This window comes from Gymnodraco acuticeps, unplaced genomic scaffold, assembly GCF_902827175.1.
Source record: "Gymnodraco acuticeps unplaced genomic scaffold, fGymAcu1.1, whole genome shotgun sequence".
Taxonomy (NCBI): Eukaryota; Metazoa; Chordata; class Actinopteri; order Perciformes; family Bathydraconidae; genus Gymnodraco; species Gymnodraco acuticeps.
The window spans coordinates 1,315,617-1,387,705 of record NW_022992032.1 but is presented as its reverse complement, the minus strand read 5'-3'; the positions used below and the strand labels follow the sequence as shown (position 1 = coordinate 1,387,705).

The 72,089-nt window shown below is 41.6% G+C and overlaps 1 protein-coding gene and 1 long non-coding RNA gene across 2 annotated transcripts; both read left to right on the top strand.

The window, feature by feature from the left end:
* The first annotated feature begins 18,449 nt into the window (after positions 1–18,449).
* erf (Ets2 repressor factor) lies at positions 18,450–57,041 on the top strand. The gene is given in 6 exon segments (XM_034201596.1): positions 18,450–19,145; positions 42,102–42,336; positions 47,595–47,707; positions 51,532–51,587; positions 51,589–52,422; positions 52,587–57,041. Coding segments are annotated over 6 exon segments (1,896 nt in total). The 5' UTR covers positions 18,450–19,123; the 3' UTR covers positions 53,223–57,041.
* A 5,989-nt stretch (positions 57,042–63,030) lies between these two features.
* On the top strand, positions 63,031–65,048 carry LOC117536634. Its single transcript, XR_004567593.1, has 3 exons — positions 63,031–63,168; positions 63,964–64,022; positions 64,195–65,048. It is a non-coding gene; the product is annotated as an uncharacterized LOC117536634 (long non-coding RNA).
* Positions 65,049–72,089: the final 7,041 nt, after the last annotated feature.

Below are 72,089 nucleotides of genomic sequence, written 5' to 3'. Positions count from 1 at the left end.
GTGTGTGTGTGTGTGTGTGTGTGTGTGTGTGTGTGTGTTTCCAGTCAGTCCCAGTCTCTCTTCGGGGAACAAACATGTTGTAAGCCACAGCTCCCTCAGGAGAGCCTCATGTGTGTGTGTTTGTCTCTAACACACACTCCGTTCCAACTGCGTCTTCGCTCTGTTGCTCTGTAACCGTGAATGAACCTCTGTGTTTGCACCTCTACACACTCAGCGAGCCAGATGTGAAAAAGCCGAATGTTTGGGAACCAGAAATGTGGAATACCAGGTGTGAGGCAGCCGTGAAAGCACAGCGCAGCAGAGAAAGGATTTACAATAACTCCATCTGTTCCCTGATATTGACTATTTGACTAGAATTTGTTTTTTAAATAAATAATCATAAGAAACCAAATACCAAAACGTACTGTAATACATGTCACTCTGTTGAAGCCAAACTCAACAGAATGCCATGTTTTGTATATGTATATTTACATTTAATTCTAACCATTACTATAAAAGTTATCAGACTTTAATTTTGCAATAATTTATATTTGAAATTTGTTAGCACATTTTGCGATTTCATAGCATCTGGTTTAAACTACAATAGTTATAATGTTGTTTGTAATTGGCTGTTATGCAGTAACTGGCATGGACCAGTGTGTTGCTGTTTGTCTCAATCACCACTAGGTGTCGCCCGTTCACTATAAAAGATCCGGAAGAGACTCAAACATTTCTACGGGAAGATTAAATTGCTTCTTTTTTTTACACTGAAGATCATCTGATTCAAATGTTTGTCTCTAAGGAAACATTTTTATTAATGGCGTTAAATTCTAATAACTTAATATATTGATGTATTCTTCTTGTCTCTACTCAGGAAGCACAAAGAGATGTATTTCATATAGTTGCTGAATAACAATGAAGGAACATCGTTAAAAAAATAAAAGTATAATGCCATAACACCGTTAACAATGTAAATAAAGATATACATAAAATGCCTGTAAGGCAATAAAATGATAGTTTCTTTAGAAGCAGGATTTCATGACAATGCCAGGGCTTAGACAAACAGGATGTCATGTTTAGCATATTATCCCCCCACAGCCTCAACAAATATAACACCTCATCTGAATGTTGAAAGATAACAACAATTATATATATTAATGTTCATTGAATTACATTCTTTGCACTACTATTCTACCAATTATTCTCCTCTAATAGCAAGAAACTTCAATTGAAATCTCATCCTTTGTCACAATCATTAGAAATGTTCAAGAAAATTACAGAAAAGAGGTAAATACAGCTCTTGAGCTTCTCTGAAGTGTTGTCATTTCAAGGAAATACATCTTGATTTTGAGCATTTGGTAATATTTCTTGGAAAAAGTCAACTTGTATATTTCGTTGCAGCTGAATGCCTCTAAAGAAATAATTGAATGAGTGAAATGAACTCAAGTCAAAGGACACATTGGTGTTAAAGCTTACCTCTGCAAAAGTGTAAAGAATCTCTTCACTCTGCCTCTGTCTGTTATAATACATGGAAATGAAGTGTTTTGCATCGTTTCACATGTAAATTCTGCTTCAACAGTTAAACTGTCTGTGTCGTCAAACCGCTGCAAACACGACACACTGGTTTGAGTTATTTTGAATAAATATTCAAATAGCTGGGCAAACAGCTTGAAGCTAAATGCTTTCGTGAGCCTTGACTGTTGATTTTATATTTGTCTAGTTAATCATGTGTATTTAAGGTAACCCTCAAATTAATAATGCTTAATTTAAAGCACTCAACTAGTTATTGACTCCTCAGGTGTATTTAAGTACATTTAATTATCAGCAATATGTACTTAAAGTATGCCAATTAAAAGTACTCATTGAATATTATACATTTTTAATACTGATGCATAAAGTTGTAGGCAGACTTCTCTAAAGACAGTTAGTTATCTCAGTTAAGTGGTTTACAACTTATGGGTTGGGACCCTTTAGGGCAGGGGTGTCAAACTCAAGGCCCGTGGGCCAAATCCGGCCCGCGACTTCATTTTATGTGGCCCGCAAGAGCTTGCAAATAATATGATACCTTTATTATACGGTTACATGCCGCTTTACCGAAGCACGTTGCCAATAAACTACATGTCCTACAATGCATCTCATGTTGTGACATGCGCAATGAAGAGACTTGAAATTATTTGCCGTAGACCTCTGCTTTCAGACGTAGTTAATTATGAAGTTATTACCCTATCCGATAATAATCCAATGCAGAGGCAATAATGTTATATAATACATTATTTTATATATATTATATATTTGTATATGTATTGATATAGTCTTAAAGCTACAACCGGCCCTTTGAGTGAAACCATGCTGATGTGGCCCGCGATGAAATCGATTTTGCCACCCCTGCTTTAGGGTCACCAGATAAATCTGAGGGGTCGTGAGATCTAAAAATGGGAGAAAAAAATATGACAAAGTTCTCAAACCCGAAGTAACGCAAAGTATTCAGTGTTTGGACTTTTCTCTAATGCCCCTTTCACACAAACACGTTTTCAGCTCCGGCTCGGAGCTGGAGCCTGAAAAGTACCGGTTTTTCCTGTTCACACCGCAGAGGCGCCGCCTCTTATACCTCATTCACACCAACGGTGTTTCGGGGCCGGTTCGGAGCTGGAGCTTGAAAAGCACCGGGTTTTCCTCTTCACACCGCAGCGGAGCAGCCTCTTAGCTCCGGAATCCGGTTCGTTTCAAGCACCAAAAAATTGTCCGGCCAGAGCAAAAGCACCACATACGTCACGCTTATTTCGAGGCGGGGGCAGGGGCAGGATCAACTCCTGAACAACAACAAGAAGCCCGCGTTTTATCCAGCTTGTACACAACGATGGAGAAACTTAACAAGCAGCAGTGGTCCACTGAAGAGACCAGCTACCTACTGGGAATCTGGTCTTCCGAAGAGGTACAGAGGAAGCTGGAGCACAATCGGCCATTGTTGTTGTTGTCGGTGTCAGCTGTGAGGGGTTTCCGCGCGGTTTGGCTTTATGAAGCAGGCACGCAAACGGTTACGTCATGACGCAAACGATGACGCAATGACGCAGCACCAGTCGGACTCTGGGCGGTGTGAAAAGAGCCTCCGCTAAACCGAAGAACCGGTTCTGAACCTGAAAAGCTCTAGCACGGAGCTTGAACCGGAGTTGCGTTGGTGTGAATGAGGTGTTAGCTCCGGAATCCGGTTCACTTCCAGCTCCAAAAAATTGTCGGTCTAGAGGCAAGAGCTTCGGAGCTAAGAGGCGGCGGCGCTTACGTCTCTCTTACGTCAAGGCGGGGACAGGGGCAGATTCGTTGTTGATGCTGAAGACCACAAAGAAGTCTTGCATTTCGCATGTGATGTTTGTAAAGTTCCAAGTAAAGTCATCCCTTGTAAAGTCATCCGATGCCTTCCATTTCGTTTCGTAAGAGGATAACCAAAGCGAACAGCGCTTCAATACAATTGGCCATTGTTGTTGTTGTCGTTGTGAGGGATTTCCGCACGGTTTGGATTTTATGAAGCAGGCACGTAAACGGTGACGTCATGACGCAGCAGCGGCAGCTCTGGGCGGTGTGAACAGAGCGGGAGCAGAAAAGGGAAACCGGAGCTGAACCAGAAAAGCTCCCGCTCGGAGCTAGAAAGGGAAAAGCGCTGGTGTGAAAGCCGCATGTAGGTCAAAAGTAAAAATCATCACAACGTACAGATTTCAAGATTTTACGTTTGTGCTTCCCCTCGATTTATTTGCAAATTTTCCGCATAGTTTGCACATGTTCTTAAGTGTCCTCTTTGATTCTTAATTATGATCAGACTGCTATGTTTTTGTGAAGATTTATGTAGAGGACTTGTCCTGAACACAGCAATGTAAAAAGAGTCTCGGCAGATATAGACTCAAAATATGTCGTAAAGGGGGAATTACTTTGTAGGATACAGTACGCGGATACACCACTGCTCATGTTTCAGGGAATTAGAGATGTACATAAAAATGTAGTTAAACCGTCAGATGTTCAATAGTTTAGTAGACATCCTGTTAACCCCTGCCTCCCAGACTTTAATGTGAGTGTCTTTACACCTCAGAGAGGGATTCCCCTACTGGCTGTCAGGATGGGCCTCCTGACCCCCCCTCCACCAGGCTTTACGTCTGCATGAGAGCACATGGCTACACGCCTAAAATGTAAACACACGAGCCAACGGCACACCACATCTGCTTCTGACGTTTGCCTGTCTCCCACACTCCAGACACCTCCAGACACAGCGTCCCCCTGCGACCGCCGTGATGCAGACATCCCTCTGTAGCCATAGAAACAACAGTGAGCCATGGGGTGTGGGTTGGTGGCCCGGCGGCCTGCGGTGGGCTGCACGGCTGGCTGGTTGGCGCGTTGTCTTGCTGGCTGATCACCGCAGCCCTGGTGTGATGTCTGTTGCCATCGAGCTCTTCACTTCAGCCAGAGAGGAGCTGAGTATTCCTGAGTCTATAGGCTGATTCCCGCCCGGTGCACCCCCCCCCCCCCCCCCACCCCAAGCCAAACCTACACAAACATAGTGCCAGCCAATCTCAACCCAACTCAGACAAACTCCGTCTGAATCCAAATCCAACCGAGCGTAACTGTGTGCAGCCGAGCCCACCACACTCCACCCTGCCCCAACCCAACATATGATATTTAATCCCTGAGACATCTCTTCACCAGCACTCTCCCACACAGCAAAACAGTGGAAGAAATCATCATAATTGTAGGTGGCAGGATCACCCTGTGGGTAGAGGGGGCGTCTCGTATCTCAAAGGTCAAACACTTGATCGTATCGACAACTGATCCGTCTGTCAGAATCTCAACCACAGAGTGTTGCTGTAACTGCGGATAAGAGCGCTAGCTGGGAGCCAAAACCATGAATCACAAATATATCCAAGAATAAAAAGAAGAGTGCAAGACAATAATCCAAAACCAAATAACTAGAAAATGACAGATAGGTTAAGTCTTTGAGCAGAGGGAAAACTCAGCAGCCAAACCGTCTATGTGATGCCATTTTTCAGTTTTTATTTCAGGTTTCGTTGGACAGAGTCTTGAGTGTTGAACCGGCCAACAAAACACTCAGCAATGTGACTCAGTCACCGTATTCTCTCACTACAGTCACTATAATTTATCTCCGAGAGACGCAGGTACAGACAAGTGTGGACATACTACAGGGCCTCGCATGGCTGTATAACACAAGACAGTAGACTATACATGTCAGGCTGAATATATACATCATATTCAAACAAGAAAAGCAGGGAGGATGAGGGGAAGACGGCTGCTGAATCTACGATCTGATTTTCTTGTCAGCAAGACGTGCAGAAAAGGAAACAAAGCAGAGACAGGACATAGTGACGAAGACCAGTGTCAAAAGGAAAAAGGAGATGAAGATGTTGAAAAGGAAGTGAGGAGAAATACATGATGAAGATAGCGAAGTAGACACACTACATCCAAACCTTATATTTTACATCTATGCTAAACCAAATCTAAGCACCTGGTATGTGTTGCTGCTGTCCACTTTACACACTTTTCCGTCTCTGCCGTCGACAGATATTAAAATGTATGAATGAAGCACTGTTGGTCTTTGGAAGGCTAATAGCCTGTTAGCATCGCTATCACTTGTGAATTCAGTTTAACATCTAATTCGGTGTGCTAAGAAGGATTTTGAGTCAGTTTGGACGTAGACTAAGCATCCTGAGGAAAGAGTTAGCCTAAAATAAGTTAAAGCCCCAGAGGTTGTAACTTATTTGAATGTTTTTTAGGTCTCATTTTGTTACTTTGGCCTTATGTATTTTTACTGCTCATACTCCTACTACTTTTCACTTGGTTTATCAATATCAGTTTAATCCTACATCTTTATTGTTTACATTCTGTGTGCATTAGTTACTCAATGTTTACTGTTTTACTGTCTGTCTTTGTCTTACTAGTTTGTCAGCCACCTGAAAAGCACTTTGAATTGTGCTAATGTGCTAAGTCAGCGTCCATTGATTGGTGGATGAAAGTTAACTTGTGTTTTTTCTAAGAGTCCAAAATAGGTTGACTTGTCTGATAGAAGAGGTTAGCAACACTTTAGCTCTGTATGAGTCCATCATCTTGTATTAGCAAGAAATGACAACATCCCATTATCACATAGGTGTCCACCAGATACATTTAGGTCAACAAAACCACACAGTGAGCACACAGAGCATAGTTAGCAATCTTTTAGAGGAGTATGTATGTTTACCTGGTGAATGTTGGTCATGAACTCTCTTTGTAGCTCTGCTTTCAGTCTCCACCAACCCCTGAGATCAAAAGGGTGTCTTAAAGACAGTCTTTAGATGTTAAATGTTCCACTATGTTCATGTGTTATTCCCTAATTCTTTGTACTGCTTGGTGCTGGACAAATAGTTTAGTTCAGAGAAAGAGTGGACCCAGAACCTAGACGACTACGAGCTAAAAGGCAAGTAAACATTTAAGCTAATACTTTTGCGCTAACATGTTAGCTCAACATCTTTACGAAGTTAGGTCTGTGTGTCTTTGTCTGAAGTTCTTGCGCTTTTTAGTTCCAACAATGGGTTGATGCAGCTTTAAATAAGCAACATGATAATAGTGTCAACAATGAAACCAGCTTTATTTACATTATGTACAAGTCCCTGTAACCTAGCAGATTAAATGCAACAAGTCCAGACATGTTCCTCTGTGATTGTTGAAGTGAATCTGCATGCATAATGTAGGATATGACCTAATCAATTCGAAAGAAGCAATACAAATGATGATGTTTCTATATTGCGACAGTTGACAAAGCAGTCTGGGTATTCAGGGAGAGTATTACGGGAGGAAGCGGTGCATGGTGCCAATAGGAATAGGAAGAGGGAGTTCCTCCAGAGATAGACAGAAGAGACTGTTAACACATACACACTGAGCTCTATATAGAGTGACACCGTTCCACACATACCTCCGTCTGTCTGACTGACTGGCTGGCTGCTCCCCTCTCTAGCCACCCTCCTCTCTCCTACTCCATCTTGCCAACTCACACTTCTCTCCTTCACTGCCTGTCGTCTGCATGCTCGGCCTCTCGGGTTTCCCTCGTGTTCTTCTTCTTCTCCTCTCTCTATTACAGACTTGGCACAGGGATGCAAATAGGTCAAATATAACCCTCACATTCTTCTCTGCAGTCCCTCATCCTCTATCTATCTGAAAAAAACTGACATCGCGATTCCCCCCCCTGCGGTATATATTGCGGGTTTTTTAACCTGTTAAGCCCCAAAGTCCCGGCGGGTACTTTACTTTTTTTTTCACGACACTGTGTCTCAGGGGATCTTAATATTTAAGAACCTATTAATGTGTTACACCAGATTAACGGAAATAATCTTAGCTAACTGACGATAAAAACAATGTTTACCAAAACAAAACACAAGTCTCATAAGAAGCATCTAAATGACCCCTGAGCGAAAAATGCTAACGCACTTTGGCACAGAACCCAAGATAAAAGTACCCTTATTACTTATCGTAGCTGCAATATATCCGATTAAAACTGAGGTTCCACAGATTATTTAGGTATATAGTATCATCACTGAGTGATCCGAACTCGGACAGGGGAAGCAAACACAGACATCACAACACGTACCTTTACGTAGCTTCTAGGGGAGATGTCTCACCGTAGCTGTCAATCTGATCAAAAGACGTGTTCATTAAAACGAGAAAAAACGTGGCTGAATCGGTTAATCCATAGGTTGATAATATATCTGTGGCTTTGAAGCAATTGTTTATAATCCATAATTCCATTTGTATGTAAAAATCGCAGAGCAAAAGTTAGCTGCTAATGGTAGCTACCAGAGTGGCTGCTGCTTCCGGTCTTGGCTATGCGGCAGTCCAGCGCAGTATAACCATGGATGTATAATAAGAACAGGTGTTCATACTGGGTTGTTTATTTAGTTTTAAAAAATGTATCCAACGAGTTACAGACCACTCTTTCCCCATGTAAGTCAATGGGAAAAAGTGTTTCCGGGCCCAGCAACCTAAAGGAAGTGTAGTACCGCCGTTTGGCCACAACGAATATTCTCATCAGACTCCGGCGCACTTCCTGAGGGCTTGAGTATAATACATTACCAAATAAGGAGTGAGAGTGACGCGTAGCCAAAACCGGAAGCTGCATACACTCTGGTGGCTACCATTAGCAGCTAACTGTTGTGCTCCGATTTTTACATGAAAATTGAATTATGGATTATAAACAATTGCTTCACAGCCACAGATACATTATCAACCTATGGATTAACCGATTCAGCCGCGTTTTTTCTCGTTGTAATGCCATTGAACACGTCTTTTGATCAGATTGACAGCTACGGTGAGACGATCTCCCGTAAAAGCTCCGTAAAAGGTACGTGTTGTGATGTCTGTGTTTGCTTCCCCTGTTGCGAGATCGGATCGCTTAGATACTATACTTAAATAATCTGTTGAGTCTCAGCTTTAATTGGATATATTGTATGTGCAGTTTCGATAAGTAATAAGGGTATCTTTATTTTAAATTCTGTGCTAAAGTGCGTTAGCATTTTTAAAAAAAATGTATAAAACCGCACGTCCCTGCGGTGTGAATATCGCGCATGCGCATATCGCGGTTATCGCCATGACACGGTATATCGTTCAGCCCTACTCTCCACCCTTAAGCTTTTATAAAATGTGACTGCTTCGTCTCTGTGCAGAAGAGTTGACCTGCAGCTTATTAAATGCTCACTTTTTTCATGGTCCCACTACTCGGCCACATGGTGAGTGTTCCTGTGCGATTTATTATGAAGTGAAATAATCTTTGGTGGTTCATTAGCGACAAAACTATTGTGAGAGTGAACACAAAACATATTCAAGTGGTAATCATTTTTGAGTTCGTAGGGCAAAATCATGAGCACAAAATACATTTTAAAGGGACACCCTCAAATATAAAACTCATATTTTCCTCTTACCGTTAGTGATACTTATGAAACTTGATTGTTTTAGTGAGAGGTTCCAAATGTTGAATATTAGCTGCAAAAATGTCTGTGTCCTCTCCAATACAATGGAACTAGATGGTGTTCGCTCAAAATACATTTGACAAACTCAAAACTACTCCAAAACAAAAAAGTAGCCTACATCCCGTGTTATGAGCAGTTTAATATGAACTATTTTCTATCTACCAAAATCACATACGCCAACCTCATCCCCGACTGGAAAAAAAAGCTTGCATGTATTTAGATACTGCTACTCAAGAAGCCATGTTACGCTTTTTGGGATTTTCCCTTTCCTGTAGTGTTTTATATAGATTTGTGTGCATGTAAACGGTCTTGAAATGCTAAAGCAAAAGTTAACACCAGAGGGAATTTCTCTCCCACACATATGCCTGAAGCTCCTCCATTGAACTCCTTTGTTTACTTCCATAACATAGTGACATCACTATGTAACACTCACGCTTTTATTGGCAATAGCTTTAACACATATTACATGATAGGCTGAGCAGCCGGATCTATAAACGTACACCAACCACAACAGAGGCGGCCAGCTAACCAATCAAAAGGCAGACAGGGCTCTGTTTCCGACAGAGGGTGAAAAGAGGTGGTATGACAAAAATAAAGAGCTTTTCGGACATTAAAGCATGGAAACATGTCACAGTAGAGGCACACAATACTAATATGAACCTGAAAATGAGCACAAGGTGTTCTCTTTAAAGAACAAGGTCAACATTTCTGAAAAGAGACATTACTGTTGAGTTTCTGAAATGTAATTTTTTGGCACTTTGAGCACCAGAGTGCCATCTAGTCGATGCTTGCTTGTTCCTTAAATGTATTATAACACGGATAGGCTCAATCTTGACTTTAAAAAAACTGCCACAATTGGTTTCCTCTGTATGATTGATAATCTTGGTATATGAGAAGATTATTTATTGATAACCGCAGTAGATGATTCGGACACTTGTTGCTCTGACTGTATGCAGATAGAGCTTCTGGGGGGCTGTCCTCCCCGAAATTCAAATGAGTCTGAAATGTCCCCTGTGACCTCCTGTAGCCTGATAACAAGCTAATGGAAAGAGCTCTGCCGCCCCTCTTTCTTTCCTCTATGCATTTGTTTTCCTTTTCAGGAACCCCGCTCTCTCCTCCCCCTCAACCTTCCCCTCTTTAGCCCCCTCTCTTTCTATCTTCCTTTCTCGTGGTCCTCCCCCATTTCTTCCATGGCCTCATCCTCCCCTCTTTCCTTCCATTTCTGTCCTCTCTCCTCGCTGGCACAGGAGCGTGTTAATCCCATTACACATGTGTGAATACCAGCTGGAGGAGAGGGGGAGAGGGGGAGAGGGGGAGACGGGAACAGAGAGTGTTTTTGTCCGAGTGGGACTGACTGCATATTCTACTGCTGTGTCTGCGAGATGCAAAATCCCCTTATGTAATGACGGTAACATAATGTAATGCATTATAATTATGTAATGTGATGTAATGTAGGAGGACTTTCAGTTAGTATGGAGGGGAACTTCATCATGCATTCATCTTATTGGAAACTGCTGCAAGAATCTGTAGGTATTTACTTCCACATATTTTTTAAATAAAAAGAAAGTAGACTGTAGCTGGTACTTTTGCCTGCGTATTTCAATTTTAAGCAACTTTATACTTACTCCACAGCATTTATTTTATTCTCGTTTATTTTTCAAATAAAAAAACAGAAGTGTTCACCGCTATAAATGCAAAAATATGAATAGTAATGTTATGATAATAATAATTGAATAAAATCGTATATGATATTGGGGCATTGCAATGAAAAAAGTCATTCTTATGCCTGAGTACTTAACTTCTGATAGCCGTCAAGCTATTATTCAAGTGTTGGTTGTTAATGTTTATATACTTAACTTTACTTGTTAGCATCCTACAGCTATTAAAATGGGCCAATATAAGTTCACATTTTCGAGTTTTTACGACATGATACTTATTAATAAGTTCATATTTCTATTTTGCGCCTCTGCTGTGACATTTTGAAATGCTTTATTTTCATAAAGGTATTTTCTCTCGTACTGTCTGTGCTGCAGCACCTCTTTTCACCCTCTGTCTGAAACCAGAGCCCAGTATGCTCTGATTGGTTAGCTGGCCTCCTCTGTTGTGATTGGTCAACTGCTTAGATATGTCCCACCCCTTAGCCTATTGCATACAATGTGTTGGAGTGCTAGCCAATGGAAAGCACGAGTGTTACATAGTGATGTCACTATGTCCCGGAAGTAAACAGGGGGGATTGTGTAGGATTTTTGCTTTTGAATACCATTAACATGCAAAAAAAAAAACACTACAGGAAAGGGAAACCCAATAAGCATAATCCTATTTCCCTCTGAAATGTGGCGGGAGTAGAAGAATACACTGGTAGAAATGAGAAATACTCTAGAAAGTATCTTGAAATGATAGTACTTGAGTAACACTTTGAGGAGGTAAAATAGCATTTTAGTCACACATTAGAAGCACTTTAACTCAATTTGGACTGCATGTTCTGTTACTCTGACACCTTTCAAGTGTAATTTCTCAAAACGTTTTATAGTCATTTCCCGTGATCGGGGGCTTGTGTTGGTCCTGCCATGACCCAGCCCCTCTTTGTGATTCAGGGCCGGTCGCTGGATGTCGGGGAGGCGATGGGGACGGCAGCTAGACAGTTGAGACAGGCCCAATGTGGCTCCTGAAGAGTTCAAGCGCCAAGAAAATAAACAAGCCTTTTGATCACAAAGGGCCCATTCACTCACTTTCTTTCTCTCCCCCCTCCCCCTTTACTGATCCTCTGTACTTTCTCCTCAGCTCTCCTCTCCTGACCTCTATTTTCCCCTTTCTTTTTAAAAACCTCTCCATGTGTCTCCTCCCTCCATTTTCCATCTTATCTGCAGATCCAAGGCTTTGAGTGAAAAACAAGAGCAGCAGACAGACAGACAGACATCATCTGACCAGCCAGCAGCAGCAGACAGACAGAAACACAGACAAGGGCCTCCTTATTCCACAAACACACGCTCATGGTGCAGAGCGGAGGAACATGGAAAATGTCTTTATCACTCCATCTTTAGCACAGAACACCAGCAGGCAGAAACATTCCCCTCTAGCCACTCAAACGTTTTCTGCTGTCACGATCACATGAGCCGCATTGCTGTGTGTGTGAGAGTGTGTTTTCTTATGCATACAGATGGGCTGGTGTGAAAAGGCCTCTCCCATTGCAGCTTTGTTGTGGAGACTGCTCACTCTGGGTGTGGCCCATGCATTTACCATTTGCCCCCTCAGGCCTATTTTCCATTTTAAAAACATGCCAGATTTCCTCGATAGAAAACACTTACCTGTGGAAAAAACAAAGACATGAACGCAGCTCTGTTTGGGGATGTTCTAGTGGTGCCAAACGTAAACAAAAACACCTTACCTTCACATTCTAGGCCATTAAGGAGGCATTTTAATGCTTTATTTACACTACAAAGATACAGTTTAGTTTAATGTTTTTCTCCGCACACTGAAAATCTATTGCTCAAAAGTTATTGCGCGATATAAAGTTAACTTTACCAATGAGTTTAAAACCACTTAAACAATGAGTTGGCTTTATATTATATGACTGTTGGGTTCAAAACTAAAATATGGCAAAGTTGTGAAATGTTTTAATCTACTCCAGATCTTTAAACTCTACATCATCCTTTGTTACTGAATGGGGCTTCAATAATGATAATTTTAACAATTGATTAATACTATTATGTAGATTAATGGATGATAGTTTGTTCTAAAACATGTCAGAAAATAGTAACAAATGTCCATCCAATTACCTTAAAATACAAATCTTTAAATGTCTTGTTTTGTCAGTCCAAAAAGCCAAAGATCTTCACCCTAATATCTTATGAAACAGAGAAAGGCAGGACATCTCTATAATGGAAAGGCTGGCTGCTTTCTGATATGTTTTTCTAGAAAACTAATGACATATCGATTATCAAAATGGATGATAATTTTGCTGTAAAAAGAGTAATAGTAAAGTCAACTAATCATCTATATTAGAAAATATTTTCCAAATGCTCCATGTTTTAATGTCATTCCTCACACATTTTTGTAGCAAATATGATTTTTTTTCCCAAGTCTTTGTGTCTGAAACGTAGAAAATAATCCATTACATATATATTTTTTAAAACACTAAAGTTGGGTCAAAACAACCAGTTGATATGAGTTAAAGGTCCCATGTCATGCTTTTCCGGTTATTACCCGTCCCCTTGTGTTATGTAGCTTTTTCTGCATGTAAACGGTCTGCAGAGTCACAAACCCTCAAAGTACACCCTGTAGCGAGTAAAACTCTAACACAGAAAATACCTGTCTATGCTGCCCCAGAACGCCTCGTTGGACATTTTTCTTTTTCTTCCAGGGTACAGTGATGTGACCATACCCAAAGCTCCTCACACACACACACACACACACACACACACACACACACACACACACACACACACACACACACACACACACACACACACACACTCTCTCAGCGGCAAAACTGTGACGCACTGGGAGGGGGTCATAGGCGGATTTTGCGGGGGGGGGCAGGGGGGCATTGCCCCCCCTAGTGGCTGAAATATGTTACAGCATTACTACTTCTAAAACTGTTCCAATACAAATATTTCGTATATCAATATTTTAATAGATGTAATATAATGATTGTTACAATACAAATCTGAATAATATCATGTTTTGTTTTAAATAATTTCATTTTTGAGCAGTCGCATGTTGTGACGTGTGTGTGTGTGACGTATGAGGTTAAGAACACAAGTTCCCTCGCTTTTTTTTTACATACAAGTGATTCAGTATTACAATAAGATATGCGGCGATTTTTAAAACGTCTAATTTCTGGGACGTTTAAGGCGTCTACTTCTGCACTAAGTAGGACACTGGTTAATAATATTGTAGCGTGTTCAAGTAACCAAGGGATATAGTAGTTATCAAATAAGTATAAGATGTGCACAGTTATGATAAGTTTTACAGATGTAATGCACTGTTGTTGGGGGGAGAGACCGCCCCTTCCATATGAGTGTGTGTGTACGGCGGGCATGAGGCGTGCATGACGAGACGAGTTGTGTTCGTATGTGGAAAAGTCATACTCAGTGCGGTGAACGCTGGTTTTATTGCTTCTGTATCCGTAGCACCACACGCAATAGTTGGGACTGTGTACTAACGTCAGTAAAAAAGGTTTGCCCCCCCAAGCGCAAATGTCAAACTCCGCCTATGGAGGGGGTGCTTGTGGAGCCTCACAGGAGCTCCAACAAGAGATACACAGAGATGCTGTATGAAAAACCAATGTGAGTTTGGAAAATTGCACAATGTAAATAGTAGACTTCAACAATGGAATTATGATCAGTAGAAATGGCCATGACATGGGACCTTTAAAGTGAGTCATGTGTGTCAGTCCTATATTGTCCCCATAGGATGTGCACCAGCAGTGAAACCAAACACGACCAGCATCACATCATCCCCTCACACGTTTTCAATTCTCATCGTTCATTAATCCTTCGATTCTTGTATTTCTTCATTATTTACCAATCAGTGGTGATGGATGGCTCCTGTGTACTGATGGGGGTCATTACCACCTCAGTAATGAACTGGAGGTGTCTCTGGTCGTCAATTAGTCCCAATCACCCCCCCCCCCCAATTCTCACGTATGCAGCCCCCAGCTCTCCTGCTGGGCTTTTGTTGTCGTGGCCTTCACATGCCGCCTGCAGAGTATCTGCACCCCCCAACCTGCAGACACTCTGCTCCGCTCCCCCGGTTTCGTCAACAAACTATTACTTCCAGTTTCAAACACAGCACATTTTCTTCCTCACTCATCACACTTCAGAGTCTTGCTGTGAAACATAAGGCTTAGTATTAAGGGTGACATTTTTCCAGATCTGTGTTTGGTTGTGTTTCGAATATAACAGTGTTTAAGTACTTTATGCAACCCTTTTTTTTATATATATTCAAACAAAACCCACTAAAAAGCTAAGGAATAAACACTGACCTATATATTATGCACAAGATACATCACAATTTAAATGATTTTTAGAAAAACAAGATATTTGTTTCATTAGGCCCTCACATTTCCCTCCTTCTGTTGCCTTCAATGGTGAACAAATGGCTTTATAGTTATCTAGAGAGCTTACATTATTAAATATTACTGTAAATGACTTGTTCAAACTAGTCTTACATTTATTACGTTTTGGCACCAACACATGCTACCAGCCATCTGTTTAGGCAAAACTTCTACTATGCAAAGTCTAGAGTAACATTCACTTTGATAACTCAAATTTAGCAAGGATTCAGGAAAACAATGGTTGTGTAATAAGAGGATTCAGATCTCATCCTGATGGATTAAAAGTGTTGAAAGCAGTTGAAGGAATAACACTATAAAAAAAAAGTTATCAGAAAGAATAAAAACCCCAAAAATAAGAGTTTCTGTACTCTCACCACAAAATACACCAAAAGCAGCGAAGAAGACCCCCGAGCATGGTTGCCATGGTTGCCCTTCTGCTTATTCTCCGCGGTGGATTTAGCAACATGTAGTTCATGTAGTTCTCCATGTCCACTTGTTGCTGATGGTTGTGGTAGAGGAGCTGTAGATGTTGCACGAACGGGCTATACGAAAGAGAAAAGTAGCAGATACAACCGTTTCGTTCCCGTGTAAACAGCCAGCGCCTGAGAGTGTGTGTCCTGACCCTGACGTGTCCTCAGGTGGAGCAAAAGGTCAGCAGCAGAGCAGGAGAGGAAGAAAAGCAACAACTCCACAAACGCAGAGCTGAAGCAATTAGTCAGTGGACCAAAGCTTTACTGAATAACTTTGTCAGTACAGGCGTTTATTTTAATCGTGGACAGAGTAAGCCCTATGCTTCAGTCTGTATGCTAAGCTTAGCTAACCAGCTGCCAGCAATTGAACAGACATTCCGAAATGTACAACTATTATTATATAATCAACGCTTAAATAAATCGTTAACAAAAGTGCACACACACAAAAACACACCAGAAGACACACATATAGATTACTGAATGGGCCAGAGACCCAAAGTGTCTGGCCTTCATCTACAAAACGTTACTCAAGAGACAGACAAACCAGGAAGAGACAAAAAAGACTTCAAGGACTCACGAGACATGAAAAGAGGCAAAACAGCCACCAGGAGACACAAATTATGACCACAAAAAGAGACAAAGCAGTTAAAGCGTCCAACACACTACAAAAAGATGCAATACTACAAAGTGACACGAAACAACTAAAAAGAGACAAAAAACAACACGGAGAAGCAAAACCAACTACAAACAGTCACAAAACAACTACACACAACATACTACAGAGATGCGTTAAAACAACTACAAAGAGACACACATTTCCATATACACATAAACACAAGACACTAAAAAGAGACAAAACACAGGGGGAAATATTGCTACAAAGAGACACAATGTGATGACACTTGGACAGACTATAGGACAACACAAAGACACAGGACAAGAAACTATATGTGTCTTGCTCCTATAGGCGAGTTGTTGGGGCCTCTTGCATGTCCGGGGGTCTTTTTTGTCATGGTCATGTGTGGACATGCTTGTGGGAGGTTGTGTGGGGAAGTGTTAGCGAAGCATCTGAGGCGGAGAACGTAGGTGCAGAGAGGAGGACGTGAGGTATAGGCGAGGAGAAGGGAGAACATGAGGAGGTGGAGAAAGCAGGAGTAGGCGTAAAATAAAGTAGGAAGTGAAGTTACAAAAATGAGGAGGATGAAGGATCCACGCAGAGCAGAGGAAGAGTGTGATGTATGGAGGCCAGGAGCGATGTGACAGCAGAACCATGATGTTTGCTATTGTATGGTGATGTTGCCTCTGTGTGTGTATGGTTGTGACAATGTGACAATCGCATGAAATGCTTCACCCACGGCTGGCCTTCACCTCCCACACACTGCCACTCAAAGTAAATGAGCAGAGGAGGGAGGGAGGAAGAGGGAGAAACAGTGGGATGACTGATTGGGTAAGAAAGAAGAAGAAAAGGCTATACCTAGAATCACACACTTATTCTTCATTTCCTCTCCCTCCGCTCTTCAGCTCAGCCCGCTCCTCGTTCTCCAGTTGAAGCTCTTGAGTAATTACTGCTACTTTCTTTCAATCCCCCCCCCCCCACCTCTCTGCTGCCTCCTCACAGCTGATGTAAGTGCTGAAGGGCCCTTCATTAAGGAAGAAAGGAGTGTGGGGGAACATTTGTGAATGTGTGTGTGTGTGTGTGTGTGTGTGTGTGTGTGTGTGTGTGTGTGTGTGTGTGTGTGTGTGTGTGTGTGTGTGTGTGTGTGTGTGTGTGTGTGTGTGTGTGTGTGTGTGTGTGTGTGTGCGTGCGTGTGCGTGTGTGTGTCTACATTGGAAAAAAGAGTCCCTGGCTGTCTACAGATGTCCTCTTATAATTGCAGTCTGTGTGTGTGTCCATTCCTGCGGGAAGAAACACCTGTTGATTGGCCTTCCCTTCCTTCTCCGGGTGTAGAAGACGGATGGCGGCTCGCAGTTTACCGGTAAACACGGCGCCTCTCATCACCCGCGGCGGTAACGGGGTCTCCACAGCAACGCCGTCACGCGCCAACCGGGAGCGAGCGGTGCAACAAACAAACTGGAGCTGCTCGAGGCTGCAGCCCGCGACCGGTCCTCTTAAAGATCGTCTATTGAGATGATCATCATGATCACTCTAGAAATACATTTACATACTTTTCACTTTTATGTTATGATATTTATAACATTACTACACAAATATTTATTGATTTAATTGGGGGGTTTCAATTTGAGCTTCATGTTCACACACGTCAAAATTGTTGAAAATATTCACTTGATACTGAATTTGTGGTTTGACACAACTATTTTGATAATCACTTTCAATTTCCTCTTTTTGAAGCAGACACTGCTTCCAGGTTTTTAAAATGAGAATGGATCCAGGTTTTCTTATTATCTTATGCATATATTTACATTGTATGCCTATGTCCTAAATTCCTTTATATATAACATAACTAGTATTAATTGAAAGGATAGGGCTGTTATGATCATTGGAAGTCATTTTAAAACCACTTTATATCAAGGTTATGTGAATAATTATATTATAGGTCCATGCCTTAAATAATGTTACAGACCGGTAAGAAAATTATCATTAGAAGCATCAAAAATAAAGTTTCTTGTTAAAAAAATTAATTCATTAGGCTACAAAAATAAACGATCAGATCTTATAATTTATATTGATAGCATTCATAATGAATGTGTAATGCGATCAAAATAGACCTCGGACAACTAATTTTATATTGAGCTAATCAAATATTAAGTTCAATTGTGTTTGCAAATGGCACTCAGTTAACATAGCCTACATTATGCTAAGTGTAATACACTTTCCTTCAAGGCCACTTCTGGACTGAAAGGGAAAGTGATTCTTCCAAAAAACATAGACGATCTTTGGCAACAAGTGGGCGTTGAGTTCCTCACCCCCTCCCTCCCTCCGTGGGTCAGCGTGGGCGGCCCCGTGTGGCAGGAGGAGAGCGAAACACGACACCCCGACAGAGAAAGGGGGGGGGGGTTGTTGAGAGAACACGAAGAAGTGAGTGAGTGAGTGGAAAAAGAAAAAGTGTGTGCCGGAGAAAGAGAGGGGCAGAGAAAGGAGAACAGAGTTGGCTTTGCTTTTTGAGTTGCTTTCAGAAGCGTCGTTGTTTGGACTGTCGGTAAGGATGATGATGTGGAGGAGGAATCGACCATGCGACACGGTTGCAACAAACGGGATGAACATTTAGACTCTCCGCATTCCGCTGCTCCACACCGACCGACCGCAGCACGGCTCCTACAAACTCTGCGCCATTCGGACCCGGGACACTGGATTTCCCCCCAGGCTCGGGGCAACTTTTCACACAAGACTCCTTGTACTTCAACTTAAATACCCCGGCTAAAACTTTTTCAGCAAAAGCCAATGTGTCGAATTAAAACGCCGAGCCGCGTGTGAAGTTGGCGGTTAGTTCTCTGAAGTTGGAGCGAGCCCGTAGTGAAGACAGGTTCTCCTCTAACACTTGTGAGAACAACACCGGAGGAAGGAGTGGGGTGTCACTGCTAACTTCGCTAGCAAACTTAGCTAGCCAAGTCTAAAGTTACGAGTCGACGGGGAAAGTGTCTGAAGCAATAAGACGAAGACGACAACAAAGATGAAAACGTCGGCAGACCCGGGTAAGTTTAAAGGCCTACATCAGAAAACTTTGTTTAGACTCGGCTTTTGTTCTTAACATGAAACCAACAGCGCCTGACTCCTGCAGCTAGCGGATAGCATGCTAACAAACTCCGCTCCACGGGGAAAGTGACTGAATTATGGCGCTAGGGTTGATCCATAAAAGCATCTTGTTGTCGTTTAATTAAAACTATAAAAGTAAATAATGTTTACTACCACGTCATAGAACAAATATATTTGATACATCCAACCATAAAGCCTATGTTAAACCTTTACACGATATATTGCTTTAAACTATGCTGAGTTATTGACAGTGAGTACAGTGGGGTTAGCATAATTTCCCGGATCAGTAGTAAGGAGTCAGAGCCAAAGTGCACCAACCCTCACTGCGATATTGTTGCATTTGTGATTTAGTTGATGTTTTAGTCGAGACCACTAAAATCCAGGGAAGAAAAAGCTTCACTTGTAACCAGCACCACATGTGTGTGTATAATGGGGACCCTTATGTATCACTGCATCCCATCATACAGTGAAGTGTAGTAATGGGACTGAATGATTGGATTGGGAATTCACCGCTGATAGGTCTCAGTAGTAGCCTGGGTTATCTGCGCTCTTGGATAACAGGCTGCCTCCATTGCTAATGTGAGGTACTCAAATTAAATCAGGGAATATAGTTTGTGCCTTTGTTTACGCTATTGTGTGTTTTGTATACTTCATGTGAGGTTCTTTGTCTGTAAACCTGCTACACATGCGATAATTGTATCCTGGTGGATTGTTTTACCAGCGTAGTAAAATGTTTTACTAAGCTGCTTCAGAAATTCAAAAAGATTTACTATTCAAAATTCTTCAAATGTTTTCAGCCACTTTTAATGTGATTTAAAATTATTATGATTTTCTTTCCATAACTCATGGATTCTCCTACAGTGTGTCTGTGCTCTTCAAGACAGTTTAGTCCAAAGTTGTGTATGGTAATCTTGGGAAAGAGATCCAATAAACATAATGGCTGTTTAAGAGGGGAATGCCACGCCACAACACAACATCATAATTAGGAACTTGTGAGTCTCTGCACTGCTTCAGATAACTTTTTATATCACAATACAATTATGTGAAAACTCAAGCAGCTTTTTCACAGAGAGAACTTGGTAAGATCTTCTAAAGCCACATGGGTATTAAAATAAGCTTAAATTACCATTTTTATGATTTGAAGTTCCTTATGAGTTGCATAGCCCCAAAATACTTATAAACTGAACGCCACTTTCGATCATATATCACATCAAGCAAAACATTATTGGCAGGCAATTACTAATCAAACATCCGTCAAGTGCACCCAATACTAGAAAGAAGAATAATAATAAAGGTTCTTAACTGTAGCAGTTTCATTGCATTTTATTTTTACAAATGAAAGTATTCTGCATATGCAAAATTAACTGTTCATATTCTGACCACCACTAAAGGTGTTCTAAGGGTTGTTGGGGTGTGTGCTAAATGAAAGTCAGCGTGGTGGTAAGTTCTCAGTTTTGTGACTTCCTTTAATTTCTGGGGATTGAGAGAAAGTGAGCCACATCCTTTAATGGAACTGTGTAACATTTATCATCAGTGTGTGTGGTGTTGGTTATTCATTTTGACTATTTGGGATCAATAAAGTACTTTTTATCTTATCTTATAAAGTGTATAAGTAAGTCCATGCTAAGGTAAACCCTGTTCAGTAGCCACATCACATTATGCATTGAGCTACACAGACCCTTTGTCTGTCTTCCCTTCAGTGATTGAGCCTGTTGACTACTTTATGTATATATGGGTCAACCTCCACTCCACTATTCCTATCAGGAAGTCAGCAGTCTGGCCCCACCAGCTCCAATTTTCCACTTGTGTTACTCCTTATATCAACACAGCGCCACATGTGAGACGTCACAGCTGTAGACGGCCAGCGAGCCAGCACGCTTTGTTGCACTGTGTGAGTGTGTGTGGAGTGAAAGGAGCCATACATGAGCAATTAGCTGGTGTTAAGTCTGGTGAGGGCTGGGCTCCTGTTTATGACTGTGAGTATATGTATGTGTATGTGTTTGTGAGTGTAAATGTGTGCGAGCCCATATGTCTGTCAATGTGTGGCTTTACCTGACATTGATGTGGTCACAATAAAGTGAGTGTTTGACCATTACCAGCAAGACCAAATTGCTCTTGAGGAAGACCATTTGGCTGTGGGCAGTTGAGTCATCCCATTATAATTACAGGAAGAACAACTAGACGTCTTTATGCAGATTCAAATAGCTCTAATAACACTGGGTAGACCAAAGCTAATGAACCACAGGCTCATTTTGACAGAAGAATGACGCTGTTCGTTTCCTTTGGGAAGAACTCTGTTGTGTTACTGTCTCAGTTTTATACTGATTTATGCTGTTGGCAGCAGCAAAGACGGCCCAATTCCACTACAGGTTGAGGCCGAGCTGTTTGTCTCAGGGAAAGTTTGAGAGGAGGTGCTGGAGACTTAAGTGTATACAGGGATGTGGCTGTGTGGTCTCTGCAATTCTGGACACCCTGTCTCCCTGGGTTTTAGTGGAGATTTGCTGTAGTGTCAGGTGGAGGCAATGGGTCAATTTTATTTAATAATGCAAAAATAAATTGTTTTTCACTATATTATCTAGGGATGCTCTGATCGCCAATTTCGGGGCCGATCGCCGGAATCAGTATCGGCCGATCCGATCGAGTGGGCGGGGCCTAAATGGAAGATTTAAACATCACTTTAAATCTTCCATTTAAAGTGATGTTTAAAACTCAGTTAATGGGGCTCATTCACTGGAGCTTCCACAAACAACAATCAACTTAATTATTACATTCAAATGATGTACATTATTCAAGTTTACATTCACTTTGGATAATAACACGGGAGAAATTAGCGGAAGCGCTCTCTTTTCCTCTCTCCCCCTCTCTCTCTCCTGACAGCCTGTCAGTATCTCATGCAGCTCACTGATCCAGTAATGAGTGACCCGACAATGAAGAATAAATATATTTATAATAACTAGTTTAGCTTGTTCCAGAGGTAGATAAAATAGCTAAGTGTGTTAAGTCTAACTCTTACGGTACGTCCACACAGCAGCTTTTCAAAAATCTTGAAAATCTTGGAGCTGGGCGTGTCTGAAAGCTTGGGGATTTTTTGCGAGCAACGCGACCAACAACCAATCACCATTTCACCCACTGTCTCTGCCACCTCCCTCCATGCCTGGTTCCTCCGGTTTGTATCCCGTTAATAGTTCTGGTCGTAAAGAACCGGGTGATTTGCTACCGTAATTTCTCGTTTGGAATATGAGGAAATGAACTGCGGTCTGGTTCTCCCTGTGTGTGTGTTTCGGTGCGCTTACCTGTCCGGCGGGCGGAGCTGCAGGATTTCTGCTTCACACACGTTGCATACCGCTATTTTACTGTCTTTTTCGGACACCTTAAAATAATGCCAGACCGGTGAAGCCATTTTGGCGAGCTTGTTTTGCCGCTCACAGAGAAAAGTGTCATGTATTTTACGTCATGCGATCGGCATGTTTAGAGAGCACCGATCGATCGGTAGAGAGTGAGTATCAGCCGATATCGATCGGAGCATCCCTAATATTATCCCTAATTATATTCATCAAAATATGCGTAAACTCTTAAAATGAATCACTGGAATCACTTAACCTTCCATTTTTTGACACAGCATTTTTATGAAATCAGAACTTCCAGATACGTTAATCATAAATCATATGGTCTCCCTTCATAAATGGAGGAAAAATCTAATAGTAACATACGTTTTTTTTTTTTATGATAATGCCTGTATTTCCTCAGTCAAGCATTTCTTTCCACATCGATACAATGAAAGTGAGTGAGACAGCCTTTTCAATTCAATCAGCGATGATATTCAGAATGGTAATGGAAGTTCAGCACGATTCACTTTTTGTTAGTGTTTTATCCACAATAAAATGCTATAGTCCCATCCCCATAAGGCAAATAGATGATATATTGGTTTCATTTAGTTATTTCTGGTAAGAGCCTTTGTTTTTCCTAAAAAAGGTTTCTTTTCATCTTAAAAAATAAGAATACTTAAAATCTGATCTAATTGTTCCCAGTACCATTTAATACTCAGGTACATGCCAGTGTTGCATTGCTTTCCAATTCAGTATTCATCATGACAGAATCCATTTAGGAGGAAAATACCCAAACCAAAAAGCCCCTAAATACCAGTGTTCCTCACAGGATGTACCCGTTTCCCTGGTTTTCCTGCCATTATGTAGTTACTGTGAGGGATCAGGTCAAAGCAAAAGGTTGACCTGATCACATTCCCGATTGCTGCCGAGTCCGTACATGCAGACCCTGGAAAACACAGCACAGTGACGTCAGCATTTCTCTGGCGTGGTGGCCCGGGTCAGGGTTGCTACGATCATCTCTCGACGTTACTGCAGGCCTTTTTCCTGGAAGTGTGTATGTACAGTGGCTTTGGTGACCCATACAAAGCAAGAGAATAGACAACAGGTTGCACGAGCCCGGGCATTCTGGCCAAACAAACACTGGGGCCTCTAACACAGGAAAGCATGACAGTCGCTCTGAAAGGTGAGTGTTGATGGACATCCATGCCTGCCGTTTTATTTTATATTAGGTTATATAAGATCCAACTTGTGCAATGTTTTTTTAAATACCCATCCAATATTTTGTCTATCTTCAGGTACTTGGTAATGGTATACAAATATATTTTGTAAGTCATGTTAACCAATATGACAATCTGATTGCTATCAGTTTTGATTGTTTCAAACTCAACCATGAGGCTAGTTTATTCGACTGCATATTTCAGCTGGCCTATGGGCAGTGGCACTGTGGTTGTTGTTTGGTAGCTGCACAGATATATCATGCATAATCCAGCTTGTTTTAGTGTGAAACCAGTACTTTTCAAACATTTGTAATGTTACACCACAGTAGTTACTTTTGTTGTTAAGTGTGGTCATTTCTGATTTAGAAAACCTAAATAAAGTTTAGAGAAGAAGCTGCTGCTCCTATATTGTCTGCCACCATGCCAGACATTTATGTTGATATGGTATGTTCTGAATTCATGTTATTGTGGCGCCACATTGCTCTAAATTTGGCCTGTAATTTGTAAGAATGATAAAAGTACACATTTTTAAAGGGGCATACCACAAATAGCTGTTTCTTACAGTTATTGATTTTCTGAAGCTATATTTTTCAGAAGAAGACACACCTGGAACCACTTTTTAGTGCAAAGAATGTCCTCATCATCTTAAATGTCTCCGTCAGCCGTCCCACTTGCTTTGGTATCTGTGAGTGTTTATGATTGAGTGAATCTGTGTTGGCTCCGTGACCGTGGACCCCCAGCAGGGCAGATAAAAGCACAGAGCAGCTCAAGTGGAACCAACGACACACTTCACCGAGCAGATAAGCAAGGCTTCTGCAACATGTAAGATATCTCTGAAACACCTGACAGGGTACAGGGTTTCCGGCTTCAGTAATGGTCGAACACACACTTACAAATCCATTTTGCATAAACTCTTCTTATGCCGTTTAATCAATATTACATCTAAAGGTTAAAGCTGTCTACCATTTGCCCATCAGACTCTTAGATTTACAAGTAGGCTTTGAAAGCCATAGTTTGTCAAAAACTGCAGTTTTAAGTGCCCTTGGAGCTCTCTGAAGGTTTTCGAATCAAACCAAGGCTGAGAGAGACAAAGTGAAGAGGTAGGTTTGTGCTTTGTCTGAGGCTGTTTTGGCTAAAGTCAGCCTAACTGAAGAGGTGTGCTGTGTTATGGCTATCATCTGTGGTTCATGGAGAAGGAGTTGGTTGGTTGGTTTTGACATTGTTTATGGCAGTAGGATTGAGGTAGGCTTGAGTCTGCCGTCTACACACAGCAGAAAGGATGAAGGGACAGACTAGGCGTGGTCCTGTATGGCTCGGTTTAATGCTGGCCACATTGCTACGGTCATTGCCAGTGCTGAGAAGTTACAACCAAGTTTCTGTCAAAATATAACATTCACCAAATGCCATATGTTGTAGGGAGTTTTAGCTTAGAGCCGCAGTAAGATGTAGTACGCAAGGTTGTGTTCAGTCAATTAGAGACTTAAAGTAGGTGGCAAGATGTAGTTTATAAACTGTTTTACAAAGAAATGGAAGCATTGACACACACTTAAAGCCAACCATGACATTCATACTCAAGAATGACGTAGGAGCACAAAGTACCAATGAACTGGCCAGATGTATGGAGAACCGGGATGACTGGAAGCAACGATGGAGGGCTCGTCTGAGGACGACCTAGAGAGAGAGAGAGAGATGACATTCATTGCGATACATTGCGATACCAGTGGAAAGTCTTCAGCTGAGTTGATTTAGAAACCCGTTGTAGAATGATGCAAAAATAAATTGGATATGTGTTTTCAAAAGGGACCACCAAGAGCCACTGAGGGAGAGTGCTGCCAGCCGGTTGCAGAGAGAAAAAGAGGCACAGTGGGGATTTTGTGGTTGTTTGGACTGAGTTGATCCAACCCAGACTTTTCCGGCCCATACACTTGTTGGCGCTGCACCTGCATTTTAGACCACACTGCTTGATTGAAAATGTGAGATGTCCAGCTTTCAGAAACACCAAGCACCGTTTTTATTCATAATCTCACAAATACAAGGCTTGATACTTTTCTAAATACTTATCTCTACAAACCCCACTTCTTATGTAAAGGCAGGGTAGGCAAAGCTACAACTTTATTGAGACCAAATATAAATGTTTCAATGTGTCTCCGTTCTGTGTGTGGCTTTGCTGAGCTCAATCATAAGTACTGCCCAAGATGGGGCTGACACTGATTCAGATGACAGCAGATAAATGCTGCTGTAACTTCCTTTATTGGACATGCACATGCTTAAATTCATTTTATTGGGAAGATCTTTAAAAAATGCATGCGCATGACAAAGAGACTCCAGTGTCAGTGTGGTAGCAGTCTGCAGGTTCAAAGAAGATATTAATTGTTAAAGTGTCCTTTTATCCCAAGCAATTAAATCAAAAGCAGAGCCACATGTGGGGCTCGCTCTTGCCAGCATGAAAGACATGTATTACATATAAAACAGACAGTTTCCTCCAGCTGATTTTTAGTTATTCCTAAAGTACCACAGAACAAGAAGAGTTGCCTTGATCTCACAAAAAGGTTCTACTCAGTAACATCAGTTCAAAAGGCTTTATTCAACCCTGACCTTTAAGTTCTTTGCAGTTAAAATGCCTCGTATGAAATCAAATAAAAAAACAAATCTTCCAATGTTTTGACTTGATAAGTAAAAAATGGGCCAAAGAACACATTTTCTGGCAGTTGTTGTCTTGTCTGAGACCTTCAGAGTGAAAAGATAACCTGTCGAAGTCTAGGGAGAGAAAATAGCGAGCAAATGAAAGAGAGGACTTCAGCAGTACCGTCTTTTTTGTCTGTGTTTGCTCCACTCATTGGTCTTTTGGGAACCCTGTGGTCTTTTATGTCACAACTTGCCCTGGGACTCTGTGGCTATGTGTGTGGCGTGTTTATGATAGATGTGACTGCGTGTGACAGTGCTTGTTACCCAAAATACATAAAGTTAGCTAAAGACTAATTGCCTAAAAACTTTTTCACACTCCCAACCACTCAAGTGCATACTCACACACACCCTCTCTCTTTCTCACACAAGCCTTCACCTTCTCACACACTTCAGACAAGCATGAACCGCCTTATCCCCATAATAATTTAGATTCACATACACTTGCATCTTCTCTTTATCTGCAGCACATAGATACAGATCATTGCTGACATGGGTCAATGAGGAAAAGATTGAAGACATTCAGGGGGAGGGGTGTTTACAGGCCTCAGTATGATGACATAACAGCCACAGTCATCAGCCACATGACATAGTAAACCAGTTGCTTGCAAAACATTGTTTGGTTTTCAAAAATCTGATAAAACAGCAACTTTTTGCCCGATCAGACATGCCACATTTTATTTGATGTATTCCCTATTATATCTCTCACTTCCAATAGTCCAATTTAGAGAAAAAAAACGTGAAAACAAAATGGTGTACAAATTGGGAGGGGATGAAATTTAGTTTTTAATTTACTCAAGGCATATGCTTCTATGGAAGAGAATAACTTGAAACAGCTGCCAAGAATGTTACAGGGAATGCAGGGGCTGGGCTTGTCTTATTGGCTACTTCAAAGGTATGCCATACATTACATTAGTGATAAGAATGGCACCATTTGATCAGCACCACCAGTCGGCCGTAAAGCTAAGTTTGTTCCTTCCCCTAGGCTGTCCTTTCCTTATCACCCACAGCACACAATCTCAGTAAATGTTCCTCATTATTACAACTTAAAGTGGGATTGTTCAAAAAATCTTGGCAAGCTTGATGCTTTAGGAGTTCATATTATATGATGATTGAATTAATAGAATCAAATGACCTGACAGAGAAAGCATGCTGAATCATTAACCCTTCTCTGACTTCATATGTTGTATTTATTAAGTGAAAAGCGCTTGTTTATTTCTTAACTCCATAAGAAGTAGAAATATGACCCATTTGCTCTCCCTGTTGGTAGTTTGAACCCCCCCCCCCCCCCCCCCGGCCAGCCGCGGTGATGAATGAGTCAAGTCTCTGTTTTTTGTTGAAACGTGAAAGTCAGTGAGTGCCTCAGACAGACACTCACTCATCTCGCCCACTCACAGCATGCACACTTTATTAGGGGGCCCGGACCCCCCACATGCCATGAAAACGGGTGATGTCTGTCTTGCATTATCACACACACACACTTTTAATTTTCTCACTAAAGCTAGCGAGCGTGGCTTGCTCATTTGGGCTGCCATCTCCCTGCGGTGACGCCGTCGTGCCTCTGTCTCTAATGTTTTAACACAGGGAGCGAGCCACTCAGTCTAGAGACTGAAACATCCAGCTTTAATGCAATAGACTGAGGAATTAAGACTGCGGTGGCTCTGCCAATGAGGAAAGGCTGACTAACTCACCCAGACATCACACATGCAGAAAGTCCCTCACTGGTTCTATATTTTCAGGGACTCAGTCATCCAGAGCGAAATCACTGTGATTGTACTATACACTACAAGTGGTACACAAACAGCATCATAAACCAATGTGGAAGGGTGGCAGCATAGAACCATAGAACTCAAATGTTGACGGATATTCTTTTTATTCAGTGACACACTTCAGCATTCGCTGCATGGTTTGTACAATGAAATACTTGCCCTGTTCAGCAGCAGTGTGAGGTACATTGGTTTTGGTTTCCTCCAGTTTGAATGTCCAAGTTGATCTAATCAACAGCAATTCCCAACACAGTGAAGGAGGTTAATCTGGCATGTATTTAAAGTGTCAGGCATGATAAAGAACACTTGTATTGACTGAAAAGGGCACATAACTTACCAATCAACTAACAGGTTTTTCCTAGAGCATTGATCTATACTTAACATTGGCAACCCACATTGAATAGAGTTACCAATAGTCAAAGTTGCCTGACCTTTTATCATCTAATGTTTAAAATATTCCTGTGTTTTCAAGCATTGAGATAAATACATGTTATATTTGTATAAACCGACAAAAAGTTAGAAGTTGTACTTCTAAGTACAACTTCCTATCATTCCTTTTGAGGATCATATGTTGATTAATCCCTCTGAGGCACAAAGCAAACGCTATAAATAAAAATGTACTTGACTTCTCTTAGCCAAGAGTGTTAAGGTAGGGACACACCAAGCTGACACCAAAGAACTCACACAGACGGACCCGACTGTTGTCGCCTCACGTCTCCTGCGTCTTGGCCAACAGTCACACTGGAACACACCGCAAAGACTTCAGCCGACGGCCAAGTAGCACGTACGAACTGCGCATGCGTGAGTGGCAATAACTCTCCTTACCAGCAGGCGGCGGTAGTGTGTATTCGTCATTCAAAAGAGGCAACAACCAGAAGACAGACTGCGTGATAACCGAGAGAAGAAGAACAGACTGCGTGATATAAACAAATAGCGTGTGCGTTCCATTTTCACTCCACAACGAGAAGCTCATGGGGCTTTCCCGAACCTGTGTCGAGAGCTGGAGTTAAATGAAGTCTCAGATTTGCCTTCTTAATAGTTTGTTTGGGTCCCTCACTTCCGTTTCGCTTCTCATGCACTGATTCGCTAAGCTGAACAGCCAATCAGAGTGATTTATTTGACCGACAGCCTTTGGCCGACTGCCAAAGGCAATATAGGTTTTCGGCCAAAAAGGTGTCGGCATGGCCGAAAAGACCCAACGGTGTGGGACACACCAATCTGAGTAGGGCGACAGGACGCTCATAGTCGGCCTGACATCCATCGACAGCCAAAATCGGCTTGGTGTGTCCGGGGCTTAAATCAGTGCACAAATATGCACATACCTGTCTGACATTTGCGCTTGGTTACCCTTCTGGCTATGATTTAAGATTAACGGCTTCAGGAGAATTTAGATGCACTTATTTTAAAATGTAAATGCAGAAAGTATTGATTTGTTTGATTCTCTACTTCTTGTTTTGTCAAATCAGTCACAACTCGTGCTGGTCGTCCTGCTAGTCGTAATCAACAGTGGAGTCTCTTTGTCTGTGTGGAAAATGCTTTAAGGAAATCGGCATTCTGGGAAAGAAGGAGGGGGAGACGAGAAAAGGGGATGAAATTTGATTGGCAGGGAGTACGAGAATGAGTCACTCAACCAGCTCTCTGGATTTGGAGCAACGGGCCTATTCTGGTGTGTGTGTGTGTCCTTGTACACACAAGTGTTCACATGGCCCATTCCAACAACTAAAGTTACCATATCTTGGTTGTTGGCCTCGTCACGGCTCGTGTTTGCGTACATGTGTGTGTTGGAGGAAAATGAAAGTCATCTGGAAACCAAACCACAACACAGAAGCCAGATTTAAATGCAGATATTTATCTTCTCTTCTCTTTTCTGCTCTGAAGTCTCCTCTATCATTCCATCTCTAGTCACACCAGCTTCATAACGGCATCCATCAGTTTCTGACAACTTGGATTGGGATTATTTATTTAGGTCGTATAAGAGTCGTGACAGTCGACCCATGTTCAGGGGAGGAGGGTTTAGTTTCCTGCACGCCTCGACGTAAGAGAGACGTAAGCGACGCCACCTCTTAGCTCCGAAGCTCTTGCCTCTAGGCCGACAATTTTTTGGAGATGGAAGTGAACCCGATTCCGCAGCTAAGAGCCAGCGCCGCTGCGGTGTGAACAGGAAAAAACGGCGCTTTTCAGGCTCCAGCTCCGAGCCGGAGCTGAAAAAGCGCTGGTGTGAAAGGGGCATAAGTGAAGAGAGTTTCACTTCACTTCATATTTCCTCTTTCTAAATATATTGGTCTTTCCCTTTCATCTGAAACAATGGCTTCGATGTCTTGCTTTCTGACTTTTCAGGAAGCGTTAGACATGTGTCACAAACATGCACAATTTAGGTGTCTGTGTGTGTGTGCACATGTAGGACAGTGTGTTTGTTGCTGTGCAACAGATACACAGAATCAGTGCACCTTTGCATGGAGACTATTGTCATATCTCACTTTTTTCTCTCGTCTATATTTCTGTCAGTCTGTCTCTATTTCCTACTCATTATAATTCAGACGAGTGCACACACACATCTCCAGTGAGGCCGTCAGGTAGCCAGGAGCTCATTAGAGTTGAATGTATTACAAGGTTTTCATTGTCTGGAAGGAGAGCATGCTCAGACGGGTTTCAAAGCATGTGTACATGTCTTTTTTCCTCGCTGAACCTGAATCTGATAAGCCTAGAAGCTGCAGATTAGAACATATATATATTGTGATTGTTGTTAGTTTGTCACTAACACATCAGTGATCATTCTTAACCGTGAATATTTCCTGCTTTACTGCATTTTTGTGTTCTCCTTGGGGCGGCCAATACTTAAGTCAATCAATTTAATGAGATGGAAAGTGCAGCAGTTTCATAAGAGCGATTCACAACAAAAACAATGACTTTGAAATCCGAAAATCAGCTCTGAGGACCCTGCTGAATGCAACATTAGCTTCTCCTCATATCTGAGTTTAATAAGTGAGTCTTGAATGCACGGAAACACACAGGCAGTGCATGACATTAAGGATTTTGGGAGATGGCCCTGTGGGCCATCTAATGGCGCGTTTCCACTGCAGCGGGGTAGCCCCGTTTAAGCGTCCCTAAGCGTCCTCGCTCTGGCCTCGGGCTGCCTCGCTGGCCGGCCCAGGCCGTGGCGCATTTCCATTACAGTTTAGGACCTGGGCTAGCAACGCAGTGTAGGCGGGGCGATCAGCTTTTTGGCGGGCTTTTTGGGTGGAGCGACGCTGAGATAAAACTGCAGTGGCGTCATCTTCAATGCGACACAACTCACACACAACAATGGAGGATATGGAAGCGATCGTGTACTTGTTTCTTGGTGTGTGTTTTACATTTCTCGTTGTTCCGTCGAGCTCCCGCTGGATTTGATCATCCCCAATGAGATGAAGGAACGTCGTCACCTCCTCAGTCGACCACGGTGTGCTTTTCTTAGAAGTAGCCATTTTTGTAGCTCCTCCGTTTACAAAATACTGTGTATAAAAATGCTGCAAGCTTGCTTCTAGATATATATGCGACGCTAGGGATGAACTTGCGCGCAATCTTGTGACGATTCTCTCTGACCAATCAGCAGTCGAGAGTGTTGACGTCACTAGTTCAGCCCTGGCCCTGGTCTGAGGGAACCACGATTTTATGAGGCCGGAAAAAGAGGGAAAAAGTACCCGCTGGCCGGTACTAGGCTATATGGAAACGCCACCAAAAATCGGCCTGGCCGCTTGAGGACGGTTAAGGACGCTTAAACGGGGCTACCCGCTGCAGTGGAAACGCGCCATAAGCTAATCTACAGATGGCCCTGAGCCCAATAGAGATTGCCCTGAAAAATGCGCGCGGATGAAATTATGTACGAAGGGTTTGGGGGGCCTCCCCCTAGAACATTTAGATTTTTGCAGGTCTAGATGCTGTCTGGTGCATTCTCTAGACTGAATTATAAGATGAACCACCACAATATTATATTGTACAATTTCAATTGTATGTTTGTTTGTTCTTGTTTGTGTTTGCTCGCTTGCATGCCCTGCATAGCTATAAGAAATACTTAAGTTGTTGGTCAAGACACTTTACATCTGATGAAGGCAAATGCCTTCCCAGATGTAAAAAAGTAGAAAAAATTACATTCAGTTATAACTGCCAAAACAAACATTATTTACACTATTAAGGCCCCTGTTAAAAATGTTTGTTATCTACTGTAAGTTGGTCGAACGAATGCCCCCTCATCCGGAAACTGACCGAGCAGACCCGAGCAGCAGTCGAGAGGAGACGAGCACATCCGCGAAGCACACAAAATGGGACGTCAGAGTTCCTGTTAGCCGGCAAATCTAAATCTCTTGGGTCAAAATGTCCGGTCAAAATAATTTCCCTTTAGCGCAATTCAGTTGTGCCACTTATGTGACAGACAAGAAGAGTATGTGACAAACAAGAATAGTCAATTCTAATGTCTAACTTAATGTGGAGAAAGAGATGTCCTGTATGGGTTGATTGTGCGTTGATCTGTTGGTAATGCCTCGGGGTTCCGGTGGGCATGTAAACAAATGTATAATGCTGCGCTATACTTTGTGGCCTCACCCAGTTGCATAGCGACACTTATTGTTTAGGTGTCTTTTAATAAGCATGTAGTCATGTCATTAGCTAGTACTAGCTGGATCTGATCGATATGGACATAAACGCGAGTGAAGTCTAATCTGACGGGAGAGAGAGATCAGCTGCTGCTGACGAGTCGACACGCAGCTCTGCATGAACACATGCAGCGGTGAGCGGACAAAACACACACTTCAGGTTAGAATATCACACGTAGCTATTTTAATTACCTCTCAAACTACCTAAACTAGTTATAGATATGTTTAGTTTTACTGTCGGGTCACTCATTACTGGATCCGCGAGCTGCATGATACTGGCATAATAGATTGCCCGATCGGGCAACCAGCAGGTGAGGCTTCATTGCCCGAGCTAAATACTAGATGGCCCCGGGCCATCGGGCAGTCCTTAATGTCGAGCCCTGCACACAGGGCTATCTGAATCACAGCCTTGGCTGCCTCCGAGGTGCTGCAGAGTTCTTCAGGAAGTACCAGGTTTCTGTCTTGTGAGGTTCAGGCGTCAGCTGTGTCACAGATTGGACGATTCAGCTGTCTCAGTTGGAGCTGAGGTGGTTTATACACTTAAAAGCTTCGCTGTGCCGTTACTGCTATGACAGTCAAACTTTCGGCTTTGTTTTTTCCTGCAGACTTGAGAACACAGCAGGGCACTCATCAACACTCATCCTAAATGCTGAGGCTTTGTTTAGTTTGGGTTCCTCACAGTCTACGGGAAACACAGCACAAGCTATTTGGAAGATTTATTACTGAGATGGAAAATAACCACATGATCCCTTAGACCCAGTGGGCTGGTATTACGCCATACAATTCAATGATAGCTACTTGAAGTGTTAGCAAGTCTTCCAACAAACAGTTACTCATCATTATCTGCACAAATTTAATCTTGAGCTAGTTGTTTCATATTTAATAGATTTTCGAACAACTTTATGTTTTTGTCTCTTTCAGATCCTCCATTGAAAACACTCATTCACACTAGGGCTGTACCCAAATATCTGAATATTCGTTCGTTGGAGTACTATTCGGGTTTCAATTTCGTTATTCGGATTTTCGATTTTTTTCGTACAAATTGAATTTATTGAAATCTCCAATATCAAAGTAAGAGCTTGTGCCTCTTCGGGGGGTGCTAACACTTAACCATAAACTTCGTCTACATCATCGTTTACTTTCTCGGTTTTTATATGTAGATATGACTATTCTCCATTAATCTCCGTCACTGTGTTTCCATAGCAACAACAACTTCCTGTCAACAGCGCTAACTCTCCTTCAAAATAAAAGCATGTCCATAAAAAATAGGAAGCCAAATTACACTTAAGACATATACAACTGCAACGAAAGTAACAAACACAATGCAATATCTTTTTCAATTTCAAAGAACACAAATTGGGTTATGTACATTAACAAATAACTATAAAACAACAATACTGGAGAATAACAAGATGAATGCCGTGAATAAAAGCGAAATACACGTGTTGAAGCGGTTCACTGCTGATTACCGTCCCCGGAGCCCGAAAAATTGCATTCGGGACAGCCCTAATTCACACATACCTTTGTCTTGTTTCCCCTTATCTTCTGTCTGTTTCTGTAAAGCTTTTATCTTTTACTCTGGCGTCATAGTACTCATTCAGTGTCTTTACTCCTTGAGTTGGAAATAAACATGCATGCACACGTTTCAGCCAACATCTCATACCTCTAGTATATGGTTTTCTTTTTAGCAAGACACATATTTCAGTTTTTATCCCTCCTCCCTGGCTCTGACCCCGTCTGCCCCCCTTCCTCTCCCAGTCTGTTTCTGTCTGTCTCACTGCGAGCTTAATGTAACGGGGGGTCATGTGAGAAGCGAGGTGAGGGTTCACGCCATGCACCTGCAGAAGGCCATCCTCCTTTTTCCTTTGATCTCTGCTGAATTGTGTTTTTATTTTGTCCTTTTGCCATTTTTCTTCCTCCTTTTCTTCGCTGTCTTTCCACCTGATTTCCTCCCCGTCCCGTCTGCTCCTCTCTGACTCCTCCCTGGCACTAAGCCACTGGCTCCTAGGATCTAAACTCCATCCTTTAAGGGTAATTATCAGATCAACTCAATGAGGAGCAGAGGGTTTTAAAACAGTACTTTGAGGCTCAGGACTCCTCAATGAGGCAGTATTAGATTGTCTGTTGTAGACAGGTTGTTTACGCAGCAAAGTAATACTGGTAACCCAGACAACCAGGTCCATAGGTTCATAATCTTGGACTTAAAATTGTCCTTCCATTTTTTAAAGATTGTTTAAAGTACAGAATTTCTACTGGAGGGAATTCAAGACCAAATGATTATGTAATTTTGAGTTTTTAAACATCTTTGCAATCAAATGTTTAGGTTAGATTGGAACCTTTTCCTATTTTTCCTCCAATTGTTTTTATTTGTTTGTTTTTGTTTTTCCTGAAAATGTGGAACTTTCTGCGTCAACGCCCAACGGAGATTCCCTTTTTCCTGCACTGTGCCCATTTATTTCCTGCCTTTCTGTGTTGTCCTGATCTCATCCCTGATAAAACCCCATCCAGATTTCAGCAGTCAGCCAGCCCCCGGCCATTAGCCTGGCCTGTTACCTCTGTCCGTCGCTCTCCGTGCCCTTGAATCATTACCCTGCAGAAAGACACACTGACCTTTGCTTCGCTAAATATAGTCCCACTAAAGAATAGAAGGAAGGGAGGGAAATAAATGTGGGGTAGATGGATAAATGGAACAGCATGTTAAAGAAGTTGTTGGGGAAAGCACGTAGAGTAAGGGGCCATTTGTGTTTAGTCTTGTGGCCTTCTGGACAATACCCCAATGATGGCTATCTGTTATTAAGAGCACTATTAAAAATGTGTTGACGTCAGCGTCCCTAAGAGAAGCAGACCTGTGTGTTGAAGCCCCTCACCCCTCCACTGTGGCTGCACAGATCCTGTGTTTTTCTTGGAAAGGAGAATGCAGGTGGCTGTGGACCGCTGGCTAATGGCAAATTAGTTTTCCTACGCCATACTTGGCTATATATAGAATCCAATGGCCTGAAATGGTGTGTTTCACCTCCGCCTCGCAATCAGAAATTCTTCCTGTTTGGAGTGGGAACTTGCCAGATCGCACAAAGGGCTTTGGGTTTGTTTGTCTACTTCAGCTTTGCCTAGCTAAGATTTCTGCACCTAGATATTTGCTCCTGTCGATCAATGCCGTTGGTTAATATAAAGCGGGTGTAAAACAAGCAGTGTAATGTAGCTCACAATGATCACCACTAACATATCACTGGTTTTTAATAAGGACCTATTCAGGGGACACTAGCTAGAAGCTAGTAACAACAGGTAGAGTTTGCTTGAATCTCAATTTCTTTCTTTGAAGTCGCACGTCTATATCTAGTCATAGAAATTGTCATAGGTGAAAGTTGGTCTGACCCAAAACTAAAGGTCTGCTTTTTGTCCAGATAACAAGTCATCAATCTCTTGACTCATACATCACATCTACATTCCTGTGTTACCTCATCACATGCTCAATTTGATGCATTCTTTCTCTGTCATTTTCACTACCTGAAAGGGAGTTTGTGCCAAAAAAAACCACTTACTCACAGTGTATAGTCATAATAAAATATACTCTTAACTAGACTGGTGTCCCTCTCCCCCTTGCCTAAGGGCTGAGAAATCTAAACATTGAAGCCAGTGTTTCCGCCAGACCAGGGCTGAGAGGGCGTCCACCCCGAGAGAGGGGGGGGGGGGGGGCTTGAATTTTGAATTGAGCCGTCCCTTATAGATACTGTCTTTTTACGTTGGTGACACGGATCATTTGGTTCGGCTCTCTAAGAAGCGCCGGATTTTTCGGCTCCCTAACGGCTCTTCATGTTACCACAGTTTACCACGGAGCCTCAGTTTCGCCGCTGCAAGGCTCCGGTGCTCGCAGCTCACGCGCGTGGTCCACTAGCACCCCCCCCGCTCATCGCGTCCAAATCGTGCACGTTCCGTGTTGTCCTGTAGCAAGCACCGCCGATGTCAGGGAAACGATCAGCAATACTCCGAAAAGAATCCCACCAGACTCCTTTGCCCCTCCAACAGAGGGGTGTCTTTGTCCTTTTTCCTTTTCGTCAAGCGATAAAAACTCTTGATCTTCTCTCAAATACTAATTTGTTTGGACGCCCTCGGCTCGAGTTCATGGCGTTCCGAGCTGAATAAGGGCGTCAAATGATGGCAAGACGCCCCCCTGGCGGGAACGCTGATTGAGACTCTCTTCTAGTTCTAATAGTTTATTCACAAGTACAAAATGTGTCTGTTTTGTAAATCCTACTGCTTTTATCTATCCTTATCCCTCTCCCGCTGTGTCTTGCTTTCTGTGTCATACTTATCTGTTAATCTCAAAGCTCATAAACCACCAGCTGTAGCAGATGCACCTCGACAGCTGGACCCTCAGTTGTGCGTCACACAATCAGCTGTGTTGTGTTTTTTTCGCTATCTGTCTCTGCTGTTTCTATAAATCTGTTGCCTCTGAATTACATCAAAAGAAACACCATGAATGTGAATAAATGGTCTCCAAGCTAAATAACTTGGTTACCTCACAAGTGAATTAAAAATTGAATTTGACGAATCACCCAGCCCAGGATAGTTGTAAAACAAAGCTTTTCCAGCGCTTACAGGAGCGGTCACAGTGTCCTTCCTGTTGTGAACACATTATGACAGCGCTGTGGCCCCAGGTCTCTGCTGGTCAGGCAGCCTTAGACAGATCACACCCTCACACTGCAGCTCTCTGGATCTGCGCCCAAACTCTAAACTCTTTTGGCAACTTTCTGTTATTGAATCATATTTTGTCTTGTCCGTCGTGATTCTGCCTTTTTATTTTTAGCGCTAAAAGCTTTGGTTGCTAGGAGACAGTATGTCTTAGGAGAGGCTGACCGAAGGAGGGACAGAATGAAAGAGAAAGGAAAGAAAGAGATGGCAGTGTTATTGAGGGGGAGAAAAGCGGAATCTGTGAAAGCCGAGCGACGAACGAGCGAGCTATGAGTCAGCAGGGACATCTGCAACACACACATGCAGTGGGCACGGTTGCTATTCCTGTGTTCTTTGTCTGTTTGCTCTGTGCACCCACGCATGAACCCACTTACCTCTCCCCACTAACCTGTGTGTGTTCGTGTACTGCGTGTGTGTGTGAGGGCGATATTAACCCGCCCACTTAGATCTAATCCACTCCTGTCGTGCGTTGTATGCGTCAGTCTGTGCGTGTGCCTACAACGTACTGTGCACATTTCCCCAGCATTCACCAGTGTGTACCCCATTATACAGCAGTGTGTTGTGTCTGTGTCACAACGCCTAACCTGTCCCCACTGACAAGAGCCTTATTGTCTGCTGCATGAATCATATGCTCGTATCCCATTAGTAGTCGGCCTTCAAATGGCTATCATCAACTATCACTGCCCAGCTTGGATGTCTTTTGGCTCACTCTCTGAGATCAGATAGCAGCATGTGATTTATTAGTCACCGGGACTCTGTTTTGTTCTCCTCCTTAATGCTTTTTGTAAGATTTCTTTGAGTGTGGCATTCAGAAAAAAACAGGCCCTAGATGTGATACTAAAAGCCACCTTATTTGCCAATTGGCAGTCGCGCATCACTTTCTTTTATATTCTGGTATCACCAATATCCTGCTCAAAGAATAGAAAAGTGACAAGTCACATCCCTCACTGGTCAGCAGGGTTGGAATATGTTTAGAAAATCGTTTAACTGGCCACCATCAGCACAAAAAAAGGGTTATTCTTTTTCCATCGGGGTCTTAAGAAAGTTGAAAATATAACTTATTCAACTCTGACTCACTGTGAATCTTACAAAACTGGCTGTCTGTTGAAAAGAAAAAGGTCACAGCTTGAATCTCGAAAATCTCTCCTCACAGAGGAAGCAGATTTCAGTTACTCAACTTCAGCAAGACGTTAATCACAATGGAGCAACAAGAGTTAAGTTGACCTTTGTGCCAATACGCAGACTGCTTTATGCACTGATAAATAATAATATGCCTCCATCACTCGAGTTGTACTACACATTTGGTTGTAATATGGCAACACTGCATTGTTAATACAAGGTATTACATTTGCAAGTGCATTTATGTTGCTTGCTCTCTAGGAGCAGTGTTCTTGGTGTACAACATTTCATTTGATGAGGTACCATTTCCAACTTGAAGTGCATTTCTACTACACCAACTACTATTACTGCTACTTCAAACACTACTTTGTATAGCCTACTACTATTACTACGGCTACTATTAGTATTGATTGACGTAACAGACACATTACTGCACTTTGTACACCTGATAATGTACTTTTGTTACTCCGTGTCCGACTTGGTTAGTTTTTCCATGACTCACTTCACTTGACTCCATTTACACCTGCTATTAAAATCTCATCTGTATCTGATTAAGGGTAAACACGTGTTCAGGACGGCTGTAAAGGCACGTTATTGGTCCAAACCTGATCGAACATATCAGTGCATTACAATCCAGATAAGCAGTGTCCGTACGCTTTAGTAACTCACGAGTTACTAAAGCGTACGGACACGTTTTATTTATTTGTCTCTCTATGAACCCTCCAGGGCTCCGTACATCCATGCAAAATTATACAATAAAAAAAAACATGACATTTCAACAGATTGTATGTAGAACAGAACACGTTTTAATTATTTTATTTAACAATCATTTGTTTCATTGAAGAACAAAAACATGAATGTTGAGTTAAATTGCTTCTAGGAATCCTCTGTGCACAGTGCCTTCAGGGGGTGTGGTCTCAATAGCCATGCAGTAAGCAGTGTGCTATGTGCATGTGATTGAGGAATGGCATGGATATTCAAGTGTACTTGAATGGCATGGTTTGTTTTAGTCAAGATTATGCTAAAATATACTTTCCCCACTATATTTAAGTTCCCTATGAAGAGCCAACCTTCCATTTAGAACATTCCCATAAATTCCCGTTAATTCCCGTGGAAAGTTTCCATCTTTGAAAATTCCCGGAACTTTGCAACCCTAGGTAGGAATGTCATGAGTCATTTTGTAGTTTGTAGTCTCTTCACAAAAAGACTGGTTGCTGCCACCAGTTGTTGCTGCTTTAACTGATCCACTGTGAAGAAGTAACTGCGCTCCAGCAGCTACAAACTAAAGAATCATTCAAACATCCTCTGGTGGCAGTTGTGAGCTTTTGACGTTTTTAAAAAGCTCTAAAATGACTCTTCACCCATTTTGAAAAGTAAATATCAGCCACGCTTTACATTTGTAATGATCCGACACCTGCCTTTTTTGGTCTACTCTTTTCCCCGACCGATCTTTAAAAGAACACGCAGTGCAGAAAACGAAGGCACACATTGAGTAAATGGAAAAGTGCTAATTGATTTAATTACCATCTGCGCTCCATATCCAGATGCCGTTCACTTTACTCTGGGATTTAGTTGCCAGGTGTGTCTTCTTTGTTTGTAATTCTTTTACAACCTATTTTTTCCCCTCTGTTTTTTTATGTCCAGTCATCTGCTTTTCTTTTGTTCTTTAGTGAAGTTGTGTTAGGGTGTTATTTTCTGCTTTTATAGACCTGCCGTTTTACAGCAGTTTCCTATCAATATGTTGACGAGGCAATAAAAGTACTGAAGAAATGTAAAAGAAATCCCTGTTTAATATGTCAGACTAGTGGGCCTGTATAGAGCCTGATTACATCAGGGTGATGCAACGACTTTCCTTTTTATATCAGCAAAGCTGTGTCATGATACTCGGGTTAATAGGCCACATCAAACCGGTGTCAGTCTGTCAGCCTTGAGCGTATCATCGTTAAAAGTTCACTGTCACTGCTATATAGATATGATAGACTTTGTAGAGTGTGGGAAACTGATTGTAACCTCGGTATTTAGGATAGTGTGTTACTTTACACTTACATAGACACACACATGCACTCACCAAATTCAGCATTGTTATATTGTGCCCACATGTTTCCCACCCTCTGCTTTCTCAGCCTGATTGCCAACACACATCTGGTCCTAATGAGGTGTGTGTGTGTGTCTCTCCCTTTGCTATGCAGCCCCTCAGCCTGGCCTTGTGTTGTAGTTGTGTTGAGTCTTTTACTGCCACCCACTGCTTTACAACTCAAAGCCTATACTTTTAACTCTTGGATAATAGTGTGTGTGTGTGCGCGTGTAAGCGTGTATTCTGAGGGTAGTTATAAAACCAAAGCTTATATTTTGTCTGCACATATCTCAAGGCCTGGTTATCTGTTAAAACAGTGCTGATTTTCTAACGTTGATGGCAATAGCAGTGACGTTTGATATGACTGCGGTCTCTGGGAACTGATTTATTCCCAATGCTTATAACGAGCACAAAAGCCATAGAGTGAAGCTAGTATTTCTACTTAGACGTTTGATTGTAACTGTGATTCCCAAAAGTCTCATATATTATAACCTTTAATATTCTTCTTTACCAAGTCATTGCTGTATTATATATTCTTCTTTACCAAGTCATTGCTGTATTATATATTCTTCTTTACCAAGTCATTGCTGTATTATATATTCTTCTTTACCAAGTCATTGCTGTATTATATATTCTTCTTTACCAAGTCATTGCTGTATTATATATTCTTCTTTACCAAGTCATTGCTGTATTATATATTCTTCTTTACAAAGTCATTGCTGTATTATATATTCTTCTTTACCAAGTCATTGCTGTATTATGTATTCTTCTTTACCAAGTCATTGCTGTATTATATATTCTTCTTTACCAAGTCATTGCTGTATTATATATTCTTCTTTACCAAGTCATTGCTGTATTATATATTCTTCTTTACCAAGTCATTGCTGTATTATATATTCTTCTTTACCAAGTCATTGCTGTATTATATATTCTTCTTTACCAAGTCATTGCTGTATTATATATTCTTCTTTACCAAGTCATTGCTGCATTATATACTCTTCTTTACTGAAATCGGAACCTGTTTACAATCTTTTGCTTCACTTTTATCAACTGACACAAAGAACAGCCTTCAAGCTCAAAGAATGATGCGAGTCGACTGGTTTCTTGCAAAAATGTAACATGCCTTTTAGAGCCAAACAGATTGTATGAATTCCTGACTATTATAACCTGTAAACACAAGCAGTTATTTCCCCATGGTGTTGACCCTGGAACCAGAAGAAGAGCCGTAAAGGAGATGATTAATAACTTAAGAAGGATAATGGATTATATGCAGAGTGCACTAATAACTATTAACTAAGTTAAAGGAATTAGGAAAACCAAGTTTTACTTTAAATGTGCTCCTGTTTATGATCATCCAGGTTTAACACCCCTCTCCTCTCTCCTCTGTCCCCCAGGGTTTGCCTTTCCGGATTGGGCCTACAAGCCCGAGTCGAGCCCGGGCTCCAGACAGATCCAGCTCTGGCACTTCATCCTGGAGCTGCTGAGGAAGGAGGAGTACCACGATGTCATCGCCTGGCAGGGAGACTACGGAGAGTTCGTCATCAAGGACCCGGACGAGGTGGCCCGCTTGTGGGGGGCCAGGAAGGCTAAACCGCAGATGAACTACGACAAGCTCAGCCGAGCTCTGAGGTGAGACTAAAGCATTTAGTTTTTTCAAATGTGCAGGCCGGGATATCTCTGCAGCTCCACAATACTTCATAAAAATGTTATTAAAACACATTTTACTTGCAAATATGTGCTTCCCGAAATTGTCGTCCATATTGTGATTTCGAGAATTGTTTGTATTTATTCTGCAGTCCTACAGGTGTCAATATTCAAAGACAAACACACCGGGATTCAGGGAATACCACAGAATGTTAAAAGATAATTGGGGCCCCTTTACCTCTAGCTTGGTCTGATGATACTTGTTAGTATATTAACAGCTAAAACAAACATTGGGCTTCCTTTGGTTCTGGCTTCAGTTTGAAAGGTAATACCCATCCTAAGTGAGACGGGTCTGGACTGTTTCATCTTTATGTTTAGGTCATATTTTCTGCGTAGGTATCCACACCACAGGAGTCAGATAATGGCAAAGAGCCCGGACGGGTCAATTTCAAGTTACACGAACTGGAGTCATGTTGTTTTGAACTCCAGATGAACTGAGATAAACTCAGCGAAGCATACAAGACTGATTACAAAAAAACACATCCAATTTGTAAGGGCTACTCTGTACAGTAGGGTTAAGTATAACAGTGTCCTTTCACAACCATCACAACGCGAACAAGACTTGCTTTCAAAAATGTGTCTCAGTTTTGAATCTTCACACTAAATAGTATTTCAAATAGTGCACGCTAAATAATAGCAAGAGAGGTAATGTGGCGATATAAGCTGACATCTATTTATTTATAAAGATTCTGTTGATTTAGTCTTAGGAAAAGGTTTGGGTGTAATTGTCGCAGAATGATAATGAAGATTTGAAGACAATTGATTTGTACCATGTAGTATTGGGTGTATGTTAATGATCTCGAAGTAGAAGGCAGTTTCTTTCCCCGCTTATTTCTCAATTACATCGGCGTCAAATTTACGTGAAAAAAAGAATGGTGTTTTGTCGTGATCCTCGCTTCGTGCTGGAACTCCAAGGTGACGGCAGATTTAGAAACACACACCTTCACCCTCCATGGAGCACATGTGGGATGCTGCCGAGTTTTATTTAGCCGCCAGTCTGTTCCTGTACATACACACACACACACACACACACGCTGGCACATACACATGCTGCTAGTCATCGATGTCGCCTCCTGTTTTGTAGGTTGGTGTGGGTTATAGTTTGCCATGGTGATGACAAGTTACACTGCCTCATCGGCACACACCCACGTGCACACACATACACGTATCACTTTGTTATATGTCAGCCCTCCTCCAGCCCATCTGCGTCTTGTTTGTTGCTTGAACCTTTTTTTGTCTGACTGAGCCTCATATGTAACCGTATTTAAAGACACACACCGTGTATTGAAATATTTGTAATCAAATGTTTTTATGTATATGGTGCTGACATTGCTTATCAATCAGTTAGTTCATTTAACATTGACAATACGGATAGCAAAACATTGTGATAGGCACAAAGAGATGTAATATGTATAGGTTGTTTTGCTGTGTGCTTTATATAGTGATTCAGCACCATCAGTTAAGTCACCGTATAGTTTGCCGTTTTCATAATAAACCAATTCTCATGTATAATAAATATATCATTTATTTATATGTATATCTTCATTCAGAATTTGCATTGTATTACAAGCTGTACAAACAACAAACACTCACTCGATCCCCCCCACATCTACAACAGAGAGGGTGATGTTACAGTAGTAACAAAACGGGATACATTTGTTTTACATTTAAATTAATGGTAATCATTGGTTACACAGAAATGGCCCAAATGGCTTGTATGCTTGATCAAGAGTTAAGCCCACAAAGATCTAACAGTTCATTTGACACAGGAGCAGTAACTTTGTGTCTCATCTCAGTGACACAATGACAGCTGGAGAACAAACTTTCTGTGCTGTTGTGTGTGCTGTGTGTGTGTGTGTGTGTGTGTGTGTGTGTGTGGTGTGTCGTGTGTGTGTGTGTGTGTGTGTGTGTGTGTGTGTGTGTGTGTGTGTGTGTGTGTGTGTGTGTGTGCTGTGTGTGTGTGTGTGTGTGTGTGTGTGTGGTGTGTGTGTGTGTGTGTGTGTGTGTGTGTGTTGTGTGTGTGTGTGTGTGTGTGTGTGTGTGTGTGTGTGTGTGGTGTGTGTGTGTGTGTGTGTGTGTGTGTGGGTATAGAGGCTGAGTCTATACAGTCAAAGTCCTTTCTAGTTCATTTGAAGGAAGTTCAAATGGTCTTCAAAGAGCTGGAGGCCAGCAGCGAGCCTGGGTGTGTGAGACAGGCTGTCCCATATTGACTCAGTACTGTGTGTGTACGTTTCATTCACATGTATGTGCGTGGCCTTTTCCTCCCGACTAATACAAAGTGCCATCCATCTATCCACACGTCTGCGAATATTATGTCCTTCCAGCTTTTACTGCACATAAAGACCTGATTTTGTGAACACCCACTCACTAATACTGCCGGTTTCCTCCAAGTGTGTGTAGCAGCGTTACGGTCAGAAAAACTGGTTAAAGGTCAACACGTCCGGGAACACTTCAATGGTCTGGACAAATGGGAGAAATTCTTGGCAATATAATCTTTGTTTATTATCAATATATAAAACGATTGATTGGAAGGCTTCATAAAGAATGACATCATTACAGTATGTAGATTCTTTCTTTTTTTAAATGGTAAATGGGCTCTTACAAATAAAACAAGTCTCACTAATAGTCTCTTATATAACTAAAGAAAAATGTAAAAAGGTTCATTCAAGCCCAAGCCCTTATTCTTAACACAAAGAATATAATGAACGGAGAGATTTACTTTTAGCAGACTTCAACTGATCATTCCGGTCAAAGTCTGGTAAACACTTTACGTCATAGATGAAGTTCTTCCTCATCTTAATATTACTTTGCAAAATATGGTTGTTAAATATAAAGCTTAACACTTTTAAGAAGTTTAGCGTGAACACGTGCTCAGTCTTTTTTCATTACTTGGATGTTTGCTGTATACCCGCCTGCTCCTTTTGTGTGTGTCTGTATAACATGTGAGGGTGTGGGCGTGCGTTGTAGTCTATCAGAAGAGGCCCTTCACTCATTGAGTCATTGAGGGTCTGGATGGCTCACACACACACACACACACACACACACACACACACACACACACACACACACACACACACACACACTCCTGCTCTACTTTGTTCTGTTGCGTACCAAAATCCATTGTGATCACAATGAGGCAGGGATACAGCTGGGCATAGCCTCATCAGTGTGAAAAATATTATATCTGTAATTATTATGTCGCTACTGGAGTGGTGGATTTGGGGAAACTAATATTTAACAACGCTGTCATTAGAATATTATATTATTTACATGATTCATCAAGAAAAAGATGGGATTTCATTTTAGGTTATTGTGTTTTTTTGGCTAAATATATAACGTACATATCTATGAGTTGCTTAATTTTCCAAGTGATGAAGCCTTCTCTGCTGCTTGAGAAGAGCTCAGTTATAGCTTCAAAACTATCACAATTAAAAGGTCCAAATGAGACACGTTTACAACTTCGTATTCAAGAACAATCCATATCTTTTGTACATTTACTGGCAGTGATTAATAAAGTATTACATTTCCAAGAATGAAGTGGCCAGTCTCCGCTGAATGAGACACTGATTTATAGTGTTTTCATCTAAAGAAATGTGAATGTGATTTGGTCCTGAGGCTGTCGTGAGTCACAGGGAGCCATTTTATCTTTTAGTTGCGCTGTCAGTAGCAGCCATTCACTCCTCTACATCGCTCTGTGTATTCATGATGACTAATGCACTCTTACTAATGGAGCCGCCTCGGTGAGGCTAAATCAGAATGGCTGTCTCACTTCCTTAAGTAATCACATGGAGATGTTCATCTAACCATGTGTTCCCATTGTGAACAGCTTAATTATGCACTGTACGCTGCAGGTAGTGCTTTAAACGGCTTCATTGTGGTTTCTCAAATATAACATTGTTTTGTATTATCTGTAACCAGCTAGCTAACACATTGAACATAACATCTCAGGTAGGGGTTGGTATCTTTGTCAATCTCACAACTCCATTTAAATATAACGCAACATTTCAATGAATTTCTAAAACAAATGTATCCCTTGGGAGCAATTTAAAGTACCATGTAGGACATGGGAATATAAACAGAATAGGCGAATTATAAAAAGATTCAAAACTATTTTGTATTCAATAAAAGGAAAGGTGGGCACTATATTTAGTCTCACACTGCTTTGATGCTTGAACAACACTGAGGAATGCATTCAGAGATAAAAACGTTTTCTAGCACTGGCCACGAAGGCTGCCCACCGCTGAAATGTGGTGCAACTTTGGTGGCCCAAAATATAAACTTGTGCATCGTCCCTGTGACGATATAAAATCAGTTTGGGGCGGACAAAGATGTTTCCTGGAAATCTGGGGGACACTTATCAGCCCTTCATTATCCAGTGTGGCCATTTCAGAAAGAAAGACCAGCTCTAAATGGAGCAGTGCCTCTAGCCTCCTATTCCAATGGAAAATATTCAAACAGATTTTGTTGCTGACGCTAGCCAAGCCGCATTCTATTAGGACACGGTAACATCTAATCCCATCTAGATATGCAGTCTCTTAAAAAAAGCCCTGATAAAGCTTGGCAGAGTACGTTTGTATTCCTATGGGCGCTTTAGTAAATGTGATTCCTGCATTGCTGCGTTTAAGTTTTTTCTCCATGAACACCCACTGAACAGCCATCGTTATCCCCAACATTGTCCTGGCGCAGGGCTCCAACTTAAAGGAGAGGTGTCATGGCCATTTCCACTGATCATAAATGATTTTCCTCTAATGGTTCTCATTATCTTTTTTGATCATTTTTACACGACTCTGCAGAACTGCTCACGTTCAGTAATGACTCCACAGTCGTATGGTTGCAAGAACGTGCCCATCTGATTGGCTGTTGATGACTAGTGACCCTTATTGCTGTAGCTGGCCCAGACAACATTACTAAATGTCCAACATGTGAGCCAAATGTCAGTTGATTCTGGTCTATGGGGAAATAATAGACTATGGTGATTTGTTGATAATTCGGTTACACTGAATAATCGCTTGCTCGCTGTGCAACTGAGTCATTTTGTGGCATGAGAAATGTGACTGGTTTGTGGTTTCAGCTGGTGTAATGTTTAAAAAATGGGCTTCACCTTGTTTGCACATGTTTTTTAAATATTCAACTTCTATGAGATGAATAAAAAATGGTAACTCACTCCGTTTGTCTCTCTTTAGATACTACTACAACAAAAGGATCCTCCACAAGACCAAAGGCAAGAGGTTCACCTACAAGTTCAACTTCAACAAACTAGTGCTGGTCAACTACCCCTTCATCGACATGGGCTCTGGTATGTACACATGTATCTACTGAGAAAACAGATAACTAACTGGAAAATGTTTTTAATATGTATTTGTTATAATTAAAAAGCCCCTTTTCCCCCTTTTTAAAAAAAAAAACGAAACCAAGCACACTTTTTTTAAGTCACGGAGAGCATAATTTATTTAGTTTTTGTACCAATTTCTTTCTTTTTCTGCCCTGGAGACATCCCTTAGCAACTGAAGTCCATGGTTATTTTCACTGAAAATAATGGAATTACACTTGACAACAAGGACTTGTTCAAGGAGCGTAGGCTGGAGGACTGACTAAACGTTTTTGGCCTTCGGGTGTCTATGGATTTCGGGTTGTTGTGTTTGAATTTCTGAACTTGACTTTCAGATTGAATTGCTGACAGCTGGGAGAAAAACATTGTGAAATACATTTATAAAATGCCAAAACGATTGCTAAACACAGTTTGTTTGGTAGTAGATGTTCCCTATTTTGACGCTGAATACTTTTTGGCCAACAACAGATGTTTTGATACTACTACACCTACTTTATCTAGGGTTACAGAGAGCCAATCAATTTTCTGAGAATTCTTCCAGAGATTGTGATGGGTAACTCACAAGTTTACTTACCGAAGATCAATCTTAGTTCAAGTTCGGTAGCCATTCTTGGTCAGTAAATATCTATCTATCAATCTAAATACTGCATTTCTTATAATGTAAACATATTCATATCAAGTACAAACTCAAGAAGAAACACTAATGATTAAGGGTGTAGTGTGTGTACTAGGGCTGTGCGATTATGGCAAAAATCCTAATCACGATTATTTGGGTCAATAATTGATATCACGATTATTTTGACGATTATTCATTGACCATTTATTGAACTTTAAAACAAATAATATTTTACCAATAAACAAGATCAACAAATATGTTGGAGCACACTTCCAAAACCATACTAAACATATATTATTAATATGATAAATAAAAATAAATTAGACCAAAATAAATGAAATCAAACATGTTGCAGTGCACTGTCACAACCTACTGAACACTCCTTAACATATAGCCAACATTTTGGTAAAACATATTCAACATATTCCACTCAGTTACACGTTGAAGGCTGGCCCACCGTCATGGTCCAGAAGTAACAGGAAATAAATGTTGAACTACAATTTAAGACCAAATAAAAATGTTTAGGCCACCATGGTCACACCATGCTGGTAGGGCTGCTCATGTCTTAAACACCAGGCTGTTTACATGGTCTGGTTTCAGAGATGAGCGCAGGCAGGTGACGATATTGCCACCTGTACTGAAGACCCTCAGCCACGCCCCGACACATGGGTGACGCCGGGCCAATCACAAAGCTTTGATGCGTTCAAGTGCATTATTCTGGCACAGGAAGATTATGTTACAGGACATTAACGATAAAACAGAATATTGTTGTTCTATTTTTAGACACATCTCGCGATCGACTGGTTGGGCACCCCTGGGCTAGACCATAGGTCTGTTGTGGTAGCAAAGTAGTCATCTCTCTCAACTTCCCCACGGCATTTGTCATATAGTGCAGGCAGCGCAGACCTGCTGAAATAATACCGAGACGGCATCGCGTAACGCTTGTCCAACGTGTTGACAAGTTGCTTAAAGCCCTGGTTGCTAACAGTGCTAACTGGGCACATATCTTTAGCGATGTGGAATGTAATGACAAAGTACTTGCAAATAGTGGAAATAGTTTTACCCTTCTTTTTAACGAGTTGCTGCTCTTGTTCTGACATCTTCGCTCGCGCTGAACACTCACAACACATGTCACTCCCACGTGGCCGAGTGGGCTTTTAGGGAGGGGCGAAAGCGCACCCAGCAAAATAATCGTATTTTGTCAATTATGCTGTTTTCATAATCGTCGCAAACCATAATCGTAATCGCGATTAAAATACGATTAATTGCACAGCCCTAGTGTGCACTATATTACACTTATTAGGGTTTCCCTCTTCTGTAGTGTGTTTTATTATATATGTCTTTGTAAATGGTCTGCAAAAGTTTATCTCCCACCCTCCCCCCGCCCCCCCCCTGCCTGAAACACCTCCATTGGACTCCTTTATTTACTTCTGTAACATAATGACATCACTATGTAACTCTCACACTTCTATTGGCTAGCGCTCCAACACATTGTACGTGATAGGCTTAGGTGCAGGACATTTCTAAGTGGTTGACCAATCACAACAGAGCAGGCAATCTAACCAATGAGAGCAGACTGGGCTCTGGTTTCAGACAGAGGGTGAAAAGAGGGCATAGTTAGCTAAAGTAAAAATGCAGCACAGGCATTCTGAGAAAAATCGAGACCTTTTTGAACATTAAAGCATGGAAACATATGACATAAGAAGCACAAAATACAAACATGAATCTGAAAATGTGCATAATGGGGCCCCTTTAAGACATCAGTGTGCCACGTCCCAGTTTATCCCTCTCCTCCTCTCCTCTGAAGTCTTCTCTCGTCCCGATCCCGGCCACCCAGTGTAAACACAGCCCATATGGAGCGGTGGATAGATACTGGGTGACATAAGTGCAGCACGAAACTTTAATTATAGCCTCCGTGTGATGTGGCCCACACACTGACATGTTGTGATATGATGGTTTCATACGACGGTTACACACGCACACATGCCCACGTCAATCTGGATCGATAGGCGCTCACAAACATACACATTATATAAACGCAGTTTTCTGCTCATCCTCTCTGACACACACACGGCTGTGTTTGTTTGATGGAGTTTGAAATGAGTTTTTTAGATGGAGAGACCCACACACAGTCAGCAGTACTGGAAAAAACAGAGGAACCCAACCCATGTTTGTGATGGCAGTAAGAGCGACTTTTCCAATATTTAATTCTGGCACGTGCGCGGATGCCAAGAATTTATTGCATTGCCACAGTCTCCCTGGCAGGAGAGAAAGAGAAGGGAACTTGTGGCTTTCTCTAACGCAGTGTTTTCTTTCTGTGTGCCTGTGACCCTATGAGTAAAATAGTTGGAGTTATGGGACATATGTGACCTATTTTAAAACTGTTCTCACTTAGCCTCAGTTGCATCTATTCTTGCAGATATTTTACTTTTATTTGTCCATGTTTTGGATATCTCTCTGAGTTTCAATGGAACAGTAGCGTCTCCTACCAGAAGCAATGTTCTGGATTATTCTTAAACCACGCTATAACTGATTATTAAATGAACATGGACTTGACTTCTGTTTTAACATCCCTACTGTGAGCAGCATAAATGCAGAAAACTTTGAGACTGATACCTCACAAAGCAAAACTAACCTCATACACAGCCGCCATTAGACATGAGGGACAAAATACTGTATTCCTTTTTGTAAATTCCAAAGAACAGGAGTAATAACGTCACCTTTGAGCCTGCCTTCTTTCAACTAGCTCCTGTGACTGAATACAGTCTCTTATCGAGGGGTTTCTATTATCGCTCTTTCTGAAGAAATAAGGAGTGCTGTAGCGAGCTTACTTGGACATTTGAATTAATAAAATATCGATAAGACTTCAAATGAAGTTTTACTTTGTCTCTCTTTTAAGATGATGAGCCTGTTTTCAATTCACATTGCTTTTCTTTTCTGAAATAATTTAAGTAAACATGTTGATTTGGAGTGAAAACCCTTAAGATTTCCGTCCCTTTTTGACACCCTACTTACAGCAAATGTGGTTAAATACTACACGTCCAATAATTCAGTGAGCAGAAAAGTCAGGCAATGATTGTCTTTTCCCATCTCGTTATAAACTGTGATCTGATTCTATTCTGTACACAAAGTATTACTTTACTAACTATCCCTTCTCTCTTGTTCCTCTTCACAGGTAGGGTCCCTCAGAGTGCCCCTCCAGTGCCAACCGGAAACAGCCACTTCCGTTTCCCCCCCCTCCACACCCTCAGATGTGCTCTCCTCCAATGAGGAGCTGCGCAGCCCCGGCATGTTCAGCAGCGTGGCTCGCCGCATGGCTCGCGGCTCTGTGAGCGACTGCAGCGACGGCACATCCACCAACTCTGAGCTGGAGGAGGCCATGGGGGCCGAGGAGCGAGGCGCGGGGCCGGACCGGGCCTACAGGGGTCTGCTGCCCCCCCGCCTGCCGCACGACTCTCTATTCAGGATCTACCCAGCAGTCCTCGGCAGGCACGGCCCCAGGGTGCACCCAGATTCCCTGTCTCCTTTCCCCGTCTCCCCCCTGCCCGGCCCTGGTGGGCTCCTGGGCCCAAATCTGTCCCCAGCCCTCTCCATGACCCCCACCCCCCACATGTCCTACACCCCCTCTCCCTCCATGTCCTCTCCGATGTTGGGCTCCCACTTCTCCTTCAACCAGGAGGACATGAAACACTACCTGCAGGCCCACACCCAGTCCGTCTACAACTACCACCTCAGCCCCCGGGCCTTCCTCCACTACCCAAACATTATCATCCCCCAGCCCCACCGCCCCACCCCGGAGAAGGCGGCCGCCCATCACCTCCACTGCCCGCCCCTGCCGCTTTCTCATCCGCTCAGCCAGCAGTCAGCAGGCGGCGACGAGAGGGATCAGCACCCGTCACCGTTCAAGTTCAAGCTGCAGCCGCCGCCGCTCGGGCGCAAGCAGAGGGACTCTGGGAGCTCATTGGCTGGTGCCTCGTCCTCCTCTTCCTCCAGCCAGTCCTCCTCATTCACAGGGTCAAGTCAGATAATCAACTCCTCTTTGGCTACGGGGCCTCCTAAGATCAAGGTGAGTCTGCGCGCACACGCACGCACGCACACACATACACAAAGGATGTGGTGTTTCTACTTAGTTATGGTTTTGGAAATGCCTCTCAAACATTTCAAGCATGAATAACATTTTGCCCGAGTCATAAATAAAATGTCATGCTGTGAAATATTCTTCCTCTCCAGGTGGAGCCCATATCAGACATCGACTCGGAAGAGGAGGTGCAGGTGACCGACATCAGCGAGGATGATGAGCTCAATCACAGTGACGAGGAGGAACAAGGTGGCATTTTCACACCGACAGCTCATCACTATCACCATCAGCTCAACAGCCATCTCCGGGCCAACGGAAACATGAGCAGCCTCTCCGCGCCTCCACACAGTCACCCTGAAGAAGACCCCGACGATGATGTCTTCAAGACCCCTGCCACTCCCCCCATCGGCAGTAGCAGCATCGGCAGCAGCAGCAGCAGCAGCAGCAGCAGCCAGGCCTTCCCCCTGATCAACCTGAAGAGCGAGCCAGGCCACGTGGCTCCCATCAGCCCCTGCATCCCGCTCAAACTGCGCTTCAAACGCCGCTGGAGCGAAGACCAGAAGATGGAGGCGGACGGAGAGAGGGGCGAGGCAGAGGATAAGAAAGTGAGAGCTGACAGAGAGGAGGAGGAGAAAAGAGTAGGGCAGGCAGAGAACGGGGGAGGAAGAGGAGGAGCGGGAGGTGTTATTTTGGGGTTGATGCTGCCACCGCCTCCCACCCAGCGCAGAGCGAGCTCGGAGCTGCAGAGGGCCACGGCGCAGCTGTCACTGGAAAACACTGGCTGCTGAACACACATACACACAGGGGAGTCAAAACACACACACCCTTAGTCTAGTCCACACACTTAATGGAGTGCAGCAGGAATGAGTCCTAAACCCTGGAAAGCATTCTTGTCCTTCAGGTCCCATGCCCTTTTTTGACTGTGCTATCCACAAGCCTTAAATAAGGCCTGTGGTTAACACAAGCTTAAGAGATTTTCACATTTGTTTTACGACATAAAATACTTCAGCAAAATACCTCATTAGTGAGCTGGAAGGTTTTACATGTCTTAAAACTTTAAACCTTCAAAGCGGGTCCCTAACAAGTGGCTAAATGAGACTACAGAGTTTGTCTGGGACCTTTCACCTTTTCATCATCATCCCTGCAGCGCTCTATGGGTTTAGACCATAATGCCTCGTGGTAACTTGACAGCAGTAGTGTGCATAATGCTGGAAAATAGAGATAGTGACTGAAAGGTGATTCTAGAAACACACTTATATTTTGTCTGAATTTGTACATGTGTCATATGTAGGACATGCTCCTACATGACACATGTTCACAATATAGTAAAAACAAGATGTTTCCATAGTTACTTCTCAAGTTTCGTCACTGTTTTAGCAGCATCAACACACTTTCCCTTAGCACCTTCCTATGGTCAGTACTGTGAGCTACCAGACATTATGGCCTGTGTCGGGCCATACAGCCTGCTGTGTGTGTGTAGCCTCTAATGTACTGCAAGCCAAGCCCCATCAAACATGACCAGCAGACAGTGTTCTTGCTGTGACTGACAACATTGAGAGATAATCCAACTTTATTCTGACTAACTTTTAACTAAAGAGTCCTACAAAGAGGGGGTCTTTATCTCTTAGGACTTGCACATCGCCCTCATAGTGCCAGTTAAATCACACCAGTGCCCAGATAATGTATTCACAACTGGTCTATTTGTTTATCCGGGGCAGTGGAATAAATCATCCTAAAGGCAGCCTGCATCGTACAGCAGTAGAACTTCTCACCTTGTACAGACAGATCCTAACGTTACTAAAACCTTTCATCAGCCCCGATAGAGATTACACAAGTGCCTCTCTGTCCTCACCCAGCAGTCGTTTCCAAGATGAAGAGCATCCAAAGGGGGAAGAAAAGACCTTGCTCCGGTGGGCCTCAGACTGAAGAGGGTGATTAGAAAACGCTCTCCAGTCACGGCCTTTTCTCCAGGAAAAAACCTTGGACACTATGAGGCTGCACCAAGGCCACGTTCCTCATTCACTACAGTGTATAAAGACATGAAATGAGGCTGGTGTTATACATGTTGAAGACAGTCAAACTAGGCACGATGGAAGATGGAGATTGTGATGAACTGACCTGCCACATGAGACGTTTGTTAGCCAGTGAATGGACGTGTACAGAGAAAACAAACCTGGGTCTTTAAAGAAAAAGCCGGTTCTATCTCTCCTTTTTCTCTCATTGAGGAAATGAGGAAGCAGCTACTTGAAAGGCTGTAATTACAGACACACTTGGTCCTGAATGTGTGTGCGTAGAGAGCTGGTGTCAAAAAGAAACCCTATGCCTCGAGGATACAGCGTTTTGTGTCTTTGTACAATCTTTGGAGGGTTCTGAGGGCATTCGTCGTGTTGTCTCCCTCTAACACAGATCTGCAGCTCTCTTCTGCATTCCCCCCATCTGTTTCATTTTGAAAAGACTGTATTCTTTCTGTCAAAGGACATGGACAGTATTTTAGGGCATTTGCAGTGATCTGAGGTCTTTCTGTATTTTGGTGATAACAGTGGTATCTGTTCACGTGATGCGATGATTGAAGAGATCTGATTGGTCTAGGTGAGAGAAAGCATGTAATGAATGTCGAGCATCAAGGTTAACTCAGGCTAAACCCCTCACTGAGATAGCGAGAAACATATTTTTATGACATTTTATTAAGTAAGAAGACCCATTTTAACGAACAAACTATCCCAAATAAGATTGTGCCTTTTTTTTAAAGCCAACAAAGACTTTTATCAAGCTACCCCCAGCAAAATATTTTATCACACACACTACCACCATGCCTTCTGTTTTTTGTAAAAGAGAGATACAGAATAAGTAAATCTACACATATATATTTTATTCAAATATATATTGAATTCAAATATTATATTCAATATGCTCATTTGATACAGATCGGGAAAATCCTACTATTTTTAAACGGTAAAAGATATGTATATATTCTAACGGGGCATATTATTACCAGTATAATTCAGCCTATGCCTTCTCACCCTTGCCTTCTCTTGACCGTTGAGCTGCAGTGACAAAGGCCACCGGTGTCAGAGTTATATATTTATATTGTACAAATATTAAAAAAGACAGTTATTGTGTATTCAGGGGATGAGGATAAATGGGTGAGCAGAATTTTAACCACACCTGGGTCGAATTGTATTTACTTTGTTGGTCGGAGTGTTTGTTATACCATACCTGGAGTAGCAGATTTGCCGGGGTTTACAACATGACACAGATAGGAGAACCCCACCAAAAATAAACACCAGAGTACTTCTGATTAAAAAAATAAATAAAAAAGTGGCGCTGGTCCAAACTTAGAGAGGGTTACGGACTTGCTTGTTCTGATTAAATGCGAGGATTCTGATTGGCCGACAGCAGGTGTTCACGTTACCTCACAGGACCGCAGCTGCTGATAAGACTGGACTTTGGTTGGAGCGTGGACTCTAGCGGCTTTGTGTCAACTGGGTGTGTGAACCCTGCCCATTCACACACACACACACACCCTGCCCTGGTTACAGTAAGGCTTTACTGTGGCTAGAATAAAAGAGAAACATGACATCACACGTGACATCAGACGCCCCCGCAGTCTCTCTGGAGTAGACGGCAAACCAAAGACACATTTACACACACACACACACAGGAAATGGCATCACAAAACCTCGGAGTGGAGAGAAAGGGACTTCCCATAACCTGACTCGCTCATTTTGCGCTGTGTGTATGTGTGTTTTCTATGGTTATGCCGTCTACACACACCCACACCCTATCACCTTATACAGTCCCACTTTATTTTGACATTTTTCTTTACCAGGCACAAAAACACTAAATCTATCCTTTTAATTGTCGACAAAGTCAGCATTAAAAGTGTCAAACCTCCTTTTTTTAATGTCATTTTCTTTCAATAAAAATCGCTTTAAGTGCCAGATAAAGAAATATATTTTAGCTATATAGAATGTAGCAGTTTAAAAGAGTGTCTGGTAAAGATAAACACCGAGTCGTACCCGCACTGCTGCACCTGTGCTGCCTTACCTTTCATGGTCTCGAACAAAAAAGAGAACAACTTTTCCCCCAAAATTCCCCTTAATTCCCTCAATGCTGTTCTTATTTGTTTCTGTGTTTTTTCAGACATATTACTGTTTTGATTATTTTGTACCCTCTTGCCCATGGCCCGGTCTCTTCTCATGAATACTGTATGTTTTTTGTTCCACTCTTTCACATTAACTTCAACTAGTTTTAAGTGCAGTCTTTTTTTATAACCATATTAACATGGACAAGAGGAGGGTCACTTAATCCCCACATGATATAGAGCAGGGGAAGAAACTTTTTTTTTAATGTTGTATATATATTTTTTCCATTTTGGAGCATTGTGTAAGAAAAAAAGCTTTGTACTGTTTAACCATTTTATTTTGGCTCCCTTCTCCGTCTCTGCTCTCACGTCCAACCCGACTGTGAGCTGTCACTCCAGAGGAGAGATGGAGACTTTTTGTTTTCATCCCGGAGGAACCACCTGTACTAGTTTCTCTACTCTCTGTTCATCTTCATTTGTAATTAAACAATAATCAGGGTTCATTAAAAAAGGTAAAAATGGATGTCAGTTTTCCTGTCTTTCTTTCATTCATTCACCTTCTACAAGCCGTGGAATGAAAATTATAATAATAATCAATATTTATTGTAGGTGCTCTACTTGAGTATGATGTTGGGGTACTTGAAATGTAATTTACTTAAAGGTCCCATGTCATGCTTTTTCCGGTTATTACCCGTCCCCTTGTGTTATGAAGGTTTTTCTGCATGTAAACGGTCTGCAGAGTCACAAACCCTCAAAGTGCACCCTGTAGCGAGTAAAACTCTAACACAGAAAATACCTGTCTATGCTGCCCCAGAACGCCTCGTTGGACATTTTTATTTTTTCATTGTTTTCTTCCCGAGTATGGTGACGTAACGATAACCAGGTCCAAATGGACCAATCCGTGGAGCTCCTCACACACACACACACACACACACACACACACACACTCAGCCTTATATTTTCTCAGCCGCGGCTCCATGGATCCCCACTCACAGTTCGCCACAAACTCACGTGTGTGTGCTCAGGCTGAGTTCCGCGGTGTCTCGCAGACCCCACGCAGCAACCAGGAAACGACACCAGTAATCCAGCTCACACTGTCCGCTCCTCGAGACTCAAAGGGCGGAGCAGCGAGCCCTGCGACGTCCCGCCAACACGGCACCCAGACCCCACGCAGCATTCTCATCTGTTTGTCATTACTGGTGTCATTTTCTGGTTGCCAACAAACGCCATTGTAACACATAAACACACATCAGAGCACAGTGGTCTCATAGGGAGGAGGGGGGGCAGGAGCTCTAACAAGCCGTTTAGGACAGAGTGAATACACATACTATACAGAGATGCTGTATGAGTAAACCAATGTGAGTTTGGAACATTGCACAATGTAAATCTATTCTAGTAGACCTCAACAATGGAATTATGATCAGTAGAAATGGCCATGACATGGGAACTTTAATATTAACTTAATATAATCCAGTCAAAAAAACATAACTTTTCTTATGGTCAATTCTGCATAACAATTATCTTAACCTATGGTACTTTAAGTGTAATTTAATGCAAATACTTAGTACTTTTATTAAATATTTTTGTATGCAGGACTTGTAATAGTTTATATTTACTGTATTGCCACTTTAACTTCAGTCCTTCAATAATTTTACCAAGAAATATTTAGGGGACATTTTAAAATGTATGATCTAGTTTTGCTGCTTTGAGTTTTAAAGTGGCCCTATTTTGCTTATTGCTTTTCGATTGGACTCCTTTGTTCTCTTCTGTGACATAATGACATCACTATGTAACACTTGTGCTTCTTTTGGCTAGTGCTCCAACACTGTAGCCTCATCCCAATACCCCTCCTCGACCCCTCCTTTCCCTCACTCGCGTCCCTTCCTTGCATCTTAGCTCCGATCTTAGCTCTGTGTAAGATGCGAGCGAGAGACACGAGGAGGTGACGCGAGGACAGAGGAGTCCTCAGGTATTAATTGGGATGTCCTCGTTCACTCAAACGTCACTCTTAAACGACGTCTGTTAATTATGACGTGCACAGCTGTATCCCCTCTCATCGGGCTTAACTGAATAACCCTTTAGAACCGGCCCATTTCTGGTTACATATTTATTTAAATGAATGAATCTTTCTCTGGTTAGTCAAGGAATTCAATGTATGATGGTTGGTCCTGCTTTTGTGTTCCGTTTTGGTGTAAAAGGTAGCTTACATTTAAATAAAAATATAATATAGTAATGTGAAAGCCTTTTAGAAATGAATTGCACATAATAATTCCCACGGAGCTGTGAGCACTTATACATTTATGTGACGCTTTTCCACTCATCTTCCAGTTGTCGGTTTTCCTCTGTTGAAATCGACCAGCTGTGAATGTGGGGGCGGGGCTTTTATACGCGAGTAGTGAAAACACTTCCGCGTAGTCTGCTGGCGTGTCTCCTCCCTCACCCCTCCTCGACTCCTCCGTGTGCATTTCAGCTATTGGGACGTCCTTCAAAATGGCGTGTCTCGATCGATTTCCGGGTCAAGTCCCGGAGGAGGGGAAGAGAGGAGTCGAGGAGGGGTATTGGGATGAGGCTATTGTATGCAATTGGTTAAGGGGTGGGACATCTCTAAGCTGTTGACCAATAGGCGCATTCACACCGCAGTACTTTTCCCACAAAGGTTCATGAGAACTTAGTTCATGAGAGTTCATGAGAACTCTTTAGTTCTCATGAACTAAGTACAGATCGCGTTCACACCGGAATAAATCCCTGGGTTGCATTCCAATAGTCCATTTATCTTAGGAACCTTCCTAACGGAGTGAAATGACCCGGAAGTACGTCACTGGCAGCCATGATAAGTGCCGTTTCAATTCTCCAAATGAAAGGAAATGAGGTTTCAAACTTCCTTTATAACCTCCTTTAGCTTAGGAACCACTGGACCTCCCTAACCGAAAGGAGAGGAGAAAATGCTGCCCCACAATGCATTGCAGCCGCAGCATTTGCCGTCACTGTTCACAGTCACAGTCGTCCGTTCACGGAAACAACCGATTATGACCGAGAAATTATATCATGAAAGTTACGGTGCTTATTAAGCATTTTAAATGTATGTGGTAAGTTGCCAAAGTGCTTTTTTCGGAACGTTCATCAGTATTATAATCAAAAAGAGAAATATGAACGTTAGTTTTTACTGAAATGATCAAATAAAGTCAACATTTCAAAGTCTTTACTGAGCTGTGTGGGGTTTGTTCAACTTTTAAAAGATGTTTGAATGGTGATATACACAGTGATAGATGTTAAGGACTAACGTTTATAATAAATACATTTGTATTGATTTTAAGATATTTTCATAGTTCATACAATCATACGTATTGGGATCATTTGTATTAATGTGGACCGGAGGGAGAGGGTGACGAACATAAGTTTTACTTTCCTTTTTTATTTCAATTCCAACTTTGGTCATGAAGAATATGTTTCTCTGTTGTCCACGTTCATAAAGCATAAAGCAACAGCATCAGAGCATGGTGCAGAGTCTCGAGATGAGTTTACAGTAGTCCCTCGTTCTTATTAAACATCCATGTTGTAGTCCGCTGTATAGAAAACTGTAGTTTCCATAGTTTCCCCACAGCAGCAGACGCACATTCATGACGTCCGCTGGCGCATCATAAACACGTCGGATAGTGAAAGTGCATTCGGATTCTCTAAAGTCTCTTCTCCTAAATCCTTTTGAATTCTCCTATCCACTATCCCTTAACCCCGTGACGTTCCACTCAGAGGTCAAGGAATAGGAGATAGGGTTAGAATTTAGGAGCTGATTTTTGGATTATCGGAACGCAACCCTGGGGTGGATTAGGCAAATGAAGCCGCTGACGTCACTTCTTCTTCTTCTGCTTTGGGTTTACTGGCAGGCCGCAAACCACTTCACGGCGTATACTGCCGCCCAAAGTCCCCGACCGGAAGTCCCCGGAGTTGGGGACTGGCTTCAGTAGAAGCTGCTGGGAGTTCCAGCAGCTTCTACTGAAGCCTTCCGAGTAAATCGCCAGAACGCCGACACCTCCTCATCTCCACCACTCCCATGTTTTATTTTGTGTTGCCATAAGTTAGTCTCTCTGCGTTTCTGCGCTGGGCTAATGCTAATAATGCTAATGCGAGGATAATAAAATGGCGGCTTCACAAAACTTTTTGGGAGTTTTACGGGGCGTGGTTTGCAATCCGCCCAGCCAATCAGAAATATAGCTCTTTTCTCACAAGAGAGCCGCACGAAAGTCCCTGCTCTCTAGCAGGGACTTTCGTGCGGGTCAAAAGGTTCTCATGAACTAATTTTAGTACCGGCTCTTTTTGGTGTGAACGCCACAAAAGAGTTCTCATGAACCTTTGTGGGAAAAGTACTGTGGTGTGAATGCGCCTAATCACAACAGAGCCGGTCAGCTAAACAATCAGAGCAAACTGGGCTCTGGTTTCAGACAGAGGGTGAAAAGAGGCACAGGCAGTATGAGAAAAATAAAGAGCTTTTTGAACATTAAAGCATGGAGACATGTCACAGTAGAGACACACAATACAAATATGAACCTGAACATTAGCATAATAGGGCCCCTTTAAAACATTGTAATGACTGGTGAAGAATATTCATTATTTTTTCAAGCTAAAAAATGCCAGACTTTACTTTTCCACATTTTATGTGATAGTAAATTCATGTGGGCAAGTTTAAGATGTAATGGATTTATTTGTCCTAACTTTTTTAGACACCACAGACTAAACAATTAGTATTATGACTAAACAATGACAGTAGTTGTTAATATAACTAAAGAGTCACCCAAAGGTGAAATTGGGTTTCGATTTGCATATTTCTTGGTGAAAAGTAATACGTTTTACTCACACATTCACCATCCTGTATAACCGTCAGATCTCCTTGCTTTCTGCTGGTGGTTTTGTATTTAACAACCTGAATCCTTGCCTCTCTTTCTGAACGCTTTATGACTCAAGTCATGTCAACAGCAAGTCAAATACTCTGTATAAGTGCTAGCACATTTATGAAAGAAAAGCCAATCGGGGATAAGCATTCTAAATGCTCACAATAGGCCTGTGATGGATTTATTCTTTTTGTCCTTGTCTGGGAGACAGCTGCAACAAAAAGCAGCGTGCTGTGAGAGATTTGCTTATGACAATGAGGGACGTTTCAGGAGGAAGTGCAGATGTTTGTGTGAGGCCGGCCTTGTGACTCTCAGTTCAGGTGCAGAAAAGTAAATGGAAGAGATTTCTGGTCTTTGTTCAACATTTTTCATTTTATTTTCAGTTTACTAGTGGATGCCTTTTGATGAGAAAAATAATTTAATCATAGTCTAGCGCTGGGTTAGTAAATTAGATATAAAATAATACTTGAATGCCCGGTTTAATTGATTTTCTTTTATGTTTACTCCATATTTTAAGCATCTATCTGATGTTCCTGAGTACAGCAGCAGAATCAATTTGGTTTTGTTCGTCAGCATTAGTCATGATTGCCTCGAGAATTTGTATAATTATGATTCTAATTGTCTCCCAGATGACACCTCAGCAATCCGCCTACCTAATGTTTTTACTTCTGCCCAAATGGAAGTTTTAATTACTCACTAGACTGGCAAATGTCTTCCACACATGATGTGGGTTTATCTGCTTCATCTCACGGTCTGACTCATGACTGGGCCCCTCTCTGGGTGCTGCTGGTCTGGGTCCCATTAGAAGGTCACTAGTTGTGCTCTAGGGTTTGTCTTTTCAGGCTTGTATTTAGATCTGAGAATGCTGATGACGTTTTTTTATTTTATATCTTTAAAACTTTTTATGAGGTTTGGCTTCATTTCTTAATCAATAAAATCAACTTATCATTTGGTCTATAAAATGTCAGAAAGCATCACAACTTCCCAGAAGACAAGAAGATGTCTAAAAATAGCTTTATGTTGTTGTTGTGTCCAACCAACACACAAAACCCCCCTAAGACATTCAGATTTAAATTACAGAAGAGTAAGAAAACCAACAAATCTTCACATTTAAGAGACTGAGAAAATATTTCTTAATCTATCAAATTACTTTAATAAATGTGTTGTAAAAAAAAAGAAGACATTTAGAGAAAACTGCTAGGTCTTACAAAAACATCACATGTTTTTCAGAGGGAGGGGTCTTTGGCTGCACGTTAAAATTTGAAAGTACATTTGAATGACCCAAGACAATTAGGTTAATTAAAGCAGAGAAAAGTTAAGAATACAGAACACTATGTGCTGTTCTGTATTCTTAACTTTTGTAATCTCACTTAAACTTCTGCAGTTACATGGACAAACAATGAACCTTGTCGTACTGAACAACTAAAACAAAGCCTCTTTATGTTTTTTCTGGTGCTGTTTCTGTATTATATTAACTAAAAATGCTCTAAAGACTGCTGGAGCAGAAGCCTCCAGTGTATCACTCTCCTGGTGTCTCACTGACGCTCTGGCGCCCCCTGCTGCCACTTTCTGTCCTTTCCCGCTTCTGCTCTGGAAATTCTCGCGAGACTTGTCATGGACTCGTCAGGTCGCATGTGAAACCATAATGGCTTCATAATTGACTGTTGCCTTAAGTTTGTTTACATAAAACGTAAACACACATTTCTGTCTAGACTAATTCATCCCGTCTGGAAACTTGTAATGAGGTAAAAGTCTACATGGTGGCAGGTAATGGAAATATAACAGTGTCTTAATAGTGTGCACTGTTTAATTAGCAAAAACACCAGAGTTTGGCTTGTCAACCGAGCATAAAAGATATATTTCAGGAAAAAACAACACTGAAATTATACATTTATTTACCAACTTCATAATATACTGCACAGAAAGAGTCCATTGGAGGACAGGAATTGGACTGATGCATAAAACATCTCATGTAGGCTAAACAAGTAGCTACATGTAGCTAAACAGCTAGCTTTGGTCTGATTTATGCTAAGAACATGCCAGCACCTATAAAGCTCACTAATTCACTTTTTACACAATTTCTGTTTAATTTCCACATGAACTAAACGTTGGTATTTGCTCAATTGTTGTATTTAAATACACTTTTTAGGTACTTTTAATGTTCTTCTTATGCTCAACTACAGTTCAGAGGGAAATATAGTGCTTTTTACTACATTACATCTATCTGAAAGCTTTTGTTCCTTTACAAATCAAGATTCTTCCACCCAGCACATAAGAATATTTACATATTTACAGCTAGAACCAAAACATAACTGATTGACGGAAAAATAAACTGCCTGCTATTTTGCAAATAATTTTCAGTTGCAGTTCAATACAAAATAGTTTAAAAATTAGCTCCAGCCTCCAGCTCTAAACAAACATAACATTCTGCTACCACCATAAAGCATGATTAATAATAAATTAATGATGTAAAAAAAAATCATAATTCTATTGATACTTTAAATACATTTTCCTGATGAAAAACGTAATGTATTTGGTTATATTCCCCCTCTTGCTGAATAGTATTCATGTAGCAGCTATGTGACGGACAGCAGCATCACCTCTAAGGAATACCTAAATAAGTAAGTCTTCTTCTTCTTCTTCTTCTCTCTGAACCTACACATGTCATTTTCTAAACTTTCTTCACTTTCACAGCCTCTTTGTGTTCTTACTTTTAAAGTCTGGTTAATCATTGCGGTATTTCTTTCATCTCTGCCCCCTCCACCTCTGGGTGTCACCCCTCTCCCCCTGCAGTCTGATTTGAAGCATTCATCGGCTGCTGATCTCAACAGGGAAGGGCCCGTATTAATGGGAGGCTGATTGACGGGCTGTTTGGCCTCCAGCCGGGAGGGATTGTTGTCTGGCTGTGGGACGAGGTCAAGGGTCACGGTCCGGAGAGGCCGAGACAGAAACCAGATCACAACAGAAGGCTAATTATCATGCATTGTGGCCGGGCTCCTGCTGGGACTCCGCCTTCACTTTCACCAGCAGGTCACACTGAGAACTCTACACCTCCCTGGTGAGATACGTAACTAATGTATTACTTATTCTGGGATTTATGTGAGAGTGGTTGCTTTGCTTAAAATCCAGGATAGTCTATTTAACTATTATAGGGCCTAACAAATAATATAATATTGTAAGTATTTAATCAGCTCACAAGTACTATATAATTGCAAATAAAATATATTATATATATAATTATTTTTCATAATACATATATTTAAATATGATATATTTACAATATACTTACTATATGTATGTATATAAAAAAGTATATTATTATAATATAATATAATGATATAACATGTTAATAATGTAAGTATGTATATACATATTTATTATTCATAATTTGTATTATTCTTCAGAAAATTCTAATCTTAATGTGTGCCTGCCCTATGCACATATGTATCGATATCGTTTTGAAAATATATTTTTTAAATAAATGTGACATTCATTTGACTAATAACCAATAATAACTCATCATTTTGTATTCCCTCGTTTCATGTCTGTTTTTATATTTAAAAACAAAAACAAAACAAAAATCAAACCCGGCCGCCCAAGTTAGTATGGTTTCCTGGGAGGAGCTTGTGCCAAACATTTTGTAGGGGCGGTGGTGGCGAAGTCGATAGGGACTTGGGTTGGTAACTGGAAGGTCACCAGTTCAAGTCCCGGCAAGACCAAGTTCTACCGAGGTGTCCCTGAGCAAGGCACCGTTCCCTACACTGCTCCCCGGGCGCCGTTCAAAATGGCAGCACACCGCTCCTAACACAGGATGGGTCAAATGCAGAGAAACAATTTCCCCACGGGGATTAATAAAGTATATCACAATAAAAAAACATTTGTACTCATTTAAACCAAAACTTTGTAATATTAAGGATCATCTCACTAGTACCCATACTGTAATCACTTATTTTAAATAAATTAGTTGTTTTCTCCTGTGTCCCCTAATGTGATGCTAAATGTCAATTGGATTTATTTCAATAAGAAACTCACCTTTTTTCTCACTTATCATTTCTTTTTCCTTGACGATCAGATGTCTAAGGAGCCCCTAAAGCAGGGGTGGGGAACCTTTTTCCTCTCAAGGGCCATTTCAATTTTTTCAACATCCTCCGAGGGCCGTACAAATTATTGACCTCTGCTTAAAAATACTAAAATCACAGCCCATTCATTTCACCTTTCTTTCATGCTGTGCAAAGAAAAAGCAACCTCTGAATCCATATTTTACCATGACTCGTGCATGCACGTGCACGGTTGTGGCATGACCACCAAAACAGAAAGATATGGACACAAGATGTGGGCAATTTTTGAAGTTAAAAGCATCAATCTGGTGCACTTTAAGAGTTAAGAGATTTATGAATACATATCTCAACACCCATATGAAACAGAACAGTAAGCAGATTTTTTTAATGGATATTTTACAAATCACTCTCCTTTCAAACTGTATTGTTGTTTATTAATAACAACTTTTTTTCACTGTCATATAGTATTTTATACCTGTTTACTTTATTCTCTTGTTTTTTTTACAACTATAATGATCATATAAAGATGTGCATTTACCTCACTGGTTGTAGAAAAAGCTTCTTATATTCGTTAGCATAGCTAGCTAACCAGATGCTAATAACAACAAAGTTATTGACTGTATGATCAGTATGACAGATGAACAAATCGCCACTGGGCTTTCAACTAAAGACACAGACACGCAAAAAACCTCCTTATGGGTACTGACATTTGTGAAGTCCCGGCCGGAGCGACGTCCTGGTGCTCTCCGGCAGCTCTAAACCCCTGTCGGACGAGAGATATACCACGTGATGACACGTTAGGCTCGTGTTGTGTTCAAGGACCCTGACCTTGGCCAGGAAAAACAGGTACTCGCTTGTTAAATTATTTTGCGGTCTAGATTTTTTTTTTTTAAATCTTTTTTGCGTGAGTTACCTCGAGGGCCGTATCAAATTGTTTCGCGGGCCGTATACGGCCCGGGGGCCGGAGGTTCCCCACCCCTGCCCTAAAGGGACATGTAAATAAAAAAAAGTTTTTTTTGTTACTAACTCGTGCGCACTTTTTTTTGTTGAGAAAGTTACCGGTGCGCCAAGGAGGAAGTGAAGCGCACAGGAGACAACCATTTCATTGCAGACTGTTATGTTTACGTGTGAAAATGACCGTGCATACATTATTTGATATATATATCGTACTTAGACGGCTAGTGACGGGCGGCCCACTTTGGTACCGGCCCAATGGGATTCGTCCCGAACGTCCCGATGGCCAGTCCACCACTGGCTCTGTGTGTGTGTGTGTGTGTGTGTGTGTGTGTGTGTGTGTGTGTGTGTGTGTGTGTGTGGTGTGTGTGTGTGTGTGTGTGTGTGTGTGTGTGTGTGTGTGTGTGTGTGTGTGTGTGTGTGTGTGTGTGTGTGTGTGTGTGTGTGTGTGTGTGTGTGTGTGTGTGTGTGTGTGTGTGTGTGTGTGTGTGTGTGTGTGTGTGTGTGTGTGTGTGTGTGTGTTCTGAGTGTTTGTTTCCCTATAAAACAGCTGCGGGCAGCAGGTACTCTGAAAGTCACGGACATTAATTCGTAGATCAAAGCAGACTGGTTTACAGACTCGCCAGTGTTTTGCCAATCCGGTGCTTAAACCAATAGCTCTACACCCCTGGCCGAAATGTCCATAAAATTAAGTCTGACTTCAAAATATATCTAAAATAATGTATGCACTGTCATTTCCCCACGTAAACATAACAGTCTGCAATGAAATGGGTTGTCTCGTGTTCCACTTCCTCCTTGGTGCATCGGTAACTTTATATAAAAAAAATAAAGTCAGGAAAACGGATTTGTTTCTCGTGCGCACGAGAAACAAAACCGTTTTCCTGACTTTATTTTTTTTCTCTCTCTTTTTTTTTTCTTTTTCCATGTCCCTTTAGGGGCTCCGTAGATGTCCCACTATACGCCAACAACTGTTAATACACAATAGATGAAGGTTATGAACCCAGTAAGCACGTCAATAATGCAAAAATAAGAATGAAAGTTTCTTGAATCATAGATCTAAGGGAATACAGCTAAACTTTGAGCGTAGTCAGTGGGTCATCATGCGTGGAGGATTCCAGGCTGACGGTACCTGTGCGGCAGCAGCTGGCGTGTGAGTATATTTCTGGAGGCAGATTGTCCTCAGCCTCCTCAGTGTTAAGCATTCATTTTCAGTGGGAGTCACGACCAGACCACGTCCATTAGCTGCTGCTCCTTTCTATTGCCTCGTCGATATGTACTCAACTATAGGAGCTCTGCAGAACAGCTGGAAGATTATTCCAATAACCCTTCACTTGATATAAGTTTGCCTGGAATGTCTTGTACAATCAATCTCAAATATAGCTCACGACTCAAAATAACATCTTGAATTGATCTTATTTTGGTTCTCAAGAGATACTATTCTTCAAATAGATGACATTTATTATCTATATCCCATTTATCTTTATCCCGAAAGTTACCACCATTTACTTAAGTAGTGCAAATTCTTTGTGAATGTAGAATAAATACCGAAAATGAACATAGTTGTAGGTTTGAGATCCTTATTTACTTATCTGTGAAGCTGACGTGTCAAATATATGAGATGTGCTTTAACTATTTCTGAGAGCTCTAAGTATGATGACGATATCACAAAACCAACAAGAGTCAGGAGCATCAGAATATTGGCTTATTGGTCAGGGCATCTTTTTTTTATAACACAAAAACAAGAGACAAAAACAAACACGCTTCATCTGTATAACACAAGGCAATCATATGAAAACATTATGCAGAAAAAGAAAAGACACAATTTCACAGTCTCGTGAACTGCACCAATTCGTCCTCTTGACCGTTAGATAAGTTCCGATCCTTTACATAATCAATGAAGGGTCTCAATAAGTTCTCAAACACATGCTGTCTGGACCTTAATGTACAGGATATCTTCTCCAATGGGAGGCCTGACAACATCCGTCGTAACAATTGTGTGCATATATCTGGTATATTTTTGTTGTATTGATTTAAATCCACCAGGGTCACATATGTTCACATCAACCATTTATACTGTATTAGTTACAGTCGTGTATTCATAGACCTGGTATGAGCAGCAACGCAAGCTTTTTTCCAATCTTCATCTGAAACTTCAGCCTGCAGGTTGTCCTTCCATGCATTAAACCTACAATGTGAATTCTCAAATGAGAAAGATGAGAGTATATTGTAAAACTTTATCATCATTTTCTCCAAAGATGAGTGTTGGGGTCTCGAAAATGCATCATTTTGATTAACTTTAACAAAGATTCTAAGCTTGACGTATTTAAAGCAATGATTTTGATCAAGATTGAAATTAGACCTCATCCCATCAAAGGACATCATGACATTTGAGCCTGCCAAATAAAGGTCTGGATCATTTGTAGTCCCTTTGACTCCAATCATTTGAAAGTTGCGTCTGCTCTTCCTGTCCCAAAGCAACGATGACCCATTCTGGACTGTATGGTGATAATGTATGTGATTCTTTTCAATATATTTTCACATCATACCAGATCTTTATCATGTGGTTTACAATTTGGTTGTTCATGTACGTTTCTTACTGTAACTGAATACATGTATGAGCGAAGAGGTGGTTTCAAACAATCCTTTGTAGAAAGATAGAACATAATAGTTCTACATAGCCCAGTGCAATTTAGTTTTAGCATACAGCGCCATCTACTGAGCAACAGTAGATAGCACAGGTATTGTAAAATGTATAAAAAACGGTGCAAATATGAACAGTAGCACTGTTTGAGTCGAATATTATAAAAACTCTAATGGATAAAACGCAATAAAACAGGAAAGTAAAGAAAATGCCTTAAATGCAAACGTCTTAGTCATGTTGTAAGAGGACAACACAAATTGTAAAACAATAGTTGAGAGAAATATTATACTAAACCAAATACATGTGTGCGATAATAACTTGATTTACTAGCCAGTCACTTTAAAGAATTAACATCAGGCACAGGAAGGCATTTGTTTTTCAAATAGTTACAGGTATCCATAATGGAAGGGAGGCAAATAAACAAACATGTAATGTTAGTTTGCTATTTCAAACCAAATATATGTTGTGTGTCTTGCTGTATCTCCACACTAGACTATTACAAACAACTCGTACGTCTGTGGTGTGAAAAAAACTGTGAGGAAATCACAAATGAAAACAGTGCGAAAGGTGTCGCTTGCAGTGATGAACTTCAAAATAATTGTCAGCCGAATCTACAGATCCATTCCATTTGACAGATCTTTATGATGTGTTTCAATTCTTTGTTTTTCTGTCCAGGTTGGATCTTGTTTTCAGCAGACAGCTGATTTCAGGGAAACAGCCGTAAAGAGCAGACAGAACAGAGACTAGCAGACCAAAAACTCGGCTAAAAATGGGTACATGCTGTACACTGTATTAGATTCAATAATGGTTAGACATAATCACGGCTCACAATAAATAAATGATCATGTTGCTGTTACTGCTGAATATATAAATAAGGACCTGTTAACTACCCTGTTTGCTAAATCAACTTAAGGCTAGGGGGGATCTATGCATACTGTGCAATCATTGCGCATCAATCGACATTTCAACCAGCTAGCTTGACCTTTGTGAGTATTCATTAGCCATCTTTCTACGTTCATTTTGAAACATTTTGGGAGTTGGGAGGCGCTAAAGAGACGAGCTGTCAGTGGTGTAAACATGGCGACTTTCTCTCTACATGAACCAACTTCTGGAACTAGTTCTGCTAGCTGCGTTCATTGTAAAAGAGAAGCAACATTGGACATGTTTGTTTCATTTCAAACCTTTATTTATCCAGATAAATCCCATTGAGATCATTGATCTCTTTTACAAGGGAGACCTGCTCAAGTAGGTTCCACATGAAACATAAAAACATTAACAGAACAACAAAAGGACATCTTACATCATCATCACAGGGATTACAATTTACATAACTATCCACATGCACAGGTACCAACAGCTTCCGATTGAGTAGCATCCAACCGAGCTTTAAAAACATTTAGTGGCACCAGATTGCTCAGTTTCCATTTCAGTTGCAGACTATTCCAAGACAGTGGCGCTGCACATCTAAAAGCTGTCTTCCCTAAGACAGTCCTAGCAGTTGGCACATTTAATAAAACTACAGCATGCGATCTCAGGCAGTAGCCACTTACAATTCGCCGTGAGATCAGGGAGCAGATGTAGGATGGAAGTTTCCCTAACATGGCTTTGTAAATAAAAATGTACCAGTGACTGAGCCTCCGTACAGTTAGTGAAAGCAAACCAGCCCTTGCATACAGGGTACAGTGATGCGTTAATGCTTTACAGTTTGTCACAAATCTTAGCGCGCTGTGATACGCAGCATCTAACTTGATCAGGCAATTGGCAGGTGCATTCATATACATCAAATCACCATAGTCCAGCACAGGTAAAAAGGTCACAGTGACTAGCCTTTTCCTGGCCTCAAGCGAAAAACAGGACTTATTTCTGTAAAAGAAACCTAGCCTAACCCTCAGCTTTTTAAGCAGGTTATTGACATGACGTTTAAAAGTGAGACAATCATCAAGCCAGATACCAAGGTATTTGTAACAGGCAACAACTTCAAGTTTTGTTCCTTGTGTAGTTACAATATCTAAAACAGGCTCTGGTGTCTTTTTAGCTTTAGAAAAGAGCATTACCTTGTTTTTCTCAATATTTAAAAGAAGCTTTAATTCAGAGAGCTGAGTCTGAATAATGTTAAAAACATCCTGTAATTTAACACCAGCCTCCTTAATGGAGGGACCTGCACAATACATCACGGTATCATCAGCATAAAAATGAAAAGTAGCTTCATCCACATTTTCACCTAAACTGTTGATGTAGATGGAGAATAAAAGTGGACCTAAAACAGAACCTTGAGGAACACCATTAGCAATATTTAACCACTCAGAAGACAGCCCATCAAAGTGAACACATTGGGACCTTTCAGAGAGGTAGTTTACAAACCACCCCACTGCATGGCTGGATATGCCTATACTGGCTAGCCTCTGCTTTAAAATGCGATGATCGACGGTATCAAACGCTTTGGACAGGTCAATAAATAGAGCTGCACAACTCTGCTTATTATCTAAAATACTCGTAATATCATTTACCACTTTCATTGTGGCAGTGATGGTGCTGTGTTGCTTTCTGAAGCCGGACTGATGTTTAGACAGGATGTCATTTGTACATAAAAACACCTTTACCTGTTCACTCACTAGGCGTTCAAGAACCTTAGCCAGAACTGACAATTTAGAGATGGGCCTATAATTATTTAATAAGGTGGCCTCCCCTCCTTTTAGCAAAGGCAGGACATACGCTGACTTCCACAATTTTGGAATTGTGTTTGAGCTGAGGGAGAGGTTAAAAAGAGTAGTGAGAGGTGGAGCAATAATATCAGCAGCTATCTTTAAAAAGAAAGGTTCTACGTTGTCCGGGCCAGCCGGTTTCTTAGGATCTAACTTGGTTAAAACTTCACGAACAACATCAACAGTAAAAGGAGTAAAACTAAAAGGGTTTTCCAAAACACCTTTTTCAGAGTCACATACTGTAGTGTTCACAGAAGCAGAGTTAGTGACAGAATCAAAAAGAGAACCACAAGACACAAAATGCTCATTAAAGCAATTTAGCATAGTAGCCCT